The sequence below is a fragment of the Nomascus leucogenys genome, chromosome 22a (genome assembly GCF_006542625.1).
Source record: "Nomascus leucogenys isolate Asia chromosome 22a, Asia_NLE_v1, whole genome shotgun sequence".
NCBI lineage: Eukaryota > Metazoa > Chordata > Mammalia > Primates > Hylobatidae > Nomascus > Nomascus leucogenys.
Genome location: NC_044402.1, coordinates 54,069,832 through 54,137,650, shown reverse-complemented (window position 1 = coordinate 54,137,650; position 67,819 = coordinate 54,069,832). Strand labels below are relative to the sequence as shown.

Below are 67,819 nucleotides of genomic sequence, written 5' to 3'. Positions count from 1 at the left end.
GGATTTTAAGTGTTCTCACCACAAAAAATAAGTATGTGAGGTGAGCCATAAATTCTTTAGCTTGATGTAGCTGGTCCACGATGTACATACATTTCAAAACAACATATTATACATGATAAATATAAACAATTTTTGTCAATCAAAATAATTTAGAAAAGTGACACACACACACACACACACACACACACACACACACAAGAGATTATTGCATTGGCCAGTCTAGGAATAAGAGTTATCTGGGAGTTTTCTACGTCTGATACCACTGACATCACTCACCAATAATCTCTTTAATGTCAATCAAATTAAGTCCTCTTCTTCCATCATTTTACTACTGTGCCCATTTCCTCTCTCTTTGTTCAGGCACTATTAGTCTTGCCTCTTGAACCAACTTCTTCCACTCATGCTGCCCACTGTTGCCATAGTGATCTTCCTAAATTGCAAATGCACCATCACTCTCCTGCTTAAAATCCTTCAATAATTCCTTATGACTTCCAGGACGGAGTAACCACTCCTGAGCTTTGCATGTAACATCTTGTCATGATCCAGCCCCTGCCTGTCTATTTTTCCTTTTTTCTTGCTGCTGTTCCACATACAAAGCTGGCTCCATTCACACTGAAGCAGCTGAAGTTCAAATGTGTCATTGCCACACTGGGCTCACACTTTTGAACCTGCTTCATCCTGTGTGAGAAGTGGCTTCTGCCCTGTTTTCAGACTGCCTACATTGAAGCCATCTGTTCCCCAGGAAGCCTTCCCTGATGCCTTGACAGCAGCATCTTGTGCATGCCCCATATCTGCACTTATCCATCTGGGCCTGCTGTTGTCTTGTCACTTGTGTTCTCTTCTGTGAACTGTAAGCATCCGGAGGACAAGACCTATGTCTTACTTGTATTTGAATATTTAGCATCTAGCAGTGTTCAACATATAGTAGGCTTTTAATACTATTCTTTTACTATGACATTGTAGTATATGTTAATATCCAGTAGGACATAGGATATATTCTCTCTCTTTTCAATTTTTCTTTTTTTTTTTTTTGAGACAGAGTCTCGCTGTCGCCCAGGCTGGAGTGCAGTGGTGCGATCTTCGCTCACTGCAGGCTCCGCCCCCCGGGGTTCACGCTATTCTCCTGCCTCAGCCTCCCGAGTAAATGGGACTACAGGCGCCCGCCACCTCGCCCGGCTAATTTTTTGTATTTGTAGTAGAGACAGGGTTTCACCGTGTTAGCCAGGATGGTCTCCATCTCCTGACCTCGTGATCCGCCCGCCTCGGCCTCCCAAAGTGTTGGGATTACAGGCGTGAGCCACCGCGCCCGGCCTCAATTTTTCATTGTTTACACACATTTATAATTCTATCTATAAGGATTTACAATTACTTACATGAAATGAATGAAATGAATAGAGAATGTTAGATATTAAGAGACAGTGTGGAAAGCCAGGCTGGGACTATGGATGCACTTACCTTAGGTACAAAATCTAGGAGGATACCAAAAGAACTCAGTAATAAAAGTCAATCATATTTTAATGAAACATCTTAAGAAATATAAATTAATGGAAAAATATATAATGAACAAAATGTCAAAAGACAACTATTCAAAGAAAACGGAGAAGCAGAGAGGCAGAAGAATTAGAAGATTATACTGGCACATAAGCCAAGGAAGTAAAGATTTCCAAGAAGGAGGAAGTAGAGTGGAGTCAGAAGCTCAACAGAAGTCATTTCAGAAATCTTACCTAGGTTTTGAAAGCCTTTCAGAGAGCAGTTTTACATAATGTGAGCAATTATTTCTCCTTCATCCCCATCATTCCAGAATTGAGCTTCTTCTCTGGCTTCAGAAATGTGGCCCTTCCCCTTGTCAGGATATGTTGGAGACGCAATGCATGCGGATGCCCTCAAAGTCAACTGGGGTTTTGGGGTGAAATTCATTGACTTTAGGGAACTCATTGAATTCTAATTGCTGTTCACCTGGAGGACCAGAGCGGGCACAGAGATGACCACCTAGCTTCTGCCTGGGACCTAAACAGGGCAGAGAAATAGGAGGATCGGGTATAAAGGAAGTGGGGAAGATGGGTCTGGGCTTACAGTTCTGAACTCAGGGATGACAGTAACTGTGTGTGTCTCGAGGCAGGTGACAAAATATATGAAAGGAAGAGGACTTAGGAGAGATCTGAATTCCAGCTGTTTTACAAACTCCATCTCAGCTTTCTTTCTCAATTCATGTGCTCCCTACCCCAAAGGCTGATGGAATTGCTGGCCCTTCAAGTTCTCTTCTCATCTGCAACCCTTCCCTCCTGCTGCACACTGTTCAGCATCATCACACACTTCTCCAGCCTCCTCTCTTCCCAGTCTCACCCCTTCCCAATTCCCACAGCTGAGCTGTCCTGCTGAGGAGTTCTTAGCAGCCCTCTGTGACCACAAGTGCAAGTTCCACTCCCTTCTGAGACAAAGTCCCCCATTTATTCCCTACTGAGGGGATGTCCCTTCCCCTGACCCTCATGGACTCTCCCAGGTGCCCCCCCTGTGGATTTGCTCCCAGGCCTGAGGTTCCCCTCTTTCCCTGATGGTGTCTGGAGGGCAAGGGGTATCTGTCTACCTACTGAGTGTCATAAGCTGCCCATCTCAGCACACCCACCCTCTATCTCTTCCTAAGTGTAGTGACACGGTGAGGGAGGCAATGGGGTGGGGCCTGGAATCAGACACCAGGAGGAAAGGAGTTGTGGCTCTCTTTGTCTCTCACTCTGTGTGTATTTCTCTTGGGTACCATGAGGATTTGCCAAAGATTTCTTTCTCCTGACTTTTCTGGACCTGTCCTGGTCTCCAAGCTCCCCTCCTGATTCTCTGCAGTGCCCAGGGTGTCCAACAGTTGAGCCTGGAGCTGGACCAACTTGTCCGCTTCCTGTATGAGGATCAGACTGGATGACTTCAACCTCCTGCTCAGCCGATCTTCTGAGGCCTCACCCTAGTAGTTGGCAAGTAAGTCTATTTGCTCCTCTGGTCGGCCTGGCCCACACTTTTGGGAGAAAGTGCCCTAGAACCTGTACACTATAAACTGTGAAACCCTGTTCCTTCTTTTGGCCACACCGCATCTACCCACTGCTCAAAGTTCAGTCACTTCTAGCCCAGAGTTTGGGCTTAGAGTGCATCCTTCTCTGCATGTTGTGTTAGCCTGTACCTTGGGAAAGTTACTTAAATTTTTTGAGCTTCAGTTTGTACATCCGTAGGATGGATGGTAAACACAATCAGCACAATCAAGTGAGAAAGTGATAGCACAATGTCTAGTGCACTGTAAGCCCTCGATAAAGGGCAGCTATTGTGATTACTGCTCTCATCATCATTGGTTTCAACTCTCATCAACTGATCTCCAACCGTGTTGACGTCCCCGCTTCAGTCAGTCACTTGAACCTCTCACTCCATGACCAGGTGGCACTGTGTGGCTGTGGCCATGAAGGGCCAGTCTGTCACCCTCATTGTTGACTGCAAGATGTGAGTCACCCGGCCTCTCCCCTGAAGCACCAGCCCAGTGTTGGACACCTGTGGGGTGATAATCATTGGTGCCTGTATCCCAGATGAAGAAGTCTTTCAGGTAACCACAGAAATCAGAGAAAAGAGTGACTTCTGGTCCCCTGTCTTGTGCCCACTCCTCTTCTGGCCCCAGTATGCAATGTTCCTATTTCCTAAGCCTTCATTTTTTTTTCTTGTGAATTTTGATTTGCATTTCCTATCTTCAGGACTGCTGATCTCTGCAGAATAACTAGATGTCCACTTATGTGGCAGAACCATCCACAGCCACTTATTCTGTCCTTCAGTCTTCATCTCTCCATCTATCCATCCCTTGAACCTATCTCTCTCCTCATCCACCCCATCCATTCACTCATTCACCAGCCCACCTATGCACACATCCACCACCCACTCCCCCAACCATTTACCCACCTATGCATCACACACTTACCCATCTACTCATGCATGAAGGCTTACATCCACTCACCTGTCCATCCTCCCCCTGCTTAATGACTCTCCCCTTCTTTACACCCATCTATTCGACTATGCTTTTGTTCATCTGTCCTCTTCAACTTATCCATCTATCTATTCACTCACCCACCCACTCACACACCCCATCTACCCAGGCATACAAGGATGCATGCATCTGTTCAGCCACCCATCTATCCATTATCCTTCCTGGAACTCAACCGCTCTCTCCTTCAATACACTCATGCACCCATCTCTTCACCCCCTCACTTCACATCCAACTATTCATTCAACCACATATTCAATTCCACCCATCTATCTATTCACTCATCTGATCCCATCTACTCTGTACCTCCCGCTCATCTACCCACCAAGCCTTACATGCATAATTCCCTTTGCAGGAGTCCCATTGTACCTGTTTTGTGCCTTTCTTTTCACTCTGGGTCATGGTAGCCATATTGTTCAAGGTTCACTTCCTGGATCCTCTTTTCTTGGCTGCTTCCTGTCCGTACAGCCACTTCCTGTTTGTCCAATTTGTTTTGTGGCCATCTTGGCCATGTTTAATTTTCCTTGGCCCTGGCATCACTCTTGCATCCAAGTGTTTGTCATTTTGTTTTGTGTCCCTTAGTTTTTCTCATATCTTCTGGTATTCCCTGTCAGTTGGACTGCTTCCTGTCTACTCTGCTACATCTTCTGCCTGCCTTGCAGTGATGGCTGCCTTTTCTACCCTGCTGCTGCATCCCACACCTCCCGCTCTTGGCACCCTTGAGCTTCTGCTGCCTTTCCTTTATGCTGCTGTCTGGGTCTTTGGGGTTGATGTGGGATATGGGAGAATTTTGAAACTGATCATTGCTGTCAGTATGAAGGTGGAGAAGGGCATTCTGAAGATCTTTGTTTTGGGGAGTTGGAGTGGTGGTGAATATTTCACCTTCTCCCTACCCTTATCTTGGCTATGGCCTGGATTTGGGAACAGGCATCTAAATGGAGGTGTGCAAGGGAGGGAACTGGTTGGCTTGGAGTGTACATGAGGGCCAGAGGAAGGGCAAAGCATCCTTGCTGGGAGAGGAACTGTGGGGTGTATTGTAGTGGGCTGCTCTGGGGCTGGGATAACTGAGCCCAAGAACTGTATGTTTTGCAAAAGCCAGTTATGAGGCCTCAGTTTGGAATATCTCTGGGGAATGCTCTCCAAATTTACTTGGAGTATGGATACTTAACCTGTGCAGGGTTTTTACATTTTTGAACTTCAAATTCTAAATAAAATTTTGTGCATAAGGGCATATACTTTTTCTTTTCTGGAGAAAGACTGAAAGACTTAAAGTCCTCTTTCTCAAAGAGGCTCTTCGGGATTTGGATAGGTTGTGTCTGCTGAGGTGGGGCTGGGAACTGGGGTGCAGGGAAGCCTGAGGTCTCCTTGGCATGCCTGAGAGTTTTGTGAACAGAGGTTTTAGAGGAGACCTGTGGGGCTTGAGGGTAGGGCTGGTCTGGTCTCCAGAGGACCTAAAATCAAGGTTAGAGTTGAGATGAGGGCAGGCCTGGTGTCCTGGCTGCTCATGGGCCCCACTGGCATTACATGTGTGTCTCCCTCAGGCTGCCCATGGGCCCCGGGGACTGAAGGGAGAGAAGAGAGAGCCTGCAGTGCTGGAACCTATAAGTTATGCTGGTCACAGGGCTGAGGTGGTGGAAAGAGGAGAAGCAAGTGGGGTTTGGTGTGCTGGCCCTGTCGCCTGTGAGTTTTAACCTTTGACTCCACAGGGTATGCTCGTGGAGGGGCCCCCTAGTTTAGAAGGCCCTGCGGTGAATCTAGCAGTGACCTGGTGGCCATTGCTTTCTCAGAGATCCCTCCTATGTGTTCATCTGTGCCTTCCCCACATATGCTCAGGCCTCCTTCTCAGAACTCCGGAGGGTCCTTCCAATAAAAGTTTTTTAAAAAATTATTTCAATAGTTTTTGGGGAACAGGTGGTGTTTGGTTATATGGATAAGTTCTTTAGTGGTGATTTCTGAGGTTTTGGTGCATCCATCACCTGAGGAATGTACACTGTATCCAGTGTGTAGTCTTTTATCCCTTACCCAGCTCCTACTTGTACCTCGAAGTCCTCAAAGTCCATTATATAATTCTCATGCCTTTGTGTCTTCATAGCTTAGCTTCCACTTATAAGTGAGGACATACAATATTTGGTTTTCCATTCTTGAGTTACTTCCCTTAAAATAATGGTCTCTAACTCCCCCTAGGTTGCTGCAAATGCTATTATTTCATTCCTTCTTATGGCTGAGTAGTATTCTAAGGTATATATATCATATATATATATAAATATATATGTCACAATGTATGCACAATATATAAATATATATATATATAAATATATATATCACATTTTCTTCATTCGCCCATTGATCGATGGGCATTTGGGGTGGTTCCATATTTTTGCAATTGTGAATCGTGGTGCTGTGAACATGTGTGTGCAAGTGTCTTTTTCATACAATGACTTTTTTCCTCCAGTAGTGGGATTGCTGGATCAAATGGTAGATATATTTCTAGTTCTTTAAGGCATCTCTGTACTGTTTTCCATAGTGGTTGTACTAGTTTAATTTCCCACCAGTGGTGTAGAAGTGTTCCCTTTTCATCACACCTATCCTAACGTCTATTTTTTTTTATTTTTAAATTATGATCATTATTGAAGGAGTAAGTTGGTATCACATAGTGGTTTTGATTTGCATTTCCCTGATAAGTTTGTTGACCATTTGTATATTTTCTTTTGAGAACTATCTGTTCCTCTCCTTAGCCCACTTTTTGATGGGAGTATTTGTTTATTTCTTGCTGATTTGTTTGAGTTCATTGTAGATTCTGGATATTAGTCCTTTTTTGTATGTATAGCTTGCGAATATTTTCTCCCACTCTGTGGGCTGTTTACTCTGATGATTATTTCTTTTCCTTTGAAGAAACTTTTTAGTTTAATTAGGTCCCATCTATTTATCTTGTTTCTTTTGTATTTGCTTTTGGGTTCTTGGTCATGAATTCTTTGCCTATGCCAATGTCTAGAAGAGTTTTTCCAATGTTCTAGAATTTTTATGGTTTCAGGTCTTAGATTTAAGTCTTTGATCTATCTTGAGTTGATTTTTGTATAAGGTGAGAGATGAGGATCAAGTTTAATTCTTCTGCAAGTGGATTGCCAATTTCCCCAGTACCATCTGTTGAATATGATGTCCTTTCCCCACTTTATGTTTTTGTTTGATCAGTTGGCTGTAAGTATTTGGTTTTATTTCTGGGACTTCTATTCTGTTCAATTTTTCTATGTGCCTGTTTTTATACCATTCCCATGCCGTTTTGGTGACTATAGCCTTGCAGTATATTTTGAAGTCAGGTAATGTGATGCCTCCAGATTTATTCTTTTTGCTTAATCTTGCTTTGGGTATGTGGGCTCTTTTGTGGTTCCATATGTGTGGGGAAAAGAAAGAGAGATCAGATTGTTACTGTGTCTGTGTAGAAAGAAGTAGACATAGGAGACTCCATTTTATTCTGTACTAAGAGAAATTCTTCTGCTTTGAGATGCTGTTAATCTGTAACCCTACCCCCAACCCTGTGCTCCCTGAAACATGTGCTGTGTCAACTCAGGGTTAAACGGATTAAGGGCTGTGCAAGATGTGCTTTGTTAAGCAATGCTTGAAGGCAGCATGCTCCTTAAGAGTCATCACCACTCCCTAATCTCAAGTACCCAGGGACACAAAACACTGCAGAAGGCTGCAGGGACCTCTGCCTAGGAAAGCCAGGTATTGTCCAAGGTTTCTCCCCATGTGACAGACTGAAATATGGCCTTGTGGGAAGGGAAACACCTGACTGTCCCCCAGCCCGACACCTGTAAAGGGTCTGTGCTGAGGAGGATTAGTAAAAGAGGAAGGAACGCCTCTTTGCAGTTGAGACAAGAGGAAGGCATCTGTCTCCTGCCCGTCCCTGGGCAATGGAATGTCTCAGTGTAAAACCCGATTGTATGTTCCATCTACTAGGATAGGGAAAACTGCCTTAGGGCTGGAGGTGGGACATTCGGGCAGCAATACTGCTCTTTAAGGCATTGAGATGTCTATGTGTATACATATCTAAAGCACAGCAGTTAATTCTTTACCTTGTCTATGATGCAGAGACCTTTGTTCATGTGTTTACCTGCTGACCTTCTCTCCACTATTAGCCTAAGACCCTGCCACATCCCCCTCTCCAAGAAACACTCAATAATGATGAATAAATACTAAGGGAACTCAGAGGCTGGTGGGATCCTCCATATGCTGAATGCTGGTCCCCTGGGCCCCCTTATTTCTTTCTCTATACTTTGTCTCTGTGTCTCTTTCTTTTCCAAGTCTCTCGTTCTGCCTAATGAGAAACACTGACAGGTGTGGACGGGCAACCCACCCCTTCACATATGAATTTTAGGATTGTTTTTTCTAGTTCTGTAAAGAATGATGATGGCATTTTGATGGGAATTGCATTGAATTTGTAGATTGCTTTTGGCAGTATGGTCATTTTCACAATGTTGATTCTACCCTTCCGTGAGCATGGGACATGGTTCTACTTGTTTGTGTCATCTATAATTTCTTTCAGCAGTGGTTTTAATTTTCCTTGTAGAGGTGTTTAACCTCTATTGCGGGAAGTCAGGGACCCTGAATAGAGGGACTGGCTGAAGCCACAGCGGAAGAACATAAATTGTGAAGATTTCATGGACATTTATCACTTCCCCAGTCAATACTCTTATAATTTCCTATGTCTGTCTTTAATCTCTTAATCCTGTCATCTTTGTAAGCTGAGGATGTATGTCACCTCAGGACCCTTTGATGATTGCATTAACTGCACAAATTGTAACGCATGTGTGTTTGAACAATATGAAATCTGGGCACCTTGAAAAGAACAGGATAACAGCAATTTTCAGGGAACAAGGGAGGTAACCATAAGGTGGGGCCGGGCAGAACAGAGTCATATTTCTCTTCTTGCAAAAGCAAATGGGAGAAATATCGCTGAATTCTTTTCTCAGCAAGGAATAGCTCTGGGAAAAGAATGCATTCCCAGGGGGAGGTCTCTAAAATGGCCTCTCTGGGAGTGTCTGTCTTATGTGGTTGAAGATAAGGGATGAAATACACCCTGGTCTCCTGCAGTGCCCTCAGGCTTGCTAGGATTAGGAAATTCCAGCCTGACAAATTCTAGTCATACCGGTTCTCTGCTCTGGAACCCTGTTTCCTGTTAAGATGTTTATGAATAACAATGCATGCCCAGTGGGACACGGAACCTCATCAGTGATTCTAGTTTTGCCCTCTGCCTTGTGATCTTTTATTGCCCTCTGAAGCATGCATGTGATCCCTGTGACCCATTCCCTATTTGCACACCCCCTCCCCTTTTGAAATCCCTAATAAAAACTTGCTGTTTTTGCGGCTCAGGTGGGCATCATGGAACCTGCTGACATGTGATATTACCCCTGGAGACCCAGCTGTAAATTTCTCTCTTTTGTACTCTTTCTCTTTTTTTCTCAGACTGGCCCACACTTAGGGAAAATAGAAAAGAACCTACTTTGAAATATTGGGGGCTAGTTCCCCCAGTAAACCTCCTTGGTTAGGTGTATTCCTAAGTATTTTATTCTTTTGCAGCTACTGTAAAAGGGGTTGAGTTCTTGATTTAATTCTCAGCTTGGTCACTGTTGGTGTATGACAGTGCTACTGATTTGTGTACATTGATTTTGTATCCTGAAACTTTACTGAATTCATTTATCAGATCTAGGGCCTTTTTGGATAAGTATTTATGGTTTTCTAGGTATACAATCATATCATCAGCGATGATCAGTTTGACTTCCTATTTACTGATTTGTCTGATTGCTCTGGCTGGGATTTCCAGTACTATGTTGAATAGAAGTGGTGAGAGTGGCATCCTTGTCTTGTTCCAGTTCTCAGGGGAATGCTTTCAACTTTTTCCCATTCAGTATAAAGTTGGCTGTGGGTTTGTCACAGACGGTTTTTATTACCTTAAGATATGATCTTTGTATGTCAAGTTTGCTGAGAGTTTTAATCATAAAGTGATGATGGATTTTGTCAAATGCTTTTTCTGTATCTATTGACGTGATCATATGATTTTTGTTTTCAAATCTGCTTACGTGATATATCACATTTATTGACTTGTGTATATTAAATCATCCTTGCATCCCTGGTATGAAACCCAATTGATCATCATGTATGATCTTTTTGATATGCTGTTGGATTATGTTAGCTTGTATTCTGTTGAGGATTTTTAAATCTATTTTCATCAGAGATATTGCTCTGTAGTTTTCTTTTTGTTATGTCCTTTCTTGGTTTTGGTATTAGGGTGATCCTGGCTTCATAGAATAATTTAGGGAGGATTCTCTCTTTCTCTGTTTTGGAATCATTTCAGTAGGATTGGTACCAATTCTCTTCTTTGAATGTCTGATTGAATTCAGCTGTGAGTCCATGTGGACCTGTGATTTTTTATCATTGGCAGTTTTTTAAAAATTACCATTTCAATCTTTCTGCTTTTTATTGGTCTGTTCAGAGTTTCTATTTCTTCCTGATTTATTCTAGGAAGGTTTTATATTTCCAGGAATCTATCTCCTCTAGGTTTTTGAGTTTGTGCCTGTAAAGGTGTTCATAGTAGCCTTGAATGATATTTTATCTTTCTGTAATATCGGTGGTATTTTCTTCCATTTTGTTTCTAATTGAGGTTATTTGGATCTTCTTTTTTCTTGGTTAATCTCACTAATGGTCTATCAATTTTGTTTATCATTTCAAAGAATCAGCTTTGTGTTTCACTTATCTTTTGTATTTTTTTGTTTCAATTTCATTTATTTCTGCTCTCTTTGTTATTTCTTTTCTTCTGCTGGGTTTGGGTTTGGTTTGTTCTTGTTTCTCTAGTTCCTTGAGGTGTGACTTTACATTTTGTATTTGTGCTCTTTCAGACTTTTTGATGTAGGCATGTAATGCTATGAACTTTCCTCTTAAGACTGTTTTTACTCTGTCCAAGTGGTTTTCACAAGTTGTGTCACTATTATCGTTCAGTTCAAAGAATTTTGCATCTTGATTTCATTGTTGACCCAAAGATCATTCAGGAGCAGATTATTTAATTTTCATGTATTTGTACAGTTTTGAGGGTTTCTTTTGGAGTTAATTTCCAATTTTATTCCACTGTGGTCTGAGAGGGTACTTGATATAATTTTGATTATCTTAAATTTATTGAGACTTGTTTTGTGGCCTATTATGTGGTCTATCTTGGAGGATGTTTTATGTGATGATGAGAAGAATCATATTGAGAAGAATCATTGATGAGAAGAATCATATATTCTACAGTTGTTGAGTAGAATGTTCTGTAAATATCTGTTAAGTTTATTTCTTCTAGTGCAACTTAAGTCCATTGTTTCATTGTTGACTTTCTGTCTTGATGACTTTTTAGTACTGTCAGTGAAGTATTGAAGTCCCCACTATTATTGTGTTGCTGCCTATCTCATTTCTCATGTCTAGTAACAATTGTTTTATAAATTTGGATGCTCCCATGTTAGGTGCATATATGTTTAGGATTGTGATAATTTCCTGTTGGACTTATCCTTTTATCATTGTATAATGTCCCTCTTTGTCTTTTTTAACTGTTGTTGCTTTAAAGTCTGTTTTGACTGATACAAGAATAGCTACTCCTGCTTGCTTTTGTTTTCCATTTGTATGGAATATCTTTTTCCACTCCTTTACCTTAAGTTCTTGTGAGTCCTTACACATTAGATGACTCTTGAAGACTGCAGATACTTGGTTGGTGAATTGTTATCCTTTCTGCCATTCTGTATCTTTTAAGTGGGAGTTTAGGCCATTTACGTTCAATGTTAATAGTGAGATGGGAGGTACTGTTCTATTTCTCATGCTAGTTGTTGCCTGAATTCCTTATTTTTTTCCTTTGCATTACTGTTTTATAGACCCTGTGGGATTTATTTTTTTTTCCTTTTAATTACATTTATTTTAATGCTGAATTTACTCCCGTGCCTTAAGTTTTTGTTTCTTCAGTTTCTTCTGGGATATCTTTTTCTTCTGGGCAACCTCCTCTTCTGGTTTAGGAACAATATGTTCCTTTTCTGTAAGGATCATCTCAATGTGGCAGGGAGAGCTCATGTATGGGTTAATCTGACCATGAGCTCTGTAGGTCCGGCGGCACATCTTAGGTGCTTTGTTCACTTGGATATGCTCCATGACCAGAGAATCTACGTCTAAATCCTTAAGTTCAGCATTACTCTCTGCATTTTTAAGCACGTGCAGCAAAAATTCAGCACTCTTTTTGAGCCACCGACCTTGTGTCCAGCCCCACTGCTTGGCCTGCACACACCTGCCAACTCCACCCTTGTAATATTGGAATGGTACGCACTGTTTCTGTAAGGTGACATCTTTCAGATACTTCGTGGCTTTTCGTGTATGCATACCCTTGATGGCCTGAGCAGTTTCACGAGTATTCTTAAAGTGAACATGAAGTTTGGAAACTCTTGATTTGCATGATTTCGTGGGGTTCTCTGGGTCAAGTGAATAGCAAACCATTTTCACAGATTACCTCAGGCTGCTTAGGGAAAGAGCAAGATTTATGTTTTAAGGAGGTTCTATTTTGGTGTATTTTGGAGTTTTGTTTGAAGACTTAGAACTTGTTTTAGCATTTCGTGTAGTGCTGGCTTCGTAGTGGTGAAGTCTCTCAACATTTGTTTGTCTGAAAAAGACTTTCTCTCTCCTTCATTTATGAAGCTTAGTTTTGCTGGATACAAAATTCTTGCCTGGAAATTATTTTGTTTGAGAAGGCTAAAGATAGGACCCCTATCCTTTCTGGCTTACAGGCTGCTGTTAATCTGATAGGTTTTCCTTTACAGGTTACCTGATGCTTTTGCCTCCCAGCTCTTAAGATTCTTTCCTTTGTCCTGATTTTAGATAACCTGATGACTATGTGCCTGGGAGATAATCTTTTTGTGATAAATTTCCCAGGTGGTCTTTGAGCTTCTTGTATTTGGTTGTGTAGATCTCTAGCGAGGCCAGGGAAGTTTTCCTTGATTATTCCCTCAAATATGTTTTCCAAACTTTTAGATTTTTGTTCTTCCTCAAGAATGCCAATTGTTCTTAGGTCATTTAACATAATCCCAAATTTCTTGGAGGCTTTGTTTATTTATTAAAGTTCTTTTTTCTTTGTCTTTGTCTGACTGGGTTAATTCGAAAGCCTTGTTTTTTGAGCTATGAATTTCTTTCTTCTACGTGTTTGATCCTATTGTTGAAACTTTCCAGTGCATTTTGCATTTCCCTAAGTGTGTCTTTCATTTCCAGAAGTTGGATTGTTTCTTCTTTATGACATCTATGTCCCTGGAGCATTTTTAATCCATATCCTGTGTTTTTAAAACATTTCTTTAAGTTGTTTCTCACCTTTCTCTGGTATCTTTTTGAGTAGCTTGAAATCAACCTTCTGAATTCTCTATCTAGCAATTCAGAGATTTCTTCTTTGTTTGGATCTATTGCTGGGGTCCAGTGTGGAGGTGGTAGGGGAGTGAAGTAGACTCTGTGAGAGTCCTTGGTTGTAGATAGACTTAGTGTGGTGGCTTTCTCAAATGCTGGTTATGCTAGCAGTGCAGTTGTCATGTGGACTGACTGAGGACCATTGGTTAGTCAGGATCTTTCAGGCAGTGGAATTAGCTGTTTTCTCCTTTCTTAGAGCAGTTATTCTGTCATGAATTGTTGTAATGTCCTGAGTTGGTCGGCCTCCAGCCAGAATGTGGTGCTTTCAAGAGAGCACCAGCTACAATAGTAGAAGGGGGATATAAGCTTGCCCTAAGTTAGCCAAGATAAATATTCACTTTCTCAGGCAATGAGTGGTGTCTTAAAGCTCCCAAGAGTTTACGTCTTTTGTGGTTGGCTACCAGGTGGGTAGAGAAATGCCCTCAGGTGTGGGCAGGGTTAGGCAGGTCTGAGCTCAGACTCTCCTTGGGCGGGGGGCTTGCTGCAGCCACTGTGAGGGATGGGGCAGGGGGTTTTTCTCCAGCCAATGGAATTATGTTCCAGAGGGCATTATGGCTGCCTCTGTCACCAGAGAAGTAGGGGAAACCTGGTAGCAATAGGCTTCACCCAGCTCCCATGCAGTTGGCGAGGCAGGTCTTGCTCCTGCTGTGCCACACTAACAGCATTGAGTTTATCTCCCTGAAGCCTTCAGGAGGTACTCAGACCTCACTCCAGACTATAAATTTCCTGCTGAGAAAGCAAGCACAGCTTTCAGGCCATGTGCCTCCCTGTCTGCCCACAATGTTGGCAATAACTTCGGCTCTTTCTCCAGCAGTTCCCGTTCACCCCCAGATTCTGCTCCAGAGGATTTGTGCCCAGTCAAAATTATAACAAATTTCAGTTGGACCCTTCTTTCACACCGTGATCCCTTCCAAATTTTGCCGTCTGCCTTCCCCCAGGGCCCTTGCGAGATATAGTCAGGGATGGCTTCTCTGGGCTTGAGCTAAAGACTGGGCATGCCTTCAAGGCTCTTCCCACTGCTGCATCTATTTTTTTTTTTTTTTTTTTTTTGTGACGGAGTCTCACTCTGTCACCCAGGCTGCAGTGCAGTGGCGGGATCTTGGTTCACTGCAGGCTCCGCCTCCTGGATTTACACCATTCTCCTGCCTCAGCCTTCCTAGTAGCTGGGACTACAGGCGCCCGCCACCACGCCTGGCTAATTTTTTTGTATTTTTAATAGAGACGGGGTTTCACCGTGTTAGCCAGCGTGGTCTCAATCTCCTGACCTCGTGATCCGCCCACCTTGGCCTCCCAAAGTGCCAGAATTACAGGTGTGAACCGCAGCACCCAGCCTACTTTTATATTTCATGCTAAATCTGTTTCAGGTCTAGGTAAAGTTAAATCCTTTTCCTGTAATCTGGGTTTTCGGGTTCCCCAGTGGGGACATGAGTTCGGAGGCAGGTTTTTCCCCTCTCACGCTTTGGGAACGCACAGTTTTTCACCTGTCCGGTGGAGTTTGCAGTGGCCCCTCACTTCTTTAAAAGGATCTGTGAATTCTTTCGATTTTCTGGGTATTCTCCTGCAGTGGTTCCTTTCTTGAGGGATCTGTGAAGTGAGTTCCTCAAGATATTTCTTGTCAGGTGAACAGTCTGTGGTCTCTGTAGGGCCTGTACCACTCCTGGGCACTGTTTGCCCCACAGAGTGGGCCTCTCCTGTGCAGGGCCTGCGAAGAGGCTGATTATAATCTGGTGTCTGAGGCCTGGCAGCACCAGATTCTCTTCAGTGAGTCAGGCTCAAGTCTGAGCACATCTGCAGAGCTTATGTTTGCTGTGTTGCTCATGGAAGGCAGGGAATCCAAAATTGTTTTCTTAGAGATGGACTCTCACTATGTTTCCTAGGCTGGTTTCAAACTCCTGGCCTCAAGTGATCCTCCTGTCTCGGCCTCTCAAATCACTGAGATTACAGGTACGGGCCACTGTGCCCAGCCTATTATCGATTTTCTCCCATTTCATTCAGTCCTCAACCCAATGCACTCTCCCTTTTCCTTTCCCTCATCTCTGATGCTGCTCTCAGGGTGGCAACCAATGACTTTTATACAACTCAAGCCAGTGGTCACTGTTCTGTTTCTGTCTTATGTGTGTCATTAGTGTGTTTGAGATGCGTCCTCTCCTCTTTCCTGGAAGTTTTCTCTTGTCTGTTGTCTTTTATGAACCCACTTCCTCTTTGTTCTCCTACCACTTTCTAGTCCTCTCCTTTTCAACCTCTTTCTTCATGTCTGTGTTTGTCTGGATGCAGGAGCACACACTCAGATCCCTGCTATCCTGACTTTGTGTACTTTTCTTGAGTGACCTGACCCAAAATTAGAACTTCACCCACCATGAGCCTCCTTCCAGTTTATGTCACTAACCTAGTGTAGCCTGGGACCCACCCATTTATTTCACTGCCTTCAAATCAACTACATTTGTTCCCCTAGAAGTTTAAATTCAGTATGTCTCAAACAGAAAATTTTACCTTCTCTCAATCACTTAATTATCACCTTTGCAGTCACAGATGCCACAATTCTCCATGTTGCCTGGTTATTCTAGACTCCTTCATATCCCTACTTCTGGCACATGATTCAGTGATTCCTGTGGCCTCTCATGTCATTACTGCCATTAAAGCCATCTGCTGTCCTCCTCACCCCATGTTCCTGCCCTGGCCTATGCCCTCATTACTTCCACCAGAGAGCCGAAAAGTCCTACTGGTCTTGCCTTGAGTCCAGCCTCCTCCAGCCCATCCTTCCTACTGGTGCCCCATGCAAACACAAATCTGACCATGTTACTCTCCTGCCTAAGGTCCTTCACCTTCACAATTTCCCATGTCCTGTGGGATAAAATGCAAACATCTGCCATCAGCACACAAGGCAGGTTACAGTGCAGCCCGGCCCACATCTCCCCTGGCTTCAGTCACACTGAAGAACTGCAGTTCTCCTTGCAACTTTGTGCCTCTCTGCTCCTGAGCCTGCTTCTCCTGCTGGAAACGCCATTTCCCCTTTCTCTGTTTTGATATCTGCAGGTGAACACTGTCCCTAGGAACCTTTCCTAAATCGTATTTTAATTTCAACGTCCTCTTTTGCTCCTGAGTAGCTCTTGTGTATACCTTGTGATACTCAGTGGTGATCAAACCGCACATGTAGCCATCATCTTTTCTTTGTCTCTTTTGTTCTTGAATTTCAAGTAGATTGAGGACAAAGTCCCTATCTTTAGAGTTACATCCTTATTACCTGGAGAGTGAAAGTTCACAATAAGCATTTATTTAACTGAATGAAAATTAACATTTGAAGTGTGGAATTTGCTTCAAAATGTGCAGACCTTTAGTTTTCAGATTTTGTGAATATAATAAATATAAAGTAGCCTAAGCTGAACCAATTACATCTGTGTAGCCCAGTCTATACACCATGTATTTTTCTTTTTCCTTTGGGCTTCGTTTCTGTAGATGAATAATTCTCTAGACCCTAAACTCAGTGGGGGACCCTCACCATCCGTGTGTGACACTGAACCTGCTGTCACTCTATGCATCTAAGTAGAGGACTGGTTCTCCCCATGTTGGGCTGGGAGGGGAAATCCTCGCTTAGGGACCATCAACCATGCAGTGTCATTTCGCTTCACTTCCTCTTCCAGGCTAACCCCAAACTCTCTCATCTTTATTTTTTTACTGTAATAATAATTCACTTTTTGTTATCAACCAGTTGCTGCTTCCTATATATCAGGTAAAGCTAAGATACTATGCCGTAGGTCTTTCAAATGCAACAACTTGTATTTCCAGGTGAAACTACACTTGAAAACTACACTCCACAAGACAATTTTGTGAATCTTATGTGAATGATAATACTTTTAAATTTACTCTGCCTCAAATGTAAGTGTTGTGGATAAAATTATAGAAGGCACCATTTTTCTTCTAAAAGTAAGAGTGTAACTTGAAGTCTATAAATGTCACTAAGACTCTGGAGGTATTTTCATGTCCTTCACGATTTTTTTCCACTCGGAAATATTTATTCCATCCTTCCACTTCCCTGCCTTGCTTTATGGCTATATCAGTAATTTTTAATATATTGTCCTGTAGGGTTTCTGAGATCCTCTGGGAATGGGGTAGGAGGACTACTCAGTATTGTTTCTACCAGGAGTTGTGTGACTTGGACAAGTTACTTTACCTCTGGGGTCAGTTCCCTGCTATGGAAAATAATTTCTTCTACATGGGGGTGTGAAGATTCAATGAGTAAGTTTAGCACATAGTAAGTGCCCAACAAATATTATCTTACTGTATTCAGCATTACCATTATCATAGATGGATGTTAAGTCTTCAGGGACAAGGGAAACAACCTATATCGTCCATGGGTGATTTCTGTCTTTGCTTCTTATTATTCCTTTTCTTTTCTTTCATTTGCGTTTCTCATTTTCTGTGTTATTCCTTCATGTTCCCAATAACCTTCCTGTTACCTGTTTGCTTCCTGCATTCTGTGTAGCATCCTACATATTCACCCATTCTCCGTCTTCTCCTTCATGTAGCAGACCATGTGTCAACATATGCAGAGTTTGTGCAGACGCACAGACCCTCTGGGGAGCATATGTTTGAATTTGATGAGGAGGAGCAGTTCTATGTGAACCTAGATGAGGAGATGGTCTGGCATCTACCAGAGTTTATTCACACCTTTGACTTTGGTGCTCAGAGGGGTATTGCTGGCATCGTCGTGGCAAGGAAGCACCTGAACACCTGGATCAATGGTCCAAACAGACTTGGGCCACAAATTGCACTGCCTATAGCTGCCTGTTCCTCTACAGTCCAGCTGGAGGGATGGGAGGGCCTCTCTGCCACACATAGAACTAGAGGCCATGATGCCCACTCATGAATGAGCCCCTTCCCTGAGAGCAAGAAATGTTGGGTCCACACAGCTGGGTTCTTAGGACAGCAGAGGAGGAGGCATTTTCTTCTTACTCAAGAGAAAGGCTGGGCTGAGGGGGCCAGGTCAGGAGCATGAGAAGCTGTGACCCTGTCCAGGAGCCCTGGGGGAGCAGGAGGATGGGCCTGGGAGAGGTAGCCCCTAATCTGGTGAATATAGGGCTTGGGGTGGTGGAACCTTTAAGAATCAGCCAATGGCAGTAGGCTCCTTGGGTTCTATCCCCTTTTGGAGCCCCCACCGAGGTGACCATCTTTTCCAAGGAGCCTGTGGAGCTGGGCCAGCCCAACACCCTCGTCTGCCATGTTGACAAGTTCTTCCCACCAGTGCTGAACATCATGTGGCTGCGCAATGGTGAGCCAGTCATTGAGGGTATTGCAGAGACCATCTTCCTGCCCAGCAAGAAACTCAGATTCCACAGGTTCCACTACCTGACCCTTGTTCCCATGGCTGAGGACACCTGTGACCTCCAGGGGGAGCACTGGGGCCTGCACCTGCCTCTCCTCAGGCACTGGGGTATGGAGCGCCCTCCCTCTGCCATCACGGCTTTGGCACCACCTTTATTCCCTGGACCCATCGCCCCTCAGCACCTGCCTTCCTCAATCCCTCAATCCCATGTTTTATGGTCACTTTATCCAAATTTCACCATCTCATAGTTTCGAATACCCAACACCTCCCACATCCGAGACCAGCCCCTGCTCTCTATACCTTATAACTCTGTCTTCCCTTGGTGCCCCAGAGTTCCAGGAACTAATCCAGGTGCCTGAGACCATGGAGATGCTGGTCTGTGCCCTGGGCCTGCTGGTGGGCCTGGCAGGGGTCCTCAATGGCACCATCGTCTCAAAGACCAAGCGATCTGACAGCATCCCTGGGTCCAGGGGCTCCTATGAGTCATCCTAGAGGTGTATTAGGGACAGAGTGGAAAAGATGAGGTAACAAGTTAGGGGTGAAGAGTGGGAAAGAGAAACACTTCACCAGGGGCTCTTTGAGCATTGATGTTTTAGTGCCATTGGGCTGGACAAAAACATTAACAAATGTAATGAGAAATGACATTCGTTGAGTGGCTTACTATGTTCCAGGCACTATTCTAAGTGCTTCTCATGTGTTCACTTATTTACATGTGGAGGTTGGTTCTTATTTATTTCATGTCACAGAGGGGGAATCAGACACCGGCAGAGGTGGAGACCACACAGCTTCGAAGTGCAAAGCTTGGATTTAAACCCAGGCTTTGGGCAGTGGCTGCAGTGGCTGCAGTCTTGTCCAGTATTTAGATTATTTCATCTGTATTCACTATCTGCCTTCCTACATTTTACACAGCCTTAATTTTCTTCTGCCTGCAGAGTGATATTCAGAACTTCCAATGCTATGTTAAACATTTCCAGTAACGAAGGACATCCTATCTTTTGCACAATCTCAAAGGCAATCCACCTCATTTCTTTGAAATATATATGCTATAGATTTTTGGTTCACTACTTTTAACATGTCATGAAATTGATTAAATTCTGTCTACGTCTTGAGCTGAATTCAGTTTAAATTAATATGAATTTTGCGGAGTCCACTAATGTGTTAACCACATTATATATTTTCTGACACTGAAGAATCATTGCATTCCTAGGATAAATCTAAATTGGTCAAAACTGATTGTTTCTGTAATGTACTGTTGGATTCAGTGACATGGCTAAAATTAGTCCACAATCCTGTTCTCTTGTACTATTCTTAGCTGGCTCTGGAAATATGAATGAACCAACCTCATAAAATGATCTCAAAAATTCTGTTCCATTCTATGTTCTAGAATCACATGTGTAAGAGGCATGATCTGCTCCTGGAAATGTGGGAGGACGCCCTCATCTGCAATATGATCAGGACAGGGCCCTTTGGAAGGCAATTCTTTGCTTCCCATGACAATTTCTTTGATATTCTCTATTCTATTTTAGTTTTCTATTTCTTCCTGTAGTTTTGACCTTTATATCTTTCTAGAAACGTATCCATTTTATCTAAATTTTCAAATTTATACATATAGAGTTGGTCGTAAGATTTTGCATTTTAAAATGTGTGTATAAATAGTCATTTACCCTTTTCATTCTGAATCTCCTGTATTTTCCTTAGGAGTCTTGCCAGAGGTCTCACTAAAGTTTTCATTGCCTCAAAATTTGATTTTGTTTGTCTTCCCTATTTTTATATTTCATTGAATTCAGCTTTTGTCCTTATTGTTTACATGTATTTTCTTTTTGCTGTTTTTCTACTTTTCCATCCTCTTAATTCACAGAATTAGCTCATTTGTTTACGGTCATTTTACTCTAACAAAATTGCTTAACAAATAGTCTGACATTCTATGCAGCATTTTGAATGAACTTATTTCACCTTTCTATAAAGACTAAACATCTATTATGTTTTCAGTTATTTCCTCTTCCTCTACTATTTCCCTGACTTTCTAGATGTCTAATTATCAAGACGTCAGATGTCTGTTTCTATCCTTCATTTCTCTTCACTTGTCCTTTACATTTTCTATTGTTTACTCTATCATATTGTCCTTGGGACAGTTTCTCAGTTTGGCTTTTTGTTTATTAATTACACTTCAGTTGCAAAAGTCCTATTTCTTATCTCATTTATTATGTTTCTTATTCCAATCTTTATCAAAGCTCAATATTTGTGCTTGATTCAGTGGCTTCTTGCTTTTGCTTCAAATTCCCAAACTCTCCTTTACTTCTCTATTTAAACCCTTTTTATTGTGAACTAGGGGACATTTGGAAGAAACACACAAACCAATAGAATGTAGGTTGAATGATTATCACCGCAAGCACCCATGTAACTAGTACCTGGGTGAAGAAATAGACTGTTGCCAGCATCCCTGGTTGCCCCTCCTTAGGCCAGGAGGTAGTGTGTAAGCTTTTCAGAAGCCAAAGGCTGCTGATATCCATAATGCCTAGTATTGCTCCTGGTACACAGTAGGTCCTCCATAAATATCTCTTGTAGAAGTATTTCATTATTTATTTAGTATGTACTTCTTAAATGTTTTCCACCTTCAAGGATTACCACTCATTTGAAGTTAGTTGCAGCCATATGATTTACATGGAAAATGAAATGTGAGAAGTGTGTTCTTTCTAGGAGGGATCATTAAGAGCCAGTGAATAAACTCTTAGGTTCCCTTCATTCTGCTGGGGAGGCTCTGGGAGCAGATGCGCAGGAGAAAGCCTGTCAGCCTGGCTTCCTGAGTATGATGATGAGCAGAGCTTCCTGGACGACTTACTTTGGACGTGTAGCATGAGCCAAACCTGGATATCTGGGTATTTGTTAGTTTAGCACAGCTGATCTTATTCTTACTGTGTAAAAGGAATTGAAGAGAAGGTGCTCAATGAGACTTCAGAGAAGCTGAGAGACGAGAGAACTAGGAGGATGTTTCATCCCATTAAGCACAGGAATTTCAGGGACAGTTTAGAATGCAACATGCTCAAAAGGCATCAACTATGGTAAGTGTTCACTGGCCTGGTAGCAAGTGGTTATTAGAACCCCTTTAAAGAGCATCTTCACACCCGATGCCCAACTCCCACCTCCTTCCACTTTCACCATCCCCTGGCTCGGCCTCACTGCTACTTGACAAACGGGGACAAAGAGAGGGTGAAATGATTTCTTCTTAGGGAATAGATAACCATCTGAGGCAGCATCATCCGTTGGGTGGACCACCTTCTTGTTAGGGGACTGTGAGGGGTAGAAAATGAAGGGACCAGGTGGAAAGGGATGGAGGATACAACACTCAGCTGCGAGTCCTAAGCCCGCCGGGTTTGCTCTTCTGCCGGTGTCAATTTTTCTGAGTTAGAGGTTGAGTTACCCACTTCACATCTCCTTTAAAGCTCCAGTCCCAGCTTTCCTTTGAATCTCTGCTCTTCAACTCCAATGACTGATGTACCTCAAGACTCCTCTACCTCCTGGCTGCCTTTGATCCTGCTGCACATAGCACTCAGCAAAGGGCCTGACTCTTAGAAAGCACTCTATAAATATTGAAAATTTGAAGTGTAGTGACAAGGTGGTCCCCACTTTGGATGGTCTCTCAGCTCTTGTCTCCTCTGGGACCTCTCTCTGCACTGCATCCTTCCTTAGAAATCCCAGAGTTTCATAAACACCTGCACATATCAGAGTGAGACACGTCTGATACCTTCTTTCTGTGACGCCAGGGCTTTTCCTCATCTCTTGATACCCTCAGTTCCCTAGGAGCACATATCCTGTTCCTGTAATGTGGGTGTAGATACCTCAGCTTCTGATCCTGCCAAGTGTTAGTCCAGAGATTGTTCACTCCACTCTGGGTACTGCCCTAACATGTAACATGAGTACAGGTGACAAGCAGGAAAGAGAATGACTCTGATTGGATATGGTTTGTAATGTTAACTGCTCAGTGGCTCTGAGGGTAGGATTTATGTGCTCTGGGTCTGAGGATTTCATAGTGATCTCGATTTGAAGACTTTCTGCAATTCTCATGACCCCCTTCCATTGTTGAATCCCTGGATTGAAATCATACTAATTTTATGCTGCATAGGTTTCTCACAAGTTTCCTGTGAAGCCAAAAGGGAAAATAAGACAGATAAAGGGTCCTCATTTGTTTACTATATACTGTCCTCCTTACCTTATTATGTGACAGCTGAAATTACTACACAAAAACAAGTCAGCAGCATTTTCCTCTATAGTTTTTGAGGAAATGAGGCTGATCAGGGATAAAGATGTTTAAAAAAGAAAAAATGATTGTGTCCTATTCCCTAGGTTAAGAGGATTATGAGAAACATGATTGGTTGTCCTTGTGGGTGGCTTCTCTTTCCTGACTCCCTGACTTAGCCCAGCCTCTCTGCAGACTCCAGCTATATTTACTTATATCTGTGCCAGTGATAACCAAGTCTGTACCTTCAGCCCCACCTCTCCTGGAACTGGAGGAAGCCGGTCCCCAGATGGAGGATATTATTTGCAAGGGGAGATGGGCAAGAGGAGCACAGTAGCTTTTGGGAATTGACCAGGGACAGGCACCCAGGGACACACAAGGCCCAGAAGATGCTTGTAAGAAGCCAGGGAGACTGAAGGCATCAACTGGATGTATCAGAGAGCTGCTGTGCACTGATTATGTGTATCAGGAGTAAAGAATCCATCCTCTACACGAAAAAGAAAGCTTACAACAAACATGTCCTCTATCTTGACCAAAAGGTGTCAATATGAGACGCAAAACACATAACAATGTTGGATTGTTAAAAAAAAAAAAGAAAAAAGACCAGTGTTTGAGAAAGAGTGCTACACGTATAGCTTTGCACTTTCCCCAGTGAGGAGTCATTTCTGTCTGTACGAAAATTAAGACAGGAGGTCTAGGCTGGTGGATGAATGCAGACTTAGACGACAAATGACATCTACTGGATGCATTCAAAAGTCCAAGCCATATTTGGTTAAGTAGTATTTGTGATGACACACAAAGAAAATTGTTAAAGTGTATTAGATTATATTTATAATTTTAAATTCTGATGTTCATTTAACTTCTTAATGGTAATGATAAAACATGCTCTCAGTAAGGTATATATGTTGAATTAGTGCTGTGGGAATATGGGTCCTATCAGGCAGATCTGCAGTCTGCTCACCATTGAATAGCCAAGAATAGTGGTCTGAGACGTAAATGGATGAGGGCACTAAACTTGATTTGGGGGCAGCTCACTGAAATACAGTCAATTCAGAAGAGTGCCATGTGTAACAGGCCACATTGTACAATAGTTAACATAGCCCCATTTTCATGGTTCTCTTCTTTCCTATGTGTAAACCAAAATGGACTTCTTTATTAACTCCTATTGTCTACTGAAACCCTCAGAGAAAAGTGATGAGAGATGATTTGGTGCATATTTTTAAAGGCAAACAAACAGTCATGTTGGGTTTTGATTATTTGTGGTGCTAAGAAGAAGGGAACATGGTTAGAGGCCCAGCGAGAGAAACAGTGCTTTGAATCAAAGAGCAGAATGATAGAAACTGACTTCAGAGCAACTTCTTGGCAGCAGTATCCTCTTTGGAAGTTGAGGGTCTGTCCTGGAACCAGATGCTAATGAAACACAGCAAATGCTTGTTCTAAGGCACAATAGTCTTTTCGGTGAGCTCAGGAACCCTGTGGGGGTAAAGGACAAGTTATCCCAGGTTGCCAGCCTCCTTCCTTTAAGTCCAGGAGAGAAAAATTATGGTGAGAGGCTGCGTCTCAGGCTGATAAAGAACAGAGTTGATCTCTGCTTCCTTTAGCAATGGAGCCATGCAATGCTCTTTCCCCACTTGCCCGAAGGCTGAGGTTGAAAGAGGGGTTCATGCCTGAGATTCTCTTCCTGGAGGAGCCTCCGTGTTACAATGCACAGAAAGGACTCATATCCTCCTGTAACCCACACCACAAGGAAATCAAAGCAGGAATATTACCTGTTTATGCAGATCCTCGTTGAACTGAAATGAAAGAGGAAAGGTTATGTATTCAGCCATTGAAATCACCTCAGATAATTCGAGAACCATTTCCATCCCACCAAATTCCATTGTCCATCACTCAGTGGACGCCCCGCAGGAGCCTGAGTACTTGGGACCTCATGCATCTGGCTGCATTAAGATCCCAGCCTGGGACCCCTCTCTCGCTATAGGTCATGTTTGTTCCCCGACTATCTGATTTCAGTGGCCTCTAGAGCTTTCTGACATTTCTTTTCTGTGAAACCCCTCATCATGGAATAAGTGTGACTATGCCAGGTTAAGGTAAGTCCCGCTCACCCTGCAGGCTTTCTCACCTTTCTTGCTCCTCCTGTGCATGAAGATGCCCACTCCACAGATGATGAGCCCCAGCATGAAGCCCCCGGCTCCCGTCAGTGTCTTACTCCGGGCAGAATCAGATTGTGCCTCTGGGAAGGACAGACCCAGGTTTAGTGTCACCTCCACCAGCTACACCCCTACTCATGTCCTGTCTGAGATTCTGGAGCCTGATGGAGAATATCGGGATGAGGACAGTGTGTGTGTGTGGCGGGGGGGAAGCTTGCTTAAGAGGAAATTCAGAAAGAGTCACCCTCATATCTGGAACATACGGTATGACCTCAACAAGGTGGCAAATGCTGAGTCTGCAAGTTGTCTCTCAAAATGCCTGAGAAGAGGCTAAAATGCTGAAGGAAGAGAACTGTTCCTATGTGTGGGGTCAGTTCAGGAAGGTGTCTGTGTCCCTAGATTCTCTGACAAGGGGGAGAACTATGAATCTTCAGGAACCGGTAGGCCAGGGTCAGGAAGTCTCCATTGCTCTGGCCTCAAACTATGCTCAGGAGCTGGTATAGAAGAAAGATGGGGTTAGGACATGGCCCCAGGGTATAGATGCAGAAGATAAGATGAGTGGACCCCAGAGCCAGAGAGTCCTTGCTCTTCAGAAGTGGGCTCTAGGGGGTCATCAGAGACTAACTCACTCCAGTCCACGGTGACAGGACTGTCCAGGCTGGGGTGCTCCACTTGGCAGGTGTAGACATCTCCCTGCTGGGGGGTCATTTCCAGCATCACCAGGATCTGGAAGGTCCAGTCTCCATTACGGATCAGGTTGGTGGACACAACCCCAGCTGTTTCCTCCTGTCCATTCAGGAACCATCGGACTTGAATGCTGCCTGGGTAGAAATCCGTCACGTGGCAGACAAGCAGGTTGTGGTGCTGCAGGGGCCCCTTCTTGGAGGGGGAGACGTTCACCCGAGGCTGGACTAGGAGTGGGGAAGAAAAATAGTGAAATAGCATTTGAGATTGTCCTTCTTTCCTTCCTTCCTTCCTTCCTTCCTTCCTTCCTTCCTTCCTTCCTTCCTTCCTTCCTTCCTTCCTCCTTTTTTTGAGATGTAGTCTCGCACTTTCTTTCTTTCTTTCGTTCTTTCTTTTCATTGAGACAGAGTCTTGCTCTGTTGCCAGTCTGGAGTGCAGTGGCACAATGTTGGCCCACTGCAACCTCCACCTCCTGGGTTCAAGCAATTCTCCTTCCTCAGCCTCCCAAATAGCTGGGATCATAGGTGTCTGCCACCACACCCAGCTAATTTTTGCATTATTAGTAGAGACAAGGTTTCTCCATGTTGGTCAAGCTGGTTCTCTAGGAGCACTTGACCAACTCCTGACCTCAAGTGATCCACCCGCTCGGCCTCTCAAAGTGCCGGGATTACAGGCCTGAGCCACTGCATCTGCCCAGATTATTTCTTAGGCATGTGCACTATGTAATTGATTCCTAGATGTTGAAAACAGGAATAATGTGATTAGGCTAGTGGGTAAGGGTAGCACTGAAAAGATAGAAATAGACCTTCAAGCAGAGCATGCATGTTCTTGATTAAAATAATAATTAGTAAGTATATAACGGAATGGCAGGGAGACAGAGTTTGCACTCTGTAGCGCATTTAGGAGAAATTTTAACCAAAAGTAATTTGGGCAAAGAATATTTAATCAACTGTGAAATTACCTATCTTTTCAAAGTTCTATCTTGATACAAAGATGCAAAATTTACTCAAATAATACCTTGAAATTAAGATATACAGACAATGGCATTATGGTGGCCTGTTAGTCTAATACCTTTATTTCATGAAAATACAAAGAAAATGAAGAGAGCTTGACATGTCTTATTCTGTAACTAACCTAGGTATTTTTTTACCTCACCTACAAAAACTCAAAATCTTCATATTTACATAATATCCTGAGCCCCTACATGCTTGAGTAGTAGAAATCCCGTCCTTTTCCAAGTTCCTCCTCTGTGCTGTGTCTTCAGATCCCATGAAGGTCTCACAGATAACCAGGTGTTACCTCCCTCTGCATCTTTGCATTTGTGTCCCAGCTTATTCTGTTGTTCTCAGGTCAATTTCCACACTGCCACTGGCAACTTTTCTTTTGGATCTCTGCCACCAGTACCTTTTTCCTCCTCAGAAGGCAGAAAAGGCCAGGCATGGTGGTCATGCCTATAATCTTAGCACTTTGGGAGGCTGAGGCGTGAGGATCACTTGAGCCCAGGGTTTCGAGACCAGCCTGGGCAACATAGTGAGAACCCATCTCTAAAAAGAAAAATAAATTAGCCAGACTTGGTGGTACATGTATCTGTAGTTCTAGCTACATTGGAGGTTGAGGCAGGAGGATCACTTGAGCCCAGGAGGTTGAGGCTGCAGTGAGCCATGATGGTGCCACAGCACTGCAGCCTGGGAGACAGAGAACCTGTCTCAAAAACAAACACAAACACAAAACAAAAAACAAACAAGAAAAGGGTCAAGAACTCCTAGAGAACAGCTCATTCAGGGAGATCCACTAGAGAACAACTCATCAAGAGGAATGTCTCAAATTAGTCTTCTAGGTCCCTAATCACTCAGTTCTTTCCTTTCTACTTCCTGGAGAACACAAATACCCCAACATGGCGCTGGGCCAGGTAAAAGTACAGTCTTGAACTGACACACAACCCTTACTCCCTATTGTATTTTTGCCTTGTTTACAGACTGATCCACATTGTCAGCCTCTTCCCTCAATGTGAGTTTTATTTCAGGGGCACCTGTGTCTCACTACTTCATTACCTTGGTTAACTCAAAGTCCATTACACTATTCAACTCATGTCTAAATCTCAGTTGTGAATTACGTACAATGTCTTCCCCATAGAGCTTCTGGGAACCATGAAATCAGGGGGAATACTTGGGTATCTGTTTTAAGGTCCCAGAACATTCCGTGAGAGGCATCTTGCTCAACATTCTTTGACAGGAGCAGGTCAGCCTGGAGCCACATCAGCGACCTCCAGGGGACGCTGGAGTTAATGCCTGATACCCAATGGCCTCATTTCTGACCCAGTTCAAATGCATTTCACCAAGGCAAAGATTCCTGTTTGTTCTAGTTGCCTTCTCTAATGCCCAGAAAACATTTGCTCAATTACTTCTAGATTTGGGTGGGCATCCACCCTGGAATTGTCACTACTCCTTTCCTCCCCCTTTCACCTCTCCCCTGCCTCTGTGTTTTCCCTGTTCTAATTAATGCCTTGATTGCAATTTCCCTGACAAATAATAGCAGTTTCCTACCTCATCTCCCTGCCTCTGGTCCCTCCTCTACCCCGCACCCTTAGTAGTCTTCTGAAGACATGTCTCCAACCTTCTCTTTTTCATTTTTCAAAAATGTTCAGTGTTCTGACAATACTTATCTGGCTATATGGGAACCTCTAGGGAGCCTGATTACAAACAGAGATGCCCAGACCTCCCTACCCAGGGAATCTGAGTCTCTGGGCAGTAAGTCTGGGTATCTGTGCATCACAGAGGATCTCCAAGAGAGTCTTTGGAGGAGTGAGGTTGGGGACCTGTGGGCCTAGAGGAGAAACCCACACTCCTTAGGCTGGCATCAGCGCTCCCTGCAATCTGGCAGTTGATTATTGTGAAAGAAAATGCTGCCATGTCACTGATTTGTGCCCCTATAAAGTCTTAGTAACAGTTTTTGCCAATTGCATTACTTTTATTTGAACACCTCTCTCAACCATTACCTCAGCAACTTTCCTAAGCTCATGTCACTCACCTCATCCCCACCCAATGTGTCCACCTTCTCCTAGCAGGTGAACTTCCTTTCACTTTCCAGGAACAAGGAAATCAAAGGTGTGATCTCCCCAGCTTCCTCCTCCTCCCTTCATTTTTTCCTCTCTCTAGGAAAAAGGTCCAGGGCTCAACCCCGCGTCCTGATGCCACTCCCTCAGGTCCCTCAGGGTGGTGCACCATGCTTCCCACCCCACAAGTTCACAGGAGGAAGCCAAAGCTCCAAGGCCCTCCTGTCTCATCCTTGAGAAATCCCCTTACTGCACACACCTCACCTCTCTCCATCCCTTTACACCCAGACTTCCTGAAGGAAAAGACAAATGAGCTCAGACACTCCCTGTGCCAGCCATGGGGAACCCAAGACAAGTAAAATCCATCTCAGTCCCGAGGAGGATGCGCCACGCTCAGCCTTATCCACCCGCTCCCATTCCAGCTCCCGCCGCGGCAGCCAACCTGCTCTTCCCGGGTCTCCCTGGTTTCCAAACCCACTTTCCATCTTCTGTTTTCTGACCTTCCCAAGTCACTGGCACCGCTGTCCACTATGCTGCTGAGGTCCCCTCCCCTCAGCCTCCAGGACTCTTCTCTGCGGGCCTCTCTTCACACTGCACTTGAGGTTTTTTTGTCTCTTTCACAGGCTTTTCTGTCTTGGCCAAATCACAACTGTCCAGTTCCCAGGATCCAGTCCTTTGCTCTTCCCCCTGGGTCCTCTCTCCCTGGGTGGTCTCACGCAGCCCAGGCTCCTCCCCAGCTGCAGACCCTTTTGTGTACCTGCCCATCAGACCATCCATCTGGCCCCTCAAGATTCTCAAACCCAGTCGTCTCCCTGCAGGTTTCTTCTCTGCGTGGCCTGCTGTGCCATCTCCACTTCCATCTCCACACCACACCCCTGCACGCTGTCCTGTGGCCTCCTTTCCCCTCACCCCACATGCAGTCAGCTGCCAGGCCTGATGTAGTCCCGGGGGTCTGTCTGCTCCCATTCTCCTCTCTCCATACTCAGCCCAGTCTAGGTCCCTACGTTCCCTCCTCTGACATGCTCCAGATGCCCCCCACCCCCGCCATGAATCCCCAGCCCAAAGTCCCCTTTCCGCCTGGCACTAAGGTCCCTTAGGCCGGCCCGGTTGCTCCTGCGCCCTGGGCACGGGCCCGCGCGGCTGCCCTGGGACCGCCGGCCCCAAAGCCCTCACTCACCTCGGCGCTGCAGGGTCACGGCCTCGTCCAGCTCGTAGTTGTGTCTGCACATCGTGTCCGTCACTGCCCGCTTCTTCTCCAGGATGTCCTCCTGGCTGTTGAAGTACTCGGCCTCAGGCCGCCCCAGCTCTGTCACCGCCTGGAACTCCCCCACGTCACTGTCAAAGCGCAAGACCTCCTCCCGGTTGTAGATGTATCTCTCCAGGTAGCGCTGTGTCCCGTTGAATGCGTAGCATTCCTGCCGTACCTGGTACAGGTAATTTTCTGCGGGGAGGGGGCGGACATGAGCGGGGGCGCCACTCTCACCTAATCCTCTTTCTCCCTCTCTCTCTCAATATTAACGATTCTTCCCAAATCTTCCCACTCCGGGCTGGATTTTAAAATAGGAGTTTTCCTAGTACAGAGTTCTGTGGTCCTAGCAGGTCGCAGAGCCTCTCCAGGCCTGTTTTCTCACCACGCAGACAGAAAATTTACTGAAAAGAATGAGACTCACTGCTCAGGGGGACTGGGTGATCTCTAGTGAGGGGCGAACACTGAGGGGAAGGCAGTCCCTTCTGCTGGCGGCTGGAGGAGGGGGAGACGCTTCACATGGGGTCGCTGGGAGAAAAAACAGAGGCGGGAGGAGCTGGGGACGTGGAGGGCGGAGCTGCTCCCCCTACTCAACTCCCTGCCTGACATTTCCATCCTGATGTCAGTCCCAGTTCAAATGCCGCCTCCTCCCGGAAGCCCTCCCTTCCTTCTTTCTCTTTTCCATAGCTAGACGCTCTCTCTTCTCTACCAGTTTCTTGAGAATTCCTCAAGCTGCTCCTGTTGTTTTGCATTTAGGAAATGTAGAAATATATTTCTTAAGACTTTCTTCAACTTTGGTATAAGAAAAACTCTGTAGCCTGAAAGTTAATTTTCAAACATGGCTGCAGAAACACTTGGTGTCAAAAGATGTGAAAAATATTTTAAACAATGAAAATCACCACAACAACCAGAGACCTGTGGGGTGGAGTCCTTTGGGTTTAGAGGCATTGATGTAATTTTTTGGGGCAGTTTTTATGGTTTTATTTAAACACAAAACGTGGGCATGAACTTTCTACTCATTTTCTTCGCTGTGCACCCTGGCATTGGGGTTGGTGACTATGATGGCCAGCTGGGTGACTCTTTCCACGATGGCTTTGCAGTTCTTGGAGGAAACTTTGTGAGCAATCTCAACACAGTAAGATTTGTTGCACATCAGCAGCACTTTCAGCTCCTTGATGTTGTGGACCAGAAACTTCTGGAAGCCACTCGGCAGCATGCGTTTTTCCTGTTGTTGTTGTTGTTGCTCCCGTAGGCAATATTGGGCATCAAGATCTGGCCCTTGAACCTTCTACAAACCCTATTGTTAAGACCTCTGGGTTTCTGCCAGTTATGCTTAATTCTGACATTTCAGTCTGAGTGGTGCCACATGAACTTCTTGGTCCTCTTTTTGAGAATCTTATCCTTCATGAGGAGTCTGAGGGAGACCAGGATGCAGAGGAAGAGATGGCTGCCAGCTGCATAGGCAGCGCCAAGGAAGAGAGCATTGATGTAATTTTTACATAAAGAACTTTGGCAGCCTTTCCCTCATGCTGCTCTTCCTAGGGAGCGCCATGAGCAGTGTGTGGCAGGTGTATGTCTACACAGAATTATCAGTGACACGGCACATGTTTGTTTCTGTTTGAGTCTCTTCAGGCCTGCTCTGTTCTTGGGCACATTGGGGAAATTAAGGTGCTGTGATTGTTCTGTTCATCTGTTTCATGCTCCACAAATTAACTTCTCCAGTTTATTAACCTCACCCCTCACAGAAGCTGCACAGCTGGTGGCAGAGGATAGTGGAGATGGGGTGGGGCTGGGCTCAAGGGCACCATGGAGTCCACCTTTAGTCTCCAGTGTCATTGCTAAGGCAAGATCCCAGGTCTTGACTCAGATATCCTGACCTGCCTCTTCTCATGGTGCCTTAGACCCCAGCCCCGTAAACTTCCAGGCCCAGCGCCCCCAGCTCCTTGAGTCCAGATTCCTCCTCCTCTGCCATCCACCCGCCCCTCCCTGTTCAGTTGCCTCGCCCTGAGTGTGGATTCTCCCATTTTCATTTGTTAGTCTTTGCTTCTCCTCCTCAATCACCAGTAAGAGAACATTTTTCACTCAATAATAAGAATTTTGAATTTTTTCTTTGCATTTAATTTTTTTTATTTACCCAGTCTTAGGTAATTTTTTAAGTACATTTAACTTTTGAAATGGAATTTTACCTGCCAAGTAGGAATAAGTGATGAGGGGTTTTATGGTGTAATTTGAAACCTTTGTGTTTTTATTGTATATAAGAAACTTTATTCTGTTTCTGGAACCTTTAATGACTGAGTTGCCCAGAGCACAGACTGAAAACCACTGATCTGAATGAATTCATCTCTTACTCAGAACAGGATATATTAAAAACCTCTAGCCCCCTATGGGTTGTCTCAGCCAAGCTTTTCTCCCGCAGCCTCTTTAAGCCACAGCCTGGCTTCTCAGCCCTTTTGTCTTGTGCCCTGTTTGAGGTTGGGGATGTGTGTGGAGTTGGAAGAGCATGCAGGGCATTGTGGAATTGGCCCTTCCCTCTCTACCCACTCCCCTATAGCTCCAGCTCTCCCTCCAGCAGGTTTTGATTAAACATTCATTTGACGCAGGGAGCTCCAGTAATCCACCCTCAGTCCCTGTCACATGGCTCCACTGCCTCATCTCATTCCCCCTACAAACCTCACCCCAGCCTTTGCCCCTCCTCCTATTCACTGCCCAGCATCACATGCCCCCTTCTGCTCTCTGCTCCCCCATCTCTGGGTTTCCTTGGTGGCTCCCAACACTGTCCCTCATCCCACACGACAGCTCTGCCTGTGGGACGGGGGTGCTGCGTCCCCTCACCTCCTGCTGGACACTGTTCAGTGTCACCAGCGCTGCTCCAGCCTCCTCTCTCCCCAGCCTCACTCCCCTGCAGTTCCCAGGGCTGAGCTGTCCTGCTGATTAGTTCTCAGCACCCCTCTGTGACTACAGGTTCAAGTTCTCCTCCCCTTCCCGGACAATGAACCCGAGGTAATAGATAAGAGGTTTGAGTGTTTGAGGGGCTGTATTCAGGAGATTCCCACCTTGCTACCCTGAAAGATGAGGAGGTGACACGATGTCAGTACCTTCTAGGTGTGTCCTAGGAGGGGTGTGGAGGGGTCTAGGAGGAAGGGTGTAAACAGGAAAGGTGGAAGTCAGTGGAAAACTAAAGTACCTACTTTGCAGTCCTTCCTTTCAGAGTGTCGGTGTGAATTTGGACTAGAAATATCCTGAGAGTATCCTGACAGAAAAACAATGGATCACAGATGTCATAATATTACACCAGCCACAAGGAGGCAGCAGGAAGAAGAGATTTTTCACTTGGTTACTGCTTCCTTGGCTGTCTGATAGCCTACACTCAATCCCTGTCACGCACCCACACAACCTCATCTCATTCTTCCTACAAGTCTCAACCCACTCTAGTACTCTAACCAAGTTCTGGGGAGGCTGGGAGAAGTACCTTTAATGAGAATGCCTTCAGGAGCTAGAACCTGTCCCCCTCCCTCCCATCTCTCCTTAATTGTCCAAGGGGTGTGGGCTCCTGCTCCACCCTGGGGAATGAGAGGCATTCTTCGTGAGCACTGAATCCTCAGTGATCCTCAGAGCCGGGACACTCCAGCTTAGGGCTCTCTGCCTGAGTCCCCTCCAGGCTGGATGCAGATGTGAACACGCCCAGGAGCCTGCACTTGCCGACTTCTCTCTCCGCAAACCTTGTCCGTCCAAGGTTATCCTGGACCTCTTGGTCCCATTTCCCCCAAAGACAAGCATACTGACCACTGGGCACCTCTCTCTGTTTGCTATACCCATGTCCTTGGAGAGAGAATAGGCCTGTAGGGTAGCGAGCTATCCTATAGGGGATGAACCTCTTTCTCTAGCTGGGAAGGGAGGACACTGCATTAGGGCAGGAGCCCCCACAGCCTGTCTCAGAATTTGATCCCTTAAAGATAAAGTCCCCTAGGAATTGTTTCCTGAGCCAGACCCTCCAGGAATGGCAGCTCTGCTCTTACCTGGAGTGGCCCTGCCCTGGACCACAGATGTGAGCAGCACCATCAGTAACGCCGTCAGAGCCACTGTCCGGGGGGCTGCAGAAACCTGCAGAACCATCATGGAGCTGGAAAAGGATGGCAAAATGAAAAGAGCTGCAGTCAGGAACAGAAGGACTCGCTAAAGGGAGCTCCTGTCTGAACTATTAGAGACCATGAACCCAAGTAGTCTTCTGTGACCCTGGGATTGGACAGACTCTGAGAAAAGAACCAATGGACACTGAGCTTTGTATGAGTCATTGCTCACTGGGCAAAAAGTTAGTATGAAAGGTCTGAAAATATAAAGCCTGTGATGCACTTAAGATGACAGAGGCAGGACAGTGATACTCATTTTAACCAGTCAGATAAGTCATGATGTTTGGGGAGATGATGTGTTTTCTTTGCTCTGAAGGTGATCTCAAATATTCTGCTGGCCCATCTACAGGGATTATCATTTCCCCAATTCTACCACACCTCACACACCCACAAGACATGGTCTGTTGTGGAAGAAGTGCTATCTTAGTGTGTAAAAGGTCATTCAGTGGCATGACTTAGAGGGATTAGAGTACCCGTCTCAGAACTCAAATGAGGCCTGAGTCTGTCTGTCTTGCCTTTGTCCAAGGGTGTGTTTAAGGTTAGCACCCATTCATATTTACTTTCTCCCAGAGGTCTGTGAGTCCTGCGATGTGCAGGGGATACCAGGTTCTTCCACAGGACTGTCATCAGGGTCAGGAGGGCTCAGTTTAGGGCCCTTACACCGGGATCGTGGACACACCACCTACCCTACCATGTAAATGTGCAGCTTTAACGACACTGCCTCTCTTGGACTTCGATTCCTTGTCTTCAATATGGGGATGATATAACCTGCCTTATAGCAAAGCTCTTAAGACCAAATGAGATCAATAGGTCTGAAATTGCTTTGGAAAAATAAAGTCCATAGAGAATATAAATTGACTAGTAAATAAGGAAGAAAGTGAAAAAACAATCATCAAAGACCCCCCACCTCCTTCAAAGCATCTGATTCTATTTTGTTTAGAGTGAATATTTTTACAAACTTTCAAAGAACATTACTTCTTACTTTAGACACTTATAAATGTGATCCTGTTGGACCACCAATTCTAATTTCAAAAAAGAATCAAATTGGCATCATTTCTTTAAATCGATATTAAAATGTAAATAGAAGACTAGCATGTAAAATGCAAGAGAAGAAAATAATTATGTAGTAGAAGGTGTCTAGTAGGATTGAGGGGCCAGGAAAGGATTGTGGAGAAAAACTCAGTTTTTTTAGTAACTGCCTGGGTGGGACTCTTCTCCTTGTCATTTACCTGCCATAGATAATTAGACAAATACTTAATTCCTCGATGTCTCAGGTAATTTATTTTTACAGTAGACATTTATAATACCTCCCTCAGGTTTAATGTGAGGTTTAAATGAGGTAACGTGTGCAAAGCACTAATAACAGCATCTCTCATGTCCTAATCTGTTAGTAGTTATTATTTATGCAAGGTAAGGCTACCACAAATAAGATAAAATTTTAATGTAATATATGTACTTCATCATTACATTAAATAGTAAATGTTTTGTGATCTTCTCTATGAGTATCAAATAAATAGCTCCAAATTGAAATATTTAAAATGAGACTAGAAAAGTATTTCTTAAATATGGTAAAGAGAATATAAAATAAAAAATTAACATTACCTGTAACAGAAAAGCATTAGAGAAACCCTTCCTAAAAACAAGATCAAAATATGGGCGCACATTGTTACCACAGGTAATGCTGTCCTGGGAATTCTTATATGAAAATGAAATAACATGACTAGTAATTTAAAGATAAAAATGTTATTACACTGTTTAAATACCAGGAAAAATCAAATACTAAGAAATCTGAAAAATAAAAATTATTTAGAAATTTCACTAACAAAGGTAACCAGGAATAGATAAATAATTAAAGATCAACTTCATTCAAGTTAATTAAAACCTCTAAATAGAAATTATAACACTTCTGCAGAAATGATTAAATAAAAAGGAGGTATCTGAGGGAGGTGGACCTGAAAGAAAGTTTAATTGTATATTTTATTAGATAGCACATTCATTCTTAATTATCAGCAGAATATTTTTGTAAAATATTGACAACGTAACATAAAACATGATTTAAAATATAGTGACCAAAAATCATCAAAGATCATCTGACTGTCTGGGATGGGGGTGGGGCTTGGGAGAAGGAACATAATGGAAAACATTTGCCGTCAGAAGAAGGTGTGACTTATCTTTTTACATCTCTTTCTCTAACTCTGAAAATGAACTGTGAACTGGAGCTCTCTTGACCATGCTGGTACCTAAAATTCTCCCATCTCTTCCCCAGCACCTTCCAGTATCGTCTTTACCCAGCAACAGAGAATGTCAGCTCTATTATTTCTCTGATAGGTGAATCCCAGCCGTGCTGACTCTTCTCCACCCATTTCCAGTGCTAGAGGCCCACAGTTTCAGAGTCTCATCTGCCTCCACTCAGCCTCAGTTCCTCTTCACTGTTCCTGTGCTCACAGTCATCAATTATAGACCCTACAACATGTGCCCTGAAGACAGAATGTTCCATATCAGAGCTATGATGTTGAGAGCCCTCTCCTTGGCTTTCCTGCTGAGTCTCCGAGGAGCTGGGGCCATCAAGGGTGAGTGGTCAGGAGGACGCAAGAGCGTTGGGGTGAGTGATGGGGTGGTTCACATCAATTGTTGCTTCAGGAATCAGAGATTTTAGGGGCTCATTGATCTATCTGGTCCTCATAGTCTATGTTCCCTCTGGTCCTCATAATACTGATGGCAATAACAGCCAGAATTTATGAGACGCCTGCATAGTTTCTTTCCCCATTTACATCTCACAGGAAACTTCAATGAAGATACTATTCCCTTCATTTAGAAATTATTCTTTTTATTTAGAAATTATTTTGAAAAAACTGAAGCTCAAAAAGATGAATAAGTTTTCCAAGTTTACACAGCAGATCAATGAGCCAAGTTTGAAGTCCAGACCCGGCTCTGAGGGTCATACACTGCCTTCCCCAGATTCCTGCACACAGTGACCTACTATCAGGGCCCTCCTATCTCTCTGGGATCCCCAGCCTCTGTCTTTTGTGGCTGCTTCACAGGAACTCCGAGCTATGGGCTCTGCATTAAGAGAGGAAGTGCACAGAGTGTTTCTGTATCCTCCCTCCCTCCTAGGACCCTAGGGCCCTTCCTGGGTCTTTGTGGGTGGTCACAAGCTTTCCTCTCTCAAGACAGCAGGGTTGCATGGTCTTGACAGCCTTGTGATTCGGGTTCTGAGAGATCCAGGACTGCAAGGGAGGCCTAGACTTTGGATAGCTGCAAGGAATCAGCCAGAGATGGACCATAGTGAATGCTCTTTTTTCCTGTAGCTGAAATTAGGGAGAACGGTATCAAGCCTGTGTATGTTGCTGTCATTCCAAAATCTAGTGATGGGGAAGGTTAGAATCCATAACATACAAGATGCACACTGGCCTCAGACAGTTTTATTTGAGATGTGTAGAATAAAGAGGAGGTGAGGCTGGGGAGAATCAGAAGTATCTATTGCCCTGTTCACGGTCACCGGGGTTATTTCTAATATTATGTTATAATAAACACCACAATGGGCATCTCTTCATAGATGTGAATACTTTTTAGGATTCTTGGTAGAAATTCCTAATTAGCTCAGCTGTCTCTTCAGGGCTTCCCTGCCTAGTGGTTCCTTGTCTCTTAACATTTAAACTTGTTATTTACCTTAAAAACATAAGTGCAAACCAATTGATAAAAAACAACATTGCCTTCCGTCTGCATCCTACCCTAGAGACACTTTCTTTGTGTCCTCACACTTGGAGTTAAGCTTCTGACTTGTCTCCGCTACATCCCTGAGGATCCTCTCATCTTGGCCATGAGGAACCTCTGCAGAAGGTCAAATCCAGTGGGTTCTTCTCAGTGCCTCTGACTTGAGTTACTAGTAACCTTTGCACTGTAATCCACTTCTTTCTGACGAACTACCCTGTCCTTATTTTTCTCCTGTTTCCCTGGATCCTCCTTATCATCCTTTAAATCACCTCTTTATTATCATGCTCTCTCATTATACCCTGAGATCTCTGCAATTCTGATTTTCAGCACTCTTCCTGGAAAATCTCATCTAACCTGCACCTGCCACTAATGACTCTCAGTTCTCTGGTCTAAACTCCTCTCTGAGACCACCCTTTCATACACAAATGTCTATGTATTATTTCTCCTTAGATGACTTTCAGATCTTCTAAGTGCAATAGCCCCACAGTGAACTCAGTATCTTCTCCCAGTCAGGCTGTCTTCCCCCTGTGAGAAGTGGCTTTTGCCCTGTTTTCAGAATGCCTACATTGAAGCCATGTGTTCCCCAGGAAGCCTTCCCTGATGTGTTGTTTGATCGCATCTTGTGTATACCCACGTATCTGCACTTATCCTTCTGAACCTGCTGTTGTCTTGTTACTTGTGTTTCCTTCTGCGACTTATACGCGTCTGCAGAACAGGATGTATGTTATTATTTTTATTTGGGTATCTAGCATCTAACAGTGTTTGACATATAGTAGTCTTTTAATACATATTTTTGTCTGAATGGAAATGATATTTTGAAGTAAAATAATCTGTTCCACATCTGGCTGATCTTTGGACCACAGAACTTGTGAAAGTGTTTTTTAAAAAGCATTTTAAAAAGTACAAGGGACATTCACGTATTAAGAAGATGAGTTTCCAATAACTGCTAGAAGACTTTGTGTCTTTTTATTTTACCCTCTTTTTCCTGATGAGTCCTTTGAGTCCTTCAAACTGAGGAGCAAGCTAAGTTTCCTAGTGAAATACCTATAGGATTTATTTTGTTTAGTTTGAAATACCACTCTTTGCGTGGCCACTTACTGTGACAGGGAGTCATTCTCAGTGAAAAATAAGACACAAGTCATACCCTCCAGACACTTACAATTACAGTGACAGGGAGTCATTCTCCTGACACTGTAAGTGGCCAAGCACAGACTGGGTCCCCACATGTCAGGGCTGCAAACTCACAGGGAAATCCGTGAGTTGTGAGGTGAGAGCAGAAGAGCCCCGTAGTTCCTTCTCACTCTGATGCATTTATCATTCTAAACCCAGACTTTCACATACACACTCATTGTTTTCTTTCATGATGATTGTTGCTTTTATCCTCTTATCTTTGCTACTTCTTGCAAATTAATAAAGACTAAGAAACAAAATAAGTTAAATCCTACAGATGTTCCAAACTCAGCAATAATTTCTAGTTGGCCTCTAAAACAAAAATCAAAATATAAATGTAAGGAAAGTTTAGAATGCTTAGTACCTGTGTGATGAAATAATCTGTACACTAAACCCCTGAGTCATGAGTTTACCTATACAACAACCCTGAACATGTACTCCTGAACATAAAATAAAGTTGAAATATTTTTAAAAAGGGAACAAAAGTTTGGAACAAATGCCAAAATAACTGTACTGTACTTTTGAATTTATATGCCCCAAATGAAAAATATTATCAACAAAGCTATACATTCTATAGTTTCCTGTTCATAAACTAAGACAGAAACTTTAAAACTGTCAAGAGCACTAAAATTTGAAGGATATTTTCTTCTTCCTATCAATTTTGTATTTTTTTCTACCTTTTCTATAGTAAGAAAAAGAAAATGTCCACTCTCCCACCCCCACGACTCTAAAAACAATTTTACATCTGTGTCCTAGAAGAATTAAGATCTTAAGGGGAGAGAAAATCTCTCTACTCATTCCACCAGTAGCCATATGACCTTAGCAAGTTATTAATATGTAACCTCTCTGCATTTCCTTACCTGAAAATGTATGCTATGTATTTGCTTCATAGGGTTATTGTGACAATTCAACGAGTGAAATATGTAAAGTATTTAGAAGGATGCCTGGTGCAAGTAAGTGCTCAAGAAATGTCAGCTGTCATTGTTACTATTACTATTGTGTAGGGTCAGGATGCCCAGACTTTCAAAGACCAGGAAGCAGCTTGACTTATCAATGATAAACTTTTCATTTTGTTCTTCGCTCCTTTCTTTTTATAACTGCTCATCTGCTCCATATTATTTCTTTTATGGTGTTGCTCCGTCTTCTTCCCCATATGTCCTTCCTTTGACCTCTTACCTTCTTCCTTTTTTTTTTTTTTATTATACTTTAGGTTTTAGAGTACATGTGCACAATGTGCAGGTTTGTTACATATGTATCCATGTGCCATGTTGATTTCCTGCACCCATTAACTCGTCATTTAGCATTAGGTATATCTCCTAATGCTGTCCCTCCCCCCTCCCCCCACCCCACAACAGTCCCCGGAATGTGATATTCCCCTTCCTGTGTCCATGAGTTCTCATTGTTCAATTCCCACCTATGAGTAAGAACATGCGGTGTTTGGTTTTTTGTCCTTGCGATAGTTTACTGAGAATGATGTTTTCCAGTTTCATCCATGTCCCTACAAAGAACACGAACTCATCATTTTTTATGGCTGCATAGTATTCCATGGTGTATATGTGCCACATTTTCTTAATCCAGTCTATCGTTGTTGGACATTTGGGTTGGTTCCAACTCTTTGCTATTGTGAATAGTGCCGCAAGAAACATACGTGTGCATGTGTCTTTATAGCAGCATGATTTATAGTCCTTTGGGTATATACCCAGTAATGGGATGGCTGGGTCAAATGGTATTTCTAGTTCGAGATCCCTGAGGAATCGCCACACTGACTTCCACAATGGTTGAACTAGTTTACAGTCCCACCAACAGTGTAAAAGTGTTCCTATTTCTCCACATCCTCTCCAGCACCTGTTGTTTCCTGCTTTTTTAATGATGGCCATTCTAACTGGTGTGAGATGGTATCTCACTGTGGTTTTGATTTGCATTTCTCTGATGGCCAGTGATGATGAGCATTTCTTCATGTGCTTTTTGGCTGCATAAATGTCTTCTTTTGAGAAGTGTCTGTTCATGTCCTTTGCCCACTTTTTGATGGGGTTGTTTGTTTTTTTCTTGTAAATTTGTTTGAGTTCATTGTAGATTCTGGATATTAGCCCTTTGTCAGATGAGTAGGTTGCAAAAACTTTCTCCCATTCTGTAGGTTGCCTGTTCAATCTGATGGTAGTTTCTTTTGCTGTGCAGAAGCTCTTTAGTTTAATTAGATCCCATTTGTCGATTTTGGCTTTTGTTGCCATTGCTTTTGGTGTTTTAGACATGAAGTCCTTGCCCACGCCTATGTCCTGAATGGTATTGCCTAGGTTTTCTTGTAGGATTTTAATGGTTTTAGGTCTAATATTTAAGTCTTTAATCCATCTTGAATTAATTTTTGTATAAGGTGTAAGGAAGGGATCCAGTTTCAGCTTTCTACATATGGCTAGCCAGTTTTCCCAGCACCATTTATTAAATAGGGAATCCTTTCCCCATTTCTTGTTTTTGTCAGGTTTGTCAAAGATCAGATAGTTGTAAATATGCGGCATCATTTCTGAGGGCTCTGTTCTGTTCCATTGATCTATAACTCTGTTGTGGTACCAGTACCATGCTGTTTTGGTTACTGTAGCCTTGTAGTATAGTTTGAAGTCAGGTAGCGTGATGCCTCCAGCTTTGTTCTTTTGGCTTAGGATTGACTTGGTGATGCGGGCTCTTTTTTGGTTCCATATGAACTTTACAGTAGTTTTTTCCAATTCTGTGAAGAAAGTCATTGGTAGCTTGATGGGGATGGCATTGAATCTATAAATTACTTTGGGCAGTATGGCCATTTTCACGATATTGATTCTTCCAACCCATAAGCATGGAATGTTCTTCCATTTGTTTGTATCCTCTTTGATTTCATTGAGCAGTGGTTTGTAGTTCTCCTTGAAGAGGTCCTTCACATCCCTTGTAAGTTGGATTCCTAGGTATTTTATTCTCTTTGAAGCAATTGTGAATGGGAGTTCACTCATGATTTGGCTCTCTGTTTGTCTGTGATTGGTGTACAAGAATGCTTGTGATTTTTGTACATTGATTTTGTATCCTGAGACTTTGCTGAAGTTGCTAATCAGCTTAAGGAGATTTTGGGCTGAGACAATGGGATTTTCTAGATATACAATCATGTCATCTGCAAACAGGGACAGTTTGACTTCCTCTTTTCCTAATTGAATACCCTTTATTTCCTTCTCCTGCCTGATTTCTCTGGCCAGAACTTCCAGCACTATGTTGAATAGGAGCGGTGAGAGAGGGCATCCCTGTCTTGTGCCAGTTTTCAGAGGGAATGCTTCCAGTTTTTGCCCATTCAGTATGATATTGGCTGTGGGTTTGTCATATATAGCTCTTATTATTTTGAGATACGTCCCATCAATACCTAATTTATTGAGAGTTTTTAGCATGAAGGGTTGTTGAATTTTGTCAAAGGCCTTTTCTGCATCTATTGAGATAATCATGTGGTTTTTGTCTTTGGTTCTGTTTATATGCTGGATTACATTTATTGATTTGCGTATGTTGAACCAGCCTTGCATCCCAGGGATGAAGCCCACTTGATCATGGTGTATAAGCTTTTTGATGTGCTGCTGGATTCGGTTTGCCAGTATTTTATTGAGGATTTTTGCATCAATGTTCATCAAGGATATTGGTCTAAAATTATTTTTTGGTTGTGTCTCTGCCTGGCTTTGGTATCAGGATGATGCTGGCTTCATAAAATGTGTTAGGGAGGATTCCCTCTTTTTCTATCGATTGGAATAGTTTCAGAAGGAATGGTACCAGTTCCTCCTTGTACCTCTGGTAGAATTCAGCTGTGAATCCATCAGGTCCTGGACTCTTTTTGGTTGGTAAGCTATTGATTATTGCCACAATTTCAGAACCTGTTATTGGTCTATTCAGAGATTCGACTTCTTCCTGATTTAGTCTTGGGAGGGTGTATGTGTCGAGGAATTCATCCATTTCTTCTAGATTTTCTAGTTTATTTGCATAGAGGTGTTTGTAGTATTCTCTGATGGTAGATTGTATTTCTGTGGGATCAGTGGTGATATCCCCTTTTTCATTTTTTATTGCATCTATTTGATTCTTCTCTCTTTTCTTCTTTATTAGTCTTGCTAGCGGTCTATCAATTTTGTTGATCTTCTCAAAAAACCAGCTCCTGGATTCATTAATTTTTTGAAGGGTTTTTTGTGTGTCTATTTCCTTCAGTTCTGCTCTGATTTTAGTTATTTCTAGCCTTCTGCTAGCTTTTGAATGTGTTTGCTCTTGCTTTTCTAGTTCTTTTAATTGTGATGTTAGGGTGTCAATTTTGGATCTTTCCTGCTTTCTCTTGTGGGCATTTAGTGCTATAAGTTTCCCTCTACACACTGCTTTGAATGTGTCCCAGAGATTCTGGTATGTTGTGTCTTTGTTCTCGTTGGTTTCGAAGAACATCTTTATTTCTGCCTTCATTTCATTATGTACCTAATAGTCATTCAGGAGCAGGTTGTTCAGTTTCCATGTAGTTGAGCGGTTTTGAGTGAGTTTTTTAATCCTGAGTTCTAGTTTGATTGCACTGTGGTCTGAGAGACAGTTTGTTATAATTTCTGTTCTTTTATATTTGCTGAGGAGAGCTTTACTTCCAACTATGTGGTCAATTTTGGAATAGGTGTGGTGTGGTGCTGCAAAAAATGTATATTCTGTTGATTTGGGGTGGAGAGTTCTGTAGATGTCTATTAGGTCCACTTTGTTTAGAGCTGAGTTCAATTCCTGGATATCCTTGTTAACTTTCTGTCTCGATGATCTGTCTAATGTTGACAGTGGGGTGTTAAAATCTCCCATTATTATTGTGTGGGAGTTTAAGCCCCTTTGTAGGTCACTCAGGACTTGCTTTATGAATCTGGGTGCTCCTGTGTTGGGTGCATATATATTTAGGATAGTTAGCTCTTCTTGTTGAATTGATCCCTTTACCATTATGTAATGGCCTTCTTTGTCTCTTTTGATCTTTGTTGGTTTAAAGTCTATTTTATCAGAGACTAGGATTGCAACCCCTGCCTTTTTTTGTTTTCCATTTGCTTGATAGATCTTCCTCCATCCCTTTATTTTGAGTCTATGTGTGTCTCTGCACGTGAGATGGGTTTCCTGAATACAGCACACTGATGGGTCCTGACTCCTTATCCAGTTTGCCAGTCTGTGTCTTTTAATTGGAGCATTTAGCCCATTTACATTTAACGTTAATATTGTTATGTGTGAATCTGATCCTGTCATTATGATGTTAGTTGGTTATTTTGCTCATTAGTTGATGCAGTTTCTTCCTAGCCTCGATGGTCTTTACAATTTGTCATGTTTTTGCAGTGGCTGGTACTGGTTGTTCCTTTCCATGTTTAGTGCTTCCTTCAGGAGCTCTTTTAGGGCAGGCCTGGTGGTGACAAAATCACTCAGCGTTTGCTTGTCTGTAAAGTATTTTATTTCTCCTTCACTTATGAAGCTTAGTTTGGCTGGATAGGAAATTCTGGGTTGAAAATTCTTTTCTTTAAGAATGTTGAATATCGGCCCCCACTCTCTTCTGGCTTGTAGAGTTTCTGCCGAGAGATCAGCTGTTAGTCTGATGGGCTTCCCTTTGTGGGTAACCCGACCTTTCTCTCTGGCTGCCCTTAACATTTTTTCCTTCATTTCAACTTTGGTGAATCTGACAATTATGTGTCTTGGAGTTGCTCTTCTCGAGGAGTATCTTTGTGGCATTCTCTGTATTTCCTGAATCTGAATGTTGGCCTGCCTTGCTAGATTGGGGAAGTTCTCCTGGATAATATCTTGCAGAGTGTTTTCCAACTTGGTTCCATTCTCCCCGTCATTTTCAGGTACACCAATCAGACGTAGGTTTGGTTGTTTCACGTAGTCCCAAATTTCTTGGAGGCTTTGTTCATTTCTTTTTATTCTTTTTTCTCTAGACTTCCCTTCTCGCTTCATTTCATTCATTTCATCTTCCATCAGCAATACCCTTTCTTCCAGTTGATCACATCTGCTACTGAGGCTTCTGCAATCTTCACGTAGTTCTCGAAACTTGGCTTTCAGCTCCATCATCTCCTTTAAGCCCTTCTCTCCATTGGTTATTCTAGTTATCCATTCTTCTAATTTTTTTTCAAAGTTTTTAACTTCTTTGCTATTGTTTTGAATTTCCTCCCGTAGCTCAGAGTAGTTTGATCGTCTGAAGGCTTCTTCTCTCAACTCGTCAAAGTCATCCTCCATCCAGCTTTGTTCCGTTGCTGGTGAGGAACTGCGTTCCTTTGGAGGAGGAGAGGTGCTCTGCTTTTTAGAGTTTCCAGTTTTTCTGCTCTGTTTTTCCCCCAACTTTGTGGTTTTATCTACTTTTGGTCTTTGATGATGGTGATGTACAGATGGGTTTTTGGTGTGGATGTCCTTTCTGTTTGTTAGTTTTCCTTCTACCAGACAGGACCCTCAGCTGCAGGTCTGTTGGAGTTTACTAGAGGTCCACTCCAGACCCTGTTTGGCTGGGTGTCAGCAGCGGTGGCTGCAGAACAGCGGATTTTCGTGAGACCACAAATTCAGCTGTCTGATAGTTCCTCTGGAAGTTTTGTCTCAGAGGAGTACCTGGCCGAGTGAGGTGTCAGTCTGTCCCTACTGGGGGGGTGCCTCCCAGTTAGGCTGCTCAGGGATGAGGGACCCACTTTAGGAGGCAGCCTGTCCGTTCTCAGATCTCCAGCTGCGTGCTGGGAGAACCACTACTCTCTTCAAAGCTGTCAGTCAGACAGGGACATTTAAGTCTCTGGAGGATCCTGCTGAGTTTTTGTTTGTCTGTGCCCTGCCCCCAGAGGTGGAGCCTACAGAGGCAGACAGGCCTCCTTGAGCTGTGGTGGGCTCCACCCAGTTTGAGCTTCCTGGCTGCTTTGTTTACCTAAGCAAGCCTGGGCAATGGCGGGCGCCCCTCCCCCAGCCTCGCTGCCGCCTTGCAGCTTGATCTCAGACTGCTGTGCTAGCAATCAGTGAGACTCTGTGGACATAGGACCCTCCGAGCCAGGTGCGGGACACAATCTCCTAGTGTGCCGTTTTCCAGGCCCGTTGGGAAAGCGCAGTATGAGGGTGGGACTGACTGGATATTCCAGGTGCCATCTGTTACCCCTTTCTTTGACTAGGAAAGGGAACTCCCTGACCCCTTGCGCTTCCCGAGTGAGGCAGTGCCTCGCCCTGCTTCGGCTCGCGCACAGTGCACTTCACCGACTGTCCTGCACCCACTGTTTGGCACTCCCTAGTGAGATGAAACCGGTACCTCAAGCAGAAATGCAGAAATCACCAGTCTTCTGTGTCGCTCGGGCTGGGAGCTGGAGACCGGAGCTGTTCCTATTCGGCCATCTTGCATCAGGGAATCACCTTCTTCCTTTTTATATTCATACATCTTTATTCATTCTCGAGCTTTCACCACTTGCATATTCAAATTGACATTTTGTCATGTTTTTCTCTACTTTCTTTATGCAGCGGACCATGTGTCAACTTATGCCGCGTTTGTACAGACCCATAGACCAACAGGGGAGTTTATGTTTGAATTTGATGAAGATGAGCAGTTCTATGTGGATCTGGATAAGAAGGAGACCGTCTGGCATCTGGAGGAGTTTGGCCGAGCCTTTTCCTTTGAGGCTCAGGGCGGGCTGGCTAACATTGCTATATTGAACAACAACTTGAATATCATGATCCAGCGTTCCAACCACACTCAGGCCGCCAGTGGTACTGTCTATCTTTGCCTCTTCCTCTGTAGCCTAACTGGAAGGGATGAGAGGGCCTCTCTGCCACCCTCAGACTAGGAAGCCTAAGTGCCCCCTGCTGTGTGATCCTCTTCCCCTAGTGGCCATGGGCTGATCCCACTACAGCAAGGGCTTTCATCCTCCCTTCTCAGGAGAGAGAAAGGTGAGCAGAGTGAGGCTGGTCAGTGGTGTGATACCCCTCTCTGTGATTCAGAGCTACCATAAAATCTAAGGCTGAGGTAAACAACCACCCTGCCCCAAGAGGTGGAGCCTTTGTGATTCATCCCAGAAGAGGGGCCTAACCTGGTGCTGTCTCCTCCCAGATCCCCCTGAGGTGACCATGTTTCCCAAGGAGCCTGTGGAGCTGGGCCAGCCGAACACCCTCATCTGCCACATTGACAAGTTCTTCCCACCAGTGCTCAATGTTACGTGGCTGTGCAACGGGGAGCCAGTCACTGAGGGTGTCGCTGAGAGCCTCTTCCTGCCCAGAACAGATTACAGCTTCCACAAATTCCATTACCTGACCTTTGTGCCCTCAGCAGAGGACTTCTATGACTGCAGGGTGGAGCACTGGGGCTTGGACCAACCACTCCTCAAGCACTGGGGTATGCACCTGCTTTTCTCTCCATAATCTCTTGGCATCCTCTATTCCAAAGACCTGGTGTCCTCTGCACCAGCTTTCCCCACTGGCCAGGTCTCAGTCCTCTCCTCGTCCTAACATCCAATTAACTGGTCCATAACCTTCAATTCCCACACCCATCCCAGGCCAGAACCACCCTCACTGCACCTCCTGACCCTATCTCTTCATTCTTCCCCCAGAGGCCCAAGAGCCAATCCAGATGCCTGAGACAACGGAGACTGTGCTCTGTGCCCTGGGCCTGGTGCTCGGCCTAGTGGGCATCATCGTGGGCACCATCCTCATCTTAAAGGCTATACGTTCTGGTCGTGACCCCCGGGCCCAGGGGCCCCTGTGAAATACTGTAAAGGTGGGAATGTAAAGAGGAGGCCCTAGAATCTGTAGAATGTAAGGAAGGGAGGAAAAATTCAATCCGATAAGTGTTCATTGATATCCTAATGGGTTAAAAGCACTCCGCCACATAACAACAACAACATTGATAACTAACTCAGTAGTTAATATGCTCAGGTGCTATTCTGAGCATTTACATTTATTAACTCACTTTATTCTCACAAATAGTCTTTGAGGTAGGTACAATTATTTTCACCATTTCACATGAGAGATACTTACATCTTTTTACATACACAGAGACGTTAAGCACTTTGATAAAGTTCCCACAGCTATGAAGTAGTAGGGCTAGCTTCCAATCCAGAAAGTCTGGATCCACTGTCCTATTCACCCTATTTTGTGAAGGAAAAGACCAAGCTGAAATTCTCCAAGAGTCCATTGTCTAATAATGGAGCCAGATCTATATTTCTATACATAATTACAACACACTGTGGTGAGTGCCTGTAACTACTTACTATCTCCACTTGGACTCATTCCATGGCAATGCTCACACAAAAAATGTCCCTCCTGAGATTTTATAGGTTTCTATTTATTATAACACTCACCATGCTTTATATTTTTATATGTTTTGGGAATTCTCTTAGCATTAGATAGTGAACTTCCATGCAGATGACCACATCTAATTCATTATTATTAGTGTTATTCATGCTGGACCTCAGGTACAAAAGTTTAAGAACTTCTCAGTTCATTATACTATCATCATTGGTGCCTCCGAGCTCTCTCTCTCTTTCTTGATTTATTTGGTCCTTTTCATCCCCAGTCCCTACTCCCATATCTAACCTCTTACCCCTACCTCACAGGTAAACATTTTAATGAATCTGATGTTTCCTTTTATTTGCATAGATCCTCTGTAATATGTAGCAGTGTCCAGTGTACATGTATTTTTAATTAACCAAAATGGCATTAAATTATAGACCTAATTTTGTACATCCAGTTTGTTTCTTCCAAATCTTCCATAGTATTTTACTCTATATGTCCATGCATTAGTCCATTTTGCATTGCTATAAAGGAATATCTGAAGTTACCTAATTTATGAAGAAAAGAGCTTTAAATGGCTCACAGATCTGCAGGCTATACATGAAACATGGCACCAGCATCTGCTTCTGTTTGGGGATTCTGGAAGCTTTTACTCATGGTGGAAGGCAAGTGGAGCCGGTGCATCACATGGTCATAGAGGGAGAAAGAGACATAGAAAGAGGTGCCAGCCTCTTTTTAACAACCAGGTTTCATGTGCACTAATAGAGTGAGAACTCACTCATTACCCTGGGGAGGGGACAAAGCCATTCATGAGGGTTTCCTCCATGATTCAAATACCTCCCACCAGGCCCCACCTGCAACACTGGGGATCAATTTTCAACATGAGACTTCGAAGGGACAAATATCCAAATCATATTAATCCACATATCTATATTGTTCCTGGGATACCTGGATTATCCCTGGTTCTCTACTATTGCAAGCAATGCTTGTATCTCACATGGAACTGCATATGCAGGTGGGCCTGACCTGCATCCCTGGAGTGTATGTATCCTAGAAAGGGGTTGCAGGGTTGCTGGAGATGCAGCTCCTTAATTTGACTAAATACTGCTCATCTTCTCATCAGAATGGCTGTACTCATCTGTACTTCCTTTGTCGGTACTTGAAATGTCCTGCAACTCCTAAATGCACTTCAACAGTGGACATTATCCAGTTTTCTAACTTTTGCCAATTTCATGTGCATAAAGAAATACGCTGTTTTATTTTGCATTTCTTTAATTACTAATAATTGGGGCTATAATTAGGACTGATTAGCCACTTGGGGGTTCCTTTTCTATAAATTGCCTGTTCACATTCATTGTCCATTTTTGTACTGTGTGCTTCTATCATTTTCTTATTGATTTGCAGGTGATCCTTATACAGTTCTGCTAGTAGTCCCTTGTCAGTTTTAGGCATTGCAAATGTTTTCCCTAGTCTGACTTCTGGCAACTTTCTCCTTGGTTTCCTTTATTGAAGAGAAATCCTTAATATTTTGTAATGAAGTCCATCAACTGTATTTTTGTTTGTGCATCTTTTTTAAAAGAAGTCTTCCCTATACTGAGATATCAAAGATACTCTTAAAACATCTCCTACAGTTTTAAATTTCACATGTACTACTTTAATTCATCTGGGATTCATCTTTGTGTTTGATGGGGATCACGTTTTATTTTTCTCTTTATAATGGGCCAGTGTGTTCCCACAACTACTAGTTCACCTTTTCCCCATAAGTTAGTAGTGTCTCCTTTGCTATACTGAAAGCTACCATTACAGATGGGCCTGTGTCTGAGTTCCATCTTGTTCCACTGTTCTGTTTGTCTCTTCTTGTGCCAGTGTCCTAGTATTTTGATTACTATGACATTGTAGTGTGTGTTAGTATCCAGTAGGACAAATTCTTCTTTATTTTTCTTTGTTCACACACACTTATAATTGTATCTATAATTATTTGTAACAGAATGAAGTGAATGTAGAATGTCAGATGTTAAGAGGAAGAATGGAAAAGAGGGCTGGGACTAGGGTGATGTAAGGGATGCACTTGACTTAGGTGCAAAATTTGGGGGATACCAAAAGAACTCAATAATAAATCATATTTTAATGAAATACCTTGAAAAAGCAAAATTAATGCAAAGATACATGATTAACAAAACATCAAAAGAGGAGTATTTAACGAAAATGGAGAAGAAGCAGAGAGGCAGAAGAATTAGGAGAATATGTTGTCACATAAGCCAAGGAATTGAAGAATTCCAGGAAGGAGGAATTACTGCTGTCAGATGTTCAACAGAGGTCATTTTAGAAAATTTACCTTGGTTTTTGAAATCCTTTCAAAGAGCAGTTTACACAATGTGAGCAAGTATCCTTCGTTCATTGCCATCATTGATATGGTTTGGATATTTGTCCCTTCCAATTCTCATTCCAGGGTTAAGCTTCTTCTCTGCCCTCAGTAATGTGGCCCTTCCCCTTGTCAGGATATTTTGGAGACATGAAGCATGTGGGATGCCCTCAAAGTCAGCTGGGGTTTGAGGGTGAAATTCAATGACTTTAGTGAACTCCTTGGCTCCTATGTGCTGTTCACCTGGAGGACCAGGGCATGTGCAGGGATGACCACCTTCTCCTTGGGACCTGAACAGGGCAGAGAAATGGGAAGCAAAGGGAGTGGGGAAGATGGGTCTGGGCTTACAGTACTGAACCCAGGAATGACAGTGACTGTGTGTGTTGCTGCAGGTGACAAAATATCTGAACAGAAGAGGACTTAGGAGAGATCTGAACTCCAGCTGCCCTACAAACTCCATCTCAGCTTTTCTTCTCACTTCATGTGAAAACTACCCCAGTGGCTGACTGAATTTCTGACCCTTCAAGCTCTGTCCTTATCTGTTACCTCAAAGCAGTCATTCCTTAGTAAAGTTTCCAACAAATAGAAATTAATGAATAAATGTTGACACTTTGGTAGCACTAATATGGCGGTTATCTTTTCATTGAGCCTTTTATCCTCTGGTCTCCTTTGAAGAACCCCTCACTGTCACCTTCCCGAGAATACCCTAAGAACAATAAATACTTCAGTATTTCAGAGCTGGGAGACTCTGAGTCATTCTTACTGGAAGTCTAGGACCAGGTCACATGTGAATACTATTTCTTGAAGGTGTGGTTTCAACCTCTGTTGCAGATGTGGTTACTAAAGGTTCTGATCCCACCTGAACGGAAAGGTCTGAGGATATTGATTCAACCCTGGGTTCTTCCCTAACTACAGGATAGGGTGGGGTAGAGAAAGGATATTTGGGGGAAATTTTACTTGGATGAAGATTTTCTTGGATGTAGTTTGAAGACTGCAGTGTTTGAAGTCTCTGAGGGAAGAGATTTGGTCTGTCTGGATCAAGATTTCAGGCAGATTAGGATTCCATTCACAGCCCCTGAGCTTCCTTCCCAAGGCTGGATTGTAATTATAGCAATATTTCGTGGAGGATTTTTCTACATGATAAACAAAGAGCCAAGAAATAAAATTTTAAAAATGCCCTAATTCATTGCAATTTTTATCAGCCATAGTCACTCCATGGGGGAGAACTTAAATCATGATTACCAGAGCTTTCAAAGGTTTGCAAATAGTGGTGATTATAAATAAAAATATCTTATTTGAGCAAGGATTTTGTTTCTTTATTAGTGTTCATTAGATATTACAATGAAAAAAGCATGAAATGGTAAAAATGCAGATAAATATAAAAACATGTTTTCTAGTTTTTTTTTTATTTTTAAGTTAAAAAAGGAATTGTTTAAAGTGAAAATTATTTGGGGGTTTATAACATACCCAGAAGTAAAATATGATGACAATGGCACAAAGAATAGAAGGAAGAAATGGAAGTATAATGTTGTAAGTTTCTTATACATGTGAAGTGGTGTGTTATTATTTGAAGGTAGAATGTATTAAGATGAATACTTTAAACTCCTAACAACTACTGAAAAAAAAGAGGTATAGCTAAGAGGCCAATGGAGAAGATAAAATAGAATACTAAGCATAATTAATTCAAAATAAGAAATAAAAAAGGGAAAGCCTGATAAGACAAAGAGAAAACAAACTGTAAGATGGTAGAGTTTAAAACAACCATACTAATAATTGAATTAAATGCACATGGCCTAAATATTCTAATGAAAAGGCAAAGACTGTCAGAATGCACAAAAAAAAGTACAGGCCAACTTTATGCTCTCTACATAATGCCCTCTTTAAATATGAAGGCAAAGACAGGTAAAAAGTAAAAGAATGGGAAAATACATATATACCATGGAATACTATGCAGCCATAAAAAATGAGTTCACTTGGCAGGATGCGGTGGCTCATGCCTGTAATCCCAGCACTTTGGGAGGCTGAGGTGGGTGGATCACCTGAGGTCAGGAGTTCGAGACCAGCCTCAACATGGGGAAACCCCGTCTCTACTAAAAATACAAAATTAGCCGGGCATAGTGGTGCATGCCTGTAATCTCAGCTACTTGGGAGGCTGAGGCAGGAGAATTGCTTGAACCTGGGAGGTGGAGGTTGCAGTGAGCCGAGATTGAGCCATTGCACTCCAGCCTGGGCAACAAGAGTGAAACTCTGTCTCCAAAAAAAAAAAAGAAAGAAAAAAAAAAGAAAGAGTTCATGTTGTTTGTGGGACATGGATGAAGCTGGAAACCATCATTCACAGCAAACTAACACAGGAACAGAAAACCAAACACCACACATTCTCACTCATAAGTGGGAGTTCAACAATGAGAACACATGGACACAGGGAGGGGAACACCACACATCAGGGCCTGTCAGGGGATGTGGAGCAAGGGGAGGGAGAGCATTAGGACACATACTGAATGTATGCATGGCTTAAAACCTAGATAATGGGTTGATAGGTGCAGCAAACTACATGGCACATGTATACCTATGTAACAAACCTGCACATTCTGTACATGTATCCCAGAACTTAAAGTAAAAAAAAAAAAAAAAAAAAAAAACGAAAATAAAAATATTGCCAACCATGGAAATGTTGGTGGCTGTATTAATATCAGAAATATAGAACTCAGAAATATTACCAAGGAGAAAGAAGGATAGTTCATAATGATAAAAGGATCATTTTATTACCAACATGTAACAATCCTAAATGTGTATGTTCTTAGAAAATATGTCTTAAATCACATTACACCAAAAATGATAAAAATAAATCAGAAACAGACAAATTCACAATTATATTTTAGTATTCTAGCACTCAGTAAACAATAAAATATTTAGGAAAAAACTCAATGAGGACTTGGAAGATTTAAATAACATTATCAATGAACCAACGTGATCTAATCAAGATTTATAGAATACTCCACCCAATAGTGGCAGAATACACATTATTTTCAAATGCTCAAGAATATTCCACAGGACAGACCATACACTGGGGTATAAACACATATAAATAAATGTCTAAATAAATAAATAAATGTCTCTGTTGAAATCATACAGAATACATTCTCGGACCACAATAGCATTAAATTAGAAACCGATAACAGAAAAATACCCTGAAAGTCCCAAATACCTAGAAATTAAAAAGTATACTGCTAAACAGCACCTGGATTTAAAAAGAGTCAGAAGGAAAATTAGAAAAATATTTTGAACTGAATGAATGTGAAAGCACACTGTATCAAATTAGTGTGATACACTAATTAGAGAATAATTTATAACTTTACATAATTGGAAAGAAATCAGCCATCTATGTTCCCATCTTAAGAAGCTAGAAAAAAAGTTCAAATTAATCCCAAGATTAATAAGATCAGAAATAAATGCAATAAAATGGACAAACAATAAAGAAAATAAACAAAATCAATTGCTGGTTTTCAAAAAGGCTCAATACATTCATGAATCTCTAGCTAGATGGATCAAGAAAAAGAGATAAGACTCAAATCCCCAGTATCAGAAATGGAAGTGGGTACATCACAATAAATCATACAGACATTAAAAGTATTATGACAGAATACTATGAAAATGCCAATAAACAAAAATGACAATAAATTTGACAATTTACATTGTTAAATTAAATTAAATTTGGTGTAAAGCTTTCTCCATATCTTAAATTCCTACATAGCAAACTAACCTAACATAACTGCATTATGCAAACAAACTACAGCCTAACTTAAGAGTGTTGTAATAAATAGCTGTGTCTCAGCCAATCACAGGCTGCCAAGTGATCATACTATGTCCCCCATAAGGCAAATGCCTCATCACGCCATGCCCATATAAGGCAAACACTGAGCTGTAACAAATTGGCTTGTTTTGACTATCACTTCCTGTTTTTATCTATAAACACTGCCTTCACATGTTGCTGGATAGAGCTCTCTGAATCTTTCTGGGTTCTGAGGGCTGCCCAATTCATGAATTGTTCTTTGCCAAATAAACTCTGTTAAATTCAACTTGTCTAAAATTTTTATTTTAACGACATGAAATAGAAATATTTCTTGAACGATTCAAATTACCAAAACTAAATCAAGAAGAAATCTCTATCAATGGAAGAAATTAAGTTTGTAATTTTAAAAATCCTTCTCACAGATAAGGCCAAATGGTTTCCAGGTCAGATGGCTTCATTGATGAATTCATAGTATTCTGCCATAATACTGTCATAATACTTTTAATGTCTGTATGATTAATTCTATTATACATTTAAGGAAGAAACAATACCAACCCAATACAAACTCTTTCAATAAAAGAGCAGAAGAAAACACATCCCAATAATTTACAAGTCCAATATACTAACACCAAACAATGACATTAAAAGAAAAGGAAACTAAAGACACACAGACATAGCCACAAAAATGTTTAACAAAATTTTATAAAATTAAATTCAATAATATATTAAAAAGGATGGTATAACATGATCATAAAAGTTTATGCCAGGAATGGAAGGCATGTTTAACATGCAAAAATCAATGTGATTCCACATCTTAACAGAATACAAAAGAAAAATTATATAATTATATAAATGGATGCAGAAAAAGGCATTTGCTCATTCATGATAAAAAGTCCTAGAAAACTAGGAATAAGAGGGAATTACCTGATAAGCTGTGTCCATGAAAACCAACAACTGAAATTTTCAATTTTGGTGGGGGGGCGGGCATTTTACTTTCTCCATAAAACTATTAAATTATCTAATGTGAAAGTGGAATTCAGTGAAGAAATGTTCCCTACTGCAAAAATACAAAATGCTGGACATTCTGTGAACAGTTTCTATGCATTCTGTATAAATGAAACTATTAACTATAGAATACATTTATTGAAAAAAGAAGATGGCCTTCTTTTTTTTTCCCTAATGGCTGTTGAATTTACTTGCTTGATCAATAATGGTCCTGGCAAAAATTAACCAATGCTGAGACATTTGTAATGAAATACTAATTTTAAAAGTCCATGACACCTTGATAGAAATTAGAGTTTACACAAACAAAAAAGGAAACTTCGATATTGCCGGCAGCTATAAGGTGAAGGTACTGAGACCGACAGGACAGCAAGAAGGCATTTGCACATTTATATCTGACACCCGACCACACTTTCAGTCGCCAGAATATCTTCTCTCCACATTTAAAAAAATAGTATGCTGATTTCTACAACAAAGCTTTTTTTCATACAAAACTCAAATAATGGCCAGAAGATATCCTTCTTAAACTGGATGCCAGATGAGCATGCTGAACACAAAGCATGGTTTGCAGAGAAGAGATGTTTCTAACAAAAAAGTTAAGGACAGAGTTTGAGGTAATGATGGAACATCCAGATGGATGTGCCCAGTACATATACTAAGATGAAGCCAGAGACTATACACTAATGGGTTTTTCTGTGGCACCATGATTGATGCCATGAGGGTGACTGAGATCTGCGGGAGAATGAGTGTAGAGAGATGAGCAAAGGGCTGAAGATTATGCCTTAAGTATGTCTCCATTTAAAAATGGGAAATGGAGGAGCAGTGCACAAAGGAGTATGCATTATTTCCTGCCTCAGCATTTTGGGGTAAATAGGGTAAGGAAGAGAGGGCTATGGGAAGAGAATGACCTGTCTCTCCATCTCACTTATAACTATCTGGTTGACCACCAGCTGGATAAGATCTAATAGTTTGATATACCTGTCAAAGGACTTAATATAACATTAGTCTGCATTAATATCAGCAATATTTCTGTAATAAGGAAGGTGATAGATCTACTGTTCCCTGCTTGAACTTTACTTGAAGCTCTGTACCCTCAGACATAGATTTTTAAGAAAAATCTGTACCACCTGGACAGTGGTATAAAGGAAAACGGAAAACAAGAGTAAAACAGTTCAAAGGGTTGTGATTTTGGAGCCATTAAAGAATCTGGTCAAGTTTGGCCTGGTGAAGCGAAAAAAGCAGAACCAGGATTGCTTTAAGAATCTCTGACTCCAAATAACTATACCTCAATTATGGAGGTCCTAGGAGGTCAGGCAGGCGTGTGTTGCTTTATTTATGAGAAAAGTGTACTCACGTATCTCTAAATATGTAAGGTACATGATGATTCCTTTTTTATTGTCTTGAGTAGGATGATCTGCTCCTAGCAACGTGCAGATGGGGCTTATGTAAGCCCTAAGCACTTGTGTATGACAGAGGAAGAAAATGTTCTTCCTTAGGGTGAGAGAACTTCAAGCAAGATCACTCCAGCCCATCCTCCCATTTGCTCTCTCTTTCTGTTTTCAGCTCACGTAGAAAAGCCCTTTTTGGTATTTAAGCCCAATTGCTCTTATTGTGGGACAGTGGAAGCTGTGTATTACACCCATAAAAACTATTTGTCTCTATTTCCTCTCTGAAAAGGTAGCATTGCAACACTTCCCTCTCTGCTTTCCCTTCTCTCTCTTAGCCAGGGGCTCCATTGCACAGGGTTAGAATACACAATCAACTAAAAAAATCTGTCCCATAAAGGGACTGTTGAACACTCAACTGTCTGTTTGATGGTTGAAGCTAGGCTCTAAGAGTGAGAGTAAAATGCTGATGGAGCAGGTTTGGAGAAAGCTGTGATGACAAGAATTACCACTTCTGCTTAATGACTTTCCCTCCAGCCAATGAGATTTGAGTGTGAGGCATCCTCACTTGTGACCAGGTAATAGAGGTACCCCTGAGATTGTCTTGAGTGAGTTGCAGAGAAGGGAGAGGTATGGCATGCTGTCAAGAGAACAGTTCTGTTTCATAGTGGGAAAATGTATCAGAGGTGTCACGTGGACATAGAAGTGAGAGAACTGAGGGTTGAAGTGGGTTCTTGGGAAGGTCATGTCCTCTGCTGTTGAGAAAAACTGAAGTATATGCCAACTAGGGTTAGAACTGCTGCCTCACAGGAAGTAGCACTCCGTGCAGTCACCAATTAAAGCTGCCCTGCCTGGATCCTTTTAGTATTTTGGGATTGATAAACAGGTATGAATAAAAAATGAACAAACCCAGGCAAGGTAAAACTAAAGAGAAAACAAGAAATAGTGCACGGAAACGAGTTAGAGAAGAATAGAACAGAATATAAGTACAAGTCTCCATACCTGTTGGCACATGGGAATAGTTTTGGTGTGTGCTAAAATAGTTTTTCCTTGGAGCTTCACGTTGTAAATTGCTAAGGAAAGCCTGCTTGGTGCTGGAGTCCAGAGTCTTTACTTTTCTTCTAGTTACAGCTCTCAGAGGCCTGTTCAATTTCTCAGAAGCATAGTACCCATTAGCTAGTCTGTTAGATCCACTGTGAAATTTGGCTTCCATATCCGGTTTTACAATTTAATATTGGATCAAAAAGACTGGTTGGCCTCCTAGAAGCCTTTCTAAATTCTACTGAGCTGGAAACTGTTAGAGAAATAGCTGTTTACTCTCTGAGGAGCACTTCTGAGTTACTTCTACTTCACAGGTTCTAACCTGTTATCAATCCCTTCCATTCCAAGTTGCCAACTGTTTCCTTTCCTTGAGACAAACTCTGACTTAACTCAGATTCGATTCTCCAGCTTTCTCCAAAGAAATGATCTGGTCAGGCATGGTGGCTCATGCCTGTAATTTCAGCACTTTAGGAGGCTGAGGTGGGAGAATGTCTTGAGTCCAGAGGTTTGAGATCAGCCTGGGTAATATGGTGAGATCCCATTTCTACAAAAAATAAAAATAAAAATTAGGTGAGGTGGCATGTGCCTGTGATCCCAACTACTTGGGAGGCCGAGGTGGGAGAATTGCTTTTCCCCTCAGTGAAAACAAACTCAGAAAATTGGAAAAAGTGACTATTACACGAGATGTGCAAATATAAATGTAAAGACAAGGGAAGCATGAAAAAGCAAGGAAATATGTCACCTCCAAAGGAACACAATAATTCTCCAGAAACAGTCTGATAAAAAAGAAATTCACAAAATCCCAGAAAAAGAATTCAAAATTGTGATACTAACAAAGCTCAGTGAGATACAAGAGAACTCCAAGAAACAAAATAAATAAATCCAAAAAGCAATTGAAGGTTTAAACAAAAAAATTACCAAAGAGATAGATAACATAAAAAAAGAACCAAAGAGAAATTCTGGAACTGAAGAAGTCCTTGAATGAAATACAAATTGCATTTGAAAGCCTTAACAATCAACTAGACCAAGAAGAGGAAGAACCTCAGAACTTGAAGAAATGTCTTTTTAAATAGCCCAGTCAGAAAAAAATAATGAAAAAAAGACTTTTAACAATGAGCAACGCAGGCCAGGGTGCAGTGGCTCACACCTGTAATCCCAGCACTTTGGGAGGCCGAGGCAGGTGAATCACTTGAGCCCTGGACTTTGAGACCAGCCTGGGCAACATAGTGAGACTTCATCTCTACAAAAAATACAAAAATTGGCCAGGCAGGGTGGTGTGCGCCTGTAGTTCCAGCTACTCAGAAGGCTGAAGTGGGAGGATCTCTTGAGCCCAGGAGGCAGAGGTTGCAGTGAGCCAAGATTGAGCCACTCACTCCAGCCTGGGTGACAGAGAGAGACCCTGTCTTTAAAATACAAATAAATAATAGAAATTTTTAAAAAAGAAAAAGAGCAAAGCCTTTATGACATAGGGAACACCATAAAGTGATCAAATATTTGAAGTATCAGTGTCCCAGAAGGCAAAAAAAGCACAAAAGGGTTAGGAAACCTGTTTAACAAAATAATAGGTGAAAATTTCTCATGTCTAGCAAGAGATTTAGACATCCAGATATACCCAAAAAATACCAATACAGATATAATGCAAAAAAGTCTTCTTTCCAACATATTATATTCAAACTGTCTAAAGTCAAAGACAAAGAGAGAATTCTAAAAACATCAAGAGAAAAGCATTCAGTCATTTATAAAGTTACCCCCATCAGATTAACAGTGGATTTCCCAGTAGAAACCGTGCAGTCTGGAAGAAAAATGGTAGGTTATATTCAAAGTGCTAAGAGAATAAAACTGCCAGTAAGGGTACTATACCCACAAAATTATCCTTCATAAATGAATGAGAAACAAAATCTTTCCCTGAGAAGAAAAAGTTGAGGAAATTCATTATTTATTAGAGTGATCCTACAAGAAATGCACAAGAGACTTCTAAACTTGAAAGTGAATAGATGACATTTACCATCATGAAAAATACATGAAAATATAGAACTCACTCTTAAGCAAACACAAAAATGAGGATGAGAAACCACGCAAATGGTGTGACTACTGAAAAACCATGATGAAAAACAAAAGAGAAAAAAAGGTATAAAGAATATACAAGATAATGAAGAAACAATCAACAATACAACAGAAACAAAACTTCATGTATCAATAATTACTTTGAAAATAAATGAAATTTTAAAATTCTCCACTTAAAAGATACAGACTGGGCCAGATGCAGTGGCTCACAACTGTAATCCCAGCACTTCGGGAGGCCAAGGGTGGGTGGATTGCTTGAGGTCAGGAGTTTGAGACCAGCATGGACAACATGGTAAAACCTTGTCTCTACTGAAAAAAAAATATAAAAATATTAGCCAGGTGTAGTGGCATGGATCTGTAATCCCAGCCACTTGGGAGGCTGAGGGATAAGAATCACTTGAACTAGGGAGGTGGAGGTTGCAGTGAGCCAAGATCCTGCCAGTGCACTCCAGCCTGGGTGACAGAGTGAAACTGGGTCAAAAAAAGGAAAGAAAGAAAGAAAAGGAAGGAAGGAAGGAAGGAAGGAAGGAAGGAAGGAAGGAAGGAAGGAAGGAAGGAAAAACAAAAGAAAAGAGGAGAGAGAGGGAGAGAGGGAGGAAGGAAGGAAGGAAGGAAGAGAAGGAAGGAAGAAAGAGAAAGAAAGAGAGAAAGAAAGAAAGAAAGAGAAAGAAAGAAAGAAAGAAAAAGAAAGAAAGAAAGAGAGAGAGACTGGATGAATGGGTGAAAAATATGATCCAACTCTATGCTGCCTACAAGAAATGCATTTTACCTGGAAAGACTCATATACACTGAAAGTAAAGGGATAGCAAAAGATATTCTATGCAATAAAAAAGAGCAGGAGTAACTATATTTATATCAGATAAAACCCACTTTAGGGCAAAAGCAGTAAAATAGGACAAGGAATGTCATTATATAATGATAAAGGGATTAATCATTATTCCTTGAAAGAGAATATAACAATTTTATATGTATACACACCCATTGGAGCACCTAGATTTATAAAACAAATATTACTAGATCTAAAAAGAGAGATAAATTCCAATAAAATATTAGTGGGGGACTTCAACACCCCACTCTCAGCAGTAGTCAGATCATCTAGACAGAAAATCAACAAAGAAATATTAGACATAAAATGGTCTTTAGACCAGATGGACCTAACAGACATTTACAGGATATTTTATCCAACAACTGTAGAATACACAATCTTCTCATCAGCACATGAACATTCTTCAGGATAGACCATATGTTAGGCCACAGAACAAGCCTAAACAAATTTTTAAAAATTGGAATTATATCAAGTATCTCCTCATACCACAGTGGTATAAGACTAGAAATCAATACCAAGAGAGACTGAAAACTATACAAATACATGGAAATTAAACAATGTGCTCCTGAATGACCACTGGGTAAATAAAGAAATTAAGAGGGAGGCCAGCGCAGTGGATCATGCCTGTGATCCCAACACTTTGGGAGGCTGAGGTGGGTGGATCATGAAGTCAGGAGTTCAAGACCAGCCTGTCCAATATGGTGAAACTGTGTCTCTACTAAAAATACAAAAATTAGCTGGGCATGGTGGCATGCTCCTGTAGTCCCAGCTGCTCAGGAGGCTAAGGCAGAAGAATTGATTGTACCCAGAAGGTGGAGGTTGCAGTGAGCTGAGATCATGCCACTGCACTCCAGCCTGGGTGACAGAGTGAAACTCCGCCTCAAACAAAAAAAAAAAAAAAGAAAAAAAAGAAATTAAGAGAGAAATCAAAAAAATTTCTTGAAACAAATAAATATGGAAATATAACATACCCAAACCTGTGGAATACAACATAAGAAAACTAAAAGGGAAGTTTATAGCAATAAACACCCACATCAAAAAAGTACAAAAATTTCAAATAGACAATCTAACAATGCACTTCAACAAAATAGAACAGCAAGAATGCACAAAACGCCAAATCAGCAGAAGAAAAATAATAAAGATCAGAGCAGAACAAAATACAATATTGACATTAAAAAATACAAAGGATCAATAAAAGAAAAAGTTGGTTCTTTGAAAAGATAAACAAATTGATAAACCGCTAACCAGACTGTGGGCATCTGACCTGCAGACCCCTGACCCAGCAATGGATTAGAGGCGTACACTGACACAGATATCTTGCTTGCCAGTTTGGCTGAGGGTCCGGGCCACACAGAGACATCAAGGAAGGTGCTGTAAAGAGTTGCAGCCACGGCCGTGATCAGCCAGCAAAGCTCACATTTGTTCAGTAAAGATTAAATGACAGAGGTCGTAAGTAAACACCACTAGAGGGTAATTGACCTGGTTGCCGACCTCCCCCCACACCCCCCCCAGTAGAGAGCAATTATGCACCCGCAGTTGATCAAAGGTTGGTCTTACGACCATATGAGTAAACAAGCTATTTAGATAAACTACTCTACATTCCTTTGTATCTGCATCCCAAGCAAATAACTCAAGGTAAGGATTACACTGCTTTCAGCCATAACCCTATCTTGAGACTTTTGCAATTACCTTCTGGCCTTCTAAGAAGGTTTGTGTCTATTATCTTATAATTTTACAATTTCTCCCACCATCTTGACTGAACCCCCACATCTCCCCCTTTTCTGTTTTTTGCATCGGGTTCTGTTGACTGAAGCTTACAGATGTGTGCAGCAACAGGTCTGTCAGGTGAGGCAGTCATTGCTTTTATTCCAGCTTTGCATCCTAGAATTAGCAAATAACATAAGACAATCATGAGTATAATTAGCAACATTCTTTTCCAGTCAAAGAGTGAACCCCAGGAGCTGGGGTCTAACTAGGAGTGATGATCTTGCACACCCTTCCATATGGCTGTTTGTTGTGTGTGTAGCTCTGTAGTGGGAAGGGATTCTAAAATTTTAGTTTTAAGTTGCTTTACATCTGCTGTTAAATTGTCATGAAAGGTTCCCCAGAGGTGTTGTTTCACTTCATCCCAACTATGTATTGATTGATTCTATGGTAGAGAAGTGACACAGATATGTTTATGCTCCCAGTAGCAGTTTAATTGCTGTCAGAATGCCAGTGCGTCTTGTCACTCCCCCATGTATTCCAGAGCAGCCTCAAGGGCCTCAAGGGCTTGAAGATGTGCAAGAATCTTTTGATCTATACCCTGCTGTAAGAGAAGTTCATTAGACACATTTCTGGCCATATTATCTACAAAAGCACCTATTTGTACTGATTCAGTAATAGATGCTACGGCCACACTAGCAGTTGCTAGGATGACTGTGGCTGAGACTATAAAGGCTGTAAGTGTGCCTATGCATCTTTTGGGTCTGGCCTAGGACAGGGCACATTCTTAGGTGGCAAGGGCATAGGAACCTTGCCAATCGCATGTCAAATTGACTGGGTAGGAATGCCTCAGATTTTCTCCTTAATACCATGACACTAGTAATATTTAAATTAGTTATATTGTAATTAGTGATAGATGAGGCAAACCAAGCCTGTTCCTGCACCTGGGTCACAAGCATACCCTCTTCTCCCAGTTAACAATTCATTTGGACCACATCACACATTACTGTTTACATCTTTCCATAAAACTGCAGGTTTTATGTCTTGAGAGGTTTTAGCAAAAAGTGTTTCTCTATAGTTGATTGAAATTTGTCACCTACATTTTAAAAATTAAGGGTAAATAAGGCTTGTGCCAATAGCGTTGCAGGGTCTTTACCCATACTCCCCCTTTTCTGTTTTTTGAGCATATTTTTAAGGGTGGAATGGGCACGTTCTACTATGGGCTGTCCTTGGGGGTTATACGGGATGCCTATGGAATGTTGGATATTCCACATGTGACAAAATTGTTGAAATTGTGAGCTGGCATAAACTGGACCATTATCAGTTTTAATTTTTGTGGGCCGCCCCATAAATGCAAAAGTTAAAAAAGATGTTTAATGACATATTGAGTGGACGCTCCAGGAAGAGCGTGTGCACTAATTAGATGAGTGTTGGTATCAATGGATATATGTACATATGTTAGTTTTCCAAATTCAGGGATGGGTGTCACATCTGTTTGCCATAACTGATTAGGTTCTAATCCTCTAGGGTTAACACCTTTTGAAGGAGGGGACATGCCTGTTAGCTGGCAACTCGAGAATTGTAGGATAATTTGTTTAGCCAGTCTCTGGGTAAGTTGAAATTGCTTAGATAAGTTTCTCCAATTTTGGTGGAAAAATTGATGTGATTGGGTGGCTTGGTCAAGCAGTGATGTCATAGCCTGAAGGTCTGCTTGATCATTGCCATAAGCCAATGGGCCAGGCAGTGAGCTGTGGGCTTGAATGTGTGTAACAAAAATAGGATGTGTACATTGATCTAGCAATTGCTGAAATCAGAGAAAAAGAGCACACAGGGTGGGCTCCAGAGTGGACTTAATTAGGACTGTTTCAAGATTTTGCAATAAATAAACAAAGTAGGCAGAATTGCTAACTATATTGATGGGCTGAGTAGAAAAAGTTTCCAAGGCCAATATCAGGGCCCCGATCTCACCTCTCTGAGTGCTAGTAAACCCAGATCGAGTGAGTGAATTATGTGGTCTCTACCAGACTGCCGCCTTTCCATGTTTACCTCAATCATCAGTAAACAATGTTAAAGCATTAGGTATGGAGGAGTGAACTATTTTTGTAGGCAAGATCACAGGAGTATGAGATAAGAAATGAAGGAGTTTATTAGCAGGAAGAACATGCTCTATGTGTCCTGTGTAATCAGAGAGAGCTATTTGCAGATCTAACAACAGGGACAAAACTGCTTCTAATTGTTTTTACTTAAAGGAATCCTGATGATTTCAGGATATCAGGATCATAGCCTAGCAACTGACTGCACTGTTTGAGGCCTGAATATATGACTTTACTAATTAACTGAATATAGGGAAAGAGTGTTTTAGTCCTGGTATGTGAGCAAAAAATACCCATTCTAGAAGGCGCAGTCCTGGGATCATCTGTCCTATTAACCCTGAAGGGGAGTGTTTGGTGGGGAAAATAAACAACTGGATGGAATAATGGGGGTCTATGCGATCTAGTTGCCTCTGAGAGATGGCTTGTTCTATTTCCTCAATTTCCCTTTTTGCTACAGAGGTTAAATATCTGGGAGAATTCAGGGCTATATTGCCCTTTAAGATAGAAAACAGCTTTTGCAGCTTATAAGTAGGAATGCCTAAAGTGGGGTAGAGCCAGTTGATATCACCTAGTAATTTCTGATAATCATTTAAGGTATGTTGCTAGTATTTAATTTAACATTTTGAGGTCTTACTGACCAGGAAGTTAGCATATACCCAAGATATATTTCCAAGGAAGAAAGTTGTACTTTTTCAGGTGCAATGATTAAACCTCTTAGCTGTTTATTCTTTATGACAGAGGTATATAAATTTAAAAGTATTGACTCTGTTGGGGTTGTTGGTAAAATATTCATAAAATGAATAATCTTGCAATTAGGAAATTCTTTTCTACTGGGAGAAAAGCTTGAGTTACATGATACTGACACATGGTAGGACTGTTTAGCATCCCTTGAGGAAGCACATTCCAATTAAGTCGACAAGCTGGCCTTTCATTATTGATAGCTGGTATTGTAAATGCAAATTTTTCTCTGTCCTGTTCTGCTAGGGGAATCATATAAAAGCCGTCCTTTAAGTCAATAATGATTATAGGCCAATCTTGAGGAATCGCCACAGGGGATGGGAGGCCCTGTTGAAGGGGTCCCATAGGTTGCAAATTAGCATTAATAGCACATAGCTCATGCAAAAGTCTCCATTTCCCAGACTTTTTGGGAATGATGAAAATGGGCGAATTCCAAGGACTAATAGATGGTTCTACATGCCCAGCTTTTAGTTGCTCTTCAACTAATTCATAGGTTTTTTGTAATTTCTCTCCCTTCAGAGGCCACTGTTCTACCCAAATCAGATATTGAGAGAGCTATGACAGGGGTAGGGGAGGAATAATAACAGTGGCCATTGTTATAAAGGGGTCTGAGAGTCACCCCTCCCACATTGGGCTAATAAGTCCCGTCGCCAAAGATTAACAGGGATGAGCATGCATACGTGTTGTATAACTGCCTTTCTTCCTTCTGAATCACAACAGGTTAGGGGGTGTGTGCTCTGCTTGGCTGTGTGTGCTTTCCCGATGCAGACAATTTTTTATTTCTGAGTGACCCAAGGCCAAATTTCTAGCCAGTTTTGACCACCAATGATTGAAATGTCCACCCCTGTGTCCAATAAGCCAGTAAAATTCTTATTTCCAATTTTTAAGGTGATCATGGGTCTCTGATCAATGATTAACTGAGTCCCATATACTCCCGTGGCTCCTGTGCTCCCAAAACTTCCCTTTCTCCTTTCCTTTCCATGGTCACTGGGGACCCAGTATGGCAAAATCAATAATTGAGCTATCTTTGATCCATGGGGAAGAATATGCAGACCTTTACATTCCATCATAACCAATATCTCACCTTGGTAATCACTACCAATTACCCCAGTGAGCACATTAATTCCTTTACCGGATAGGCTAGACAACCCTAGGACTAATCCCACTGCTCCCGGAGGGAGAAGGCCCCAGATCCCAGTTGCAACCCTTTTAGGGTCTTCTCCTTCTTTCAGCACTAATTCGTTGGGGCAGAATAAGTCCAGTCCTGCACTCCCAGTGGTGGCTGCTCCGGGAGAGAGGACCCTGGGTCTTCCATCGGACCGAGGAAAGCTGCTGGGATTGCCCCAGTTTGAAGCAGGGCCTAGGACCAGCCCGTCATGAAGTTTCCTGCCTGGTTACTTATGGGGTTTCTGTTTTTATCAAATTTTGACCTGCATTGATTTGCCCAATATTTCCCCTTTTTACATCAGGGGCATATAGAAGGGGGTTCTTTCCCTGCGTTACCTTGGTCTCTATTATTGGGGCATTCCCTCTTCATATGATCTGGCTCTCCACATAGAAAACAATTTTGGTTTCTCTCCCTTTTCACTTTAGGAGGCCTTAATGCCATAACCAATATTTTGGCTTTGTGTGTCTCAGTTCCCACCAGCTGACATGCTCAAATAAGTTCCCCAGCTGTGGCTGCCTTTCCTCTGATTGCCTGCATTGCCTGCTGGCAATCCACATGAGCGTTTTCAAAAGCCAATTGCAACAATAAGATACCAGTGGCCTGGGTGTGACTAATTTGTCTCTTAATTGCCTAGGTTAACCGATTGAAAAACTCAACAAATGGCTCCTGAGGCCCTTGTCGAACATTTATAAAAGATCCCTGCTGAACTCCACCTTCAGGAATTCAGTCCCAAGCCCTGAGAGCACACAAAGACACTTGAGCATAGGCCTGGGGATCAAAATCTAGTTGTTGCACATAGGCATGGGGATACTTCCCCTGGAGCATAGCAGCTGTTATGTCTTGCTCGGCCACCTGATTCTGGTTAGCTTGTTGCTCACACAGCTCATCATATTCTGCCTTCCAGAGGAGGTATTGGCTAGGCTCCAAAGTTGTTTTAGTTAGCATTGGCCAGTCCCATGGGGTCATAGAAAAGTGGTCTGCCAAGGCCTCAACCGTTCCTTTCATAAATGGGCTAGCAGCTCTGTTTTCTTTAATGCTTTTTCTTAGCTCCTTATAAGCATTAAAAGAAATGGGTTCACGTACCTGATTGCCTTGTCGGTCTTGCATTACCAGGCAGGCTAAGAGCTCCCCTTCTAATGCCGCTTGCTTAAGACAAGGTCCCATAGCTGGAGCGTGTCTCCTGTCTTTTTTCCTATCTATTGGAGGAGGGGGGCTCAGGCAAAACCTCCATTTCCTCTTTGTTATTTTGGCCTGGTGATATCAGGGTTGAGGGACTTGGA

General features: G+C 42.4%; 2 protein-coding genes and 3 pseudogenes across 5 annotated transcripts; 2 read left to right on the top strand and 3 right to left on the bottom strand.

Annotated features, from left to right (window-relative positions):
* Positions 1-11,947: 11,947 nt before the first annotated feature.
* Positions 11,948-12,502, bottom strand: LOC100580078 (annotated as a pseudogene).
* A 5,299-nt stretch (positions 12,503-17,801) lies between these two features.
* LOC100579742 lies at positions 17,802-19,255 on the top strand (annotated as a pseudogene).
* A 4,954-nt stretch (positions 19,256-24,209) lies between these two features.
* On the bottom strand, positions 24,210-34,371 carry LOC100607843 (HLA class II histocompatibility antigen, DP beta 1 chain). The gene is made up of 6 exons (XM_003272163.4): positions 34,156-34,371; positions 30,071-30,334; positions 25,787-26,068; positions 25,130-25,240; positions 24,777-24,800; positions 24,210-24,480 (listed from the first exon to the last, which is right to left on the bottom strand). Exons 1-5 carry the CDS (start codon positions 34,253-34,255, stop codon positions 24,781-24,783), a joined length of 777 nt encoding a protein of 258 aa, XP_003272211.1. The 5' UTR covers positions 34,256-34,371; the 3' UTR covers positions 24,210-24,480; positions 24,777-24,780.
* LOC100579397 (HLA class II histocompatibility antigen, DP alpha 1 chain) lies at positions 30,230-51,466 on the top strand. Of its 4 annotated transcripts, none has more exons than XM_004087103.3 (6): positions 30,230-30,326; positions 36,714-36,836; positions 46,603-46,848; positions 47,189-47,470; positions 47,685-47,851; positions 51,121-51,465. In XM_004087103.3, exons 1-5 carry the CDS (start codon positions 30,296-30,298, stop codon positions 47,837-47,839), a joined length of 837 nt encoding a protein of 278 aa, XP_004087151.1. In that variant the 5' UTR covers positions 30,230-30,295; the 3' UTR covers positions 47,840-47,851; positions 51,121-51,465. The 4 variants fall into 4 exon arrangements, with proteins under 4 accessions (XP_004087151.1, XP_030658791.1, XP_030658790.1 ...); XM_030802930.1 differs by having other exon boundaries at positions 30,231-30,326; positions 36,595-36,836; positions 51,121-51,466; XM_003272164.4 differs by having other exon boundaries at positions 30,258-30,326; positions 36,636-36,836.
* Positions 31,152-31,975, bottom strand: LOC105739023 (annotated as a pseudogene).
* Positions 51,467-67,819: the final 16,353 nt, after the last annotated feature.

Coding starts and splice junctions, on each gene's coding strand:
- LOC100607843 (XM_003272163.4), bottom strand. CDS start 34,255: ATGATGGTTCTGCAGGTTTCTGCAGCCCCCCGGACAGTGGCTCTGACG. Junction 26,069..30,070: donor CGTGACCCTGCAGCGCCGAG/GTGAGTGAGGGC, acceptor CCCCACTCCTAG/TCCAGCCTCGGGTGAACGTC. Junction 24,801..25,129: donor GCACAGGAGGAGCAAGAAAG/GTGAGAAAGCCT, acceptor CTTTCATTTCAG/TTCAACGAGGATCTGCATAA.
- LOC100579397 (XM_003272164.4), top strand. CDS start 30,296: ATGCGTAGCATTCCTGCCGTACCTGGTACAG. Junction 30,327..36,635: donor TCCTGCCGTACCTGGTACAG/GTAATTTTCTGC, acceptor ACCCATTTCCAG/TGCTAGAGGCCCACAGTTTC. Junction 46,849..47,188: donor CCACACTCAGGCCGCCAGTG/GTACTGTCTATC, acceptor GTCTCCTCCCAG/ATCCCCCTGAGGTGACCATG.